The sequence below is a fragment of the Carica papaya genome, chromosome 9 (genome assembly GCF_054855325.1).
Source record: "Carica papaya isolate Zhongbai chromosome 9, ASM5485532v1, whole genome shotgun sequence".
NCBI classification, from domain to species: Eukaryota; Viridiplantae; Streptophyta; class Magnoliopsida; order Brassicales; family Caricaceae; genus Carica; species Carica papaya.
The window spans coordinates 4,264,557-4,327,630 of record NC_142317.1 but is presented as its reverse complement, the minus strand read 5'-3'; the positions used below and the strand labels follow the sequence as shown (position 1 = coordinate 4,327,630).

Here is a 63,074-nt window from a genome sequence, read left to right as displayed (position 1 = left end):
TCTGATCCCGACTCCATTCCTACACCATCTGTGAACAATAGAGGATGAGTTCATATAATTCAGTACAGTAAAAATTAAGTTACAACTATGATATGCACCAAATATGAAATCCAATATTTCTATATGTACCCATCACCCAACCTAAGGCTACCTTGTCATCACTATGGGACTACACAGGACTAAAACGTACATCGGCATCCTAAATATCATGCATACCATGTGTGACCATCCACCAACGTCATTCCAAACGTATAAATATTCACATCCGTCACCAGTATCGGCGACCACCAATAAACCGCCTATCTTTCGACCCCTAATAGGCCACACACACACACACATATACCATCATTTACCGTCACCAATATCCCTAACCAAATCCATTCCCCTCGGAGTCTCCCGACCATCACCACCATCGGCGATCAACTTACTTTTTCTAGGTAGCGACAACCAATATCGGCGTCCCCCAATGCTACCGACCCAACACAACATCATCATGTCCTTGCTCCCGTACCTTATCTTGAAGCTTTCTTATGCTTTTAACCTGTGTACCTAAACTACATCCGCCTCCCCATAAAGCACACACTAACACTTAACACACCCACACCTGTAACGTTCCCGTGCCAACTACCAAATTTACAGCAGCTATACCAACCTATATACGACCCATACCCTCACACTACACAGCTACCCCACACATCTCCTCGTCCTACACAGAGACACCCTCACACCTCCATTCCGACACTTCATTCCCACGGTCTATGACCTCTCTTTCCTCCTCCCAAACTTTCTACATCCACACGCACTACTTCTTCCCTTACACATATTTACCTCATTCACCAAATCTCTTATTCTTTCCCCTTCCACGGCCTACTCTAGATACTCCACCCTCAAATCCCAAAATCACCTCACTCTCCTCCCATGGTACCCTCCACTAACCTCCATTTGTAATCACACAACATCTCCTCCCTCTCTTGAACCTCACTCACACCCTACACATCTTTCTTTCCCTTCTCCCGCTGCCTAGCCTCCTCCAGACGTCCTCACTCACACACAACAGCTCCTCTCCCTCACAGACCGCACTCACACACACTGCACTCATTCCTTTCTCTCCTCCTATGGCCAAGCCTCCTCCATACGCCATCACTCACACACAACAGCTCCTCTCCCTCACAGACCGCACTTACACACACCGCAGTCCTTCCTTTCTCTCCTTCCGCGGCCTAACCTCCTCCATTCGCCCTCACACATACACAAAAACTCCTCTCCCTCACGGACCGCACTCACGCACACCGCACTCCTTCCTTTCTCTCATCCCGCGGCCTAACCTCCTCCATTTGTCCTCACGCACACACAACAACTCCTCTCCCTCATAGACCGCACTCACAAACACCGCACTCTTTCCTTTCTCTCCTCTCGCGGCCTAACCTCATCCATTTGTCCTCACGCACACACAACAACTCCTCTCCCTCACAGACTGCACTCACACACACCACACTCCTTCATTTCTCTCCTCCTGCGGCCTAACCTCTTCCATACGCCCTCTCTCATGCACGACCTCACCTCTTCTTCACATACCTCTCTTCTACGCCACATTTTTTCTCTCTCTCCTTCCGTGGTCTAACCTCCTCCATACACCTCCACTCACGTTCTCACAGCTCCTCCACCTATAGCAAATTTTCAAATCCACATCAACTAACAGGAAACTTAAAATTACTGTACCTCTCATTTCCATATTCCTTCCTCCTGCTGATCGCACTGTCACCGTCCTCTTTCTTCTTCTCTCTCCCTTCTCATTCCTCTCTACTCTGACTCCCCTCTCTCTCTTTCTCGAACCTTCTTTTCTCTTTCTTTCTCCTCCCCGCTCTCTCCCTTATCTGTTTTCTCTTTTCTTTTTTTTTCTTCTTTCTTTCTTTTTTTTCCCGTCTCCTATTTATGCCTCACCTGCCTCATCAAAACGATGTCGTTTCCCCCTTTCAAAATGACATCGTTTCTCCCTTTTTTTTTTTCTTTTTTTTTCTTTCTTCAATTACTACAGATTATTTTTTATATATTACTAACTAAATTTTTAATACAATATATTTTTAATTTGAATATAAAATTTTTGGAAAATTAATAGAGAATTTGAATTTTTAAATATACTTTGACTTTTTTATTAAATATTTCAGTGTTAGTAAAACTTTTCAATTAACATGTAATGATGTTTACTCTAAATAAATAAGGATTTAAAAAAAAAGATTATAATGATTAAAATTAATTAACTTTACATTATCACAACACTTTAGCACTTATGAGCAAAATTTTAGTAGTAACATAAATAAATACTAATAAAATAAAATTAATATTCAAACGGAAAATTAATTAAGACTTAAAAAGTGTTCAGATGAAGAAGCCCAATTTTTTTGGGCTGAAACGACGTCGTCCTAATGGTCATTTATTTCTGGAGGCCTAAACTTGTATCATAGCCCATTGCTAAAAACCCAAGAATAAAGTTTTAAATTATGTTGTTCAAGAAAATTAGTTGAAAATATTACTTTAAAATTAAATTAATGAATAATTTGGCAGGTTTTTCCATTATTTCGAATTAATAAATAAAATATTAAACATATTTAAAATGCTAAGCTATTGTTTAAGTATAAAATTTCTTAGTTATATAAATTTACGATAAATTATTAAATTAATTTTCAATCTTTCACATTCAGTATAATTTAGTTCTTAATATTTTTTTATTATAATTTATTTTTTATTTTTGTTTTGTTTTAAATACATAATTTTATTTCATTTTTTAACGGAAAAATATGAGATGGTTGGACCATGTTTTGAATGATTTAAAAATTGATTTTAACTAATTAATTAAATTAATAATAATATTAGAAATATTTTATTATTTAATTTATTTTAAAAAGTATTTAACTATAACTTAATCATTTTAATTTTTTTTTTTTATAAAGTTAAAAAAAATTGGGTTTAAAATAAATTTTTTAAATTGACTAAATCGTAACCAATAATAATTTGATGATTAAACATATATTATTTAAATTGTAAATCCAAATTTCATGTAATGTCAGTTTTCATTTATATTATTTTTAACAAAATTTACAACAAACCACGAGCAAGACTTGTCCAAATTAAAAACGACGAAAATACATTATTCACTTAATATCTACACGCCTGTGTATGTATACACACACACACACACACACACACTACATATATACGTCTGTTCAATTTCTATGGCTGATTCATTCTAATTTCTATATATATTTTGTCACCATTCCTACCTGCCACACAAGTGTATATTTTTCATGGATAAAATAATATATGATCTCTCATATATATATATATATAAGGAGATATAAGACTGGTGATTATATGACTTCTAAAAGATGAGGTTTAAATATCTATTTTTAGCCTTAAGTCAAATATATTATAATCTTTAATTTAATAAATAGAAATTGGAATTGATGTTTACCATATGACGAGCCACATACAGTTAATATTTCAATTAATTATTACTAATCATGTCTTCATTATACGTACCAATTCCACAAGATAATATAAATTTATTCACTAGTAAGGTATGAAAAATTATTTATCCATAACAAGGTACTTAAAATATCATAGGGGATAAATTAAAAATTAAAATTAATTTTAATTTGTATTACATATATAACCATAGGGCTTTTTAATTTGCGAACCTATATTCTATGAGATATGTACGTATATATATATTCATCATTTCGATGACGTTGACTTTAATTCACATATGTACATGTAGAATAATAAAAAATAAAAATTAGAAACTTACATTTTACCTTTTAAATATCTGAATTTAAGATTTTAAGTTGGAAGAAAAACGAAGAAGAAAGAGAAACAAAGAGGAGTACGAATGGTTGTCGCCGTGAATCACGCGTAAGCATATTATCCTACGCATCCACAAAATGTTAAAAACATGATTAATAATTGACTAATCAAATTTAGTCATTAATTAAAACGACAATCAATAAATCACAAAAGTCTGCGCTCCTAATTACTGTCAACTTACTCAGCATGCATTCCGCAATGTAATTTTTCGTAATTTAAAAGATAATAAATTATAAATTAAATATAAAAATAAAATAATAGAGATAGAGTTTATATTTTTTACACAATAATTTAAAATATTCAATAGAAATATAGAAATGACAATTCTTAAAAAATAAGTAAAAAATTACAAAATAAACAATTAGGTATCTTATGACGATCTTCACTAATTTTTTATACTGTTTATTATATTTGATCTCGATCGTCCGATCGTATTTAAATAAAAAATAAATATGAATTATTCATTGCGATTTGATTTGAACTGTACGATTGCGTTTAAAGAATAAATGAATGAATTTGGATCATTTATCGCGTTTAATCGCGATTGTTCGATCGCACATGAGGAGGGAATGGATTCGGATCATCCGCGCGTGCGGGAACAATTTTTCACTCTCTTTTTTTAAAATTATTTTCAATTTTGTTATCCGCTTATTTTTTTTTTAATTTTATATTAAATAAAAATTTATAAATTTAAAATTTATATTTTTATATATTAATTTTAATTTTTAAATTAATTTAAGATTAAATTTTGAAATCAGATATTAGAATTCTCTCCCTTTTAAAAGAATACATGTCAACACTTTGCACTTGCTCTAACATGCATTTAGCAATGATATAAACAATCGATTGCTTGCGATAATGTGCGTGTATATATATTATATATACAATTAATTCGACATGATTTATTTAACAGAATGTTAAGCGGGTTGAACTTATTTTAACGTATAAGAGTCGTTAATGATCCAAACTTGTGTAATTTCGGGGTTTAAATAAATTAAATCCATTTAACAAAATTAAGTACGTTTATTTCAATATGATTTACTACTTAAGCTACAGAGGGGGATTGGAATCTGTATTCTTGGATAGTCAAAGATATCTGCATTTTGCCAATTGACTTTTCTAAATTACTTTCTTAATTACATTTTTTTTTTTTTTGGTCCCCTAAGAAGATTAATTGATGGGTTATACGGAGAAACAGGAACCACACAGCAGACGACAAAGCACACATCACTTGGTGACGTAATTAATAATTTAATTAATATGCCGCCTCGTAAGAAAATAATTAATAAACGGCCACGTTTTTGTAAAATAATTAATTAAATTTTTTTGGTCAGTCAAACACGTCTCGTGGTGCAGCATATTATGCAGTATCTGGAAAGAATAAAACGTGGAAAATTGCTTCCGTGATTTTACCTCCTACGAATAATATCAAAGAATTCTTAAATGGTAATTAATTAATAAAAAATATGGAATTTCGTTTTTCTATTTGTTATATGCAACAAATTTTAGGTTTATTAATAGCGTAAGAATCTTTTATTTTTTTGTTATGCTTCTAATTGAATGTAAATATTAATTAAACCGACAAATGAATGTATTTTAATTTTTTTTATATATTAGTTTAATCAAATTATTCTAATTTAAAGTTATTATATGGTTAATTAATTTAATTAAAATTATGAAAAAGTAATTTAAAACTATATACGAATAGAAATAAAAAGATGGTCCCTGATATGAATATTATTCTTCTAAAAGCACAAATTGTAAACTGTTGAACTTTGAACCATCTTTTTTTTTTTTCTTCTAAGAAAATAAGATAATGTTCTGTTTCAAATTACTTAATTTTGGAATAGTATTAAAACTTTATAATAAGAACATAAGGAAAATTCTAATGTTGATATTCCTAGAGTCACTTTATTTTTTTATTTCTTATTAAGAATGTATTATAATCAATTTTTATATTAGATAACAAAAAATTATATTTCAAACAAAAGCTTAACATTTTAAATATATACCATCTAGAAGTTCAACTAGTATTTAATTTATATTAATAAGATCCAAACATAAATAAAATAGTTTATATATTGGATATTATATCTTATAGCATATAAAAGTGGATTTCATATATATATATATATATATATATATATTTGTATATAAATTTCTGAATTCAGCTCAGAAAAAGCTATATATAAATTAGTGTAAAAAAAAAAACCCTCTTAATCATCATTATAATTTGGAAAAACTTAATTACCATAAATTAATGACTTAATTAATCCCTTTTTTTTTTTTTTTTTTTTTTTTTCCTTGGGTGATGGCAGAGAATAAGTAATAATCCATTTAGGTCTTTTCCTTGACTAACAAGTCCATCTATACAGAGGCATCTTCCCTCTTTAAGGGTCCCAATCTACTACTCTTCCTCACCTAGTTATATCATTATTTATACAGACGGAAAAAGAAAATTAATAACTTATATTATATATATACATATATATATATATAGACACCCAGGAAATTTCAATGGAAACTCCCCCAGAATTTGTTTACTCTCCTCGAGACTTCTTTTCTTTTGGAATCTTAAGTACTTGTGATTAGCTTAAGCAACTCTGTTTCCATGTGTATGTGTGCGTGTGTGTATATATATTAAGTTTGAGTATACTTATTAGCCAAGCATGTCTTCTATTAGTAAAAGTGTAAGCGGTAGTTCCAGTGAAGACGACGTCGTAGCAGAGCTTCGGAGAGGGCCATGGACTCTTGAAGAAGATACCCTTCTCGTTCATTATATCTCCTGCCACGGTGAAGGTCGATGGAACTTACTAGCAAAACGCGCAGGTAAAAAATATACACATATATGCATATATTTATATGTAAATATAAATATTGTTAATTCTATATTAATCTTAATTCTTTTTTCTGGGTGTTGTTGGGAATATTTAAAGGGTTGAGGAGGACAGGCAAGAGTTGCAGACTGAGATGGCTGAATTATCTTAAACCAGACGTGAAACGTGGAAATCTTTCTCCTCGAGAACAGCTCTTGATTCTTGAACTCCATTCTAAGTGGGGCAACAGGTAAAACTCATACGTACTCTATTATATGTTATATATTATATATGGAGAGAGAGAGAGAGAGAGTAATTAGTGCAAGAAAATGACAATATATATATATATTATATTTATATAAAGATATTGCTTATCGTAGGAGTAATTAAAGTTGGAGGGAATTTTGGATGTGGGTATGATTAAATTTTTTCTTTTTGTTTTTTGAATTTTAGGTGGTCGAAGATTGCTCAACATTTACCAGGGAGGACAGATAATGAAATAAAGAATTACTGGAGGACTCGGGTGCAAAAACAAGCTCGTAATCTGAACATGGAGGCAAACAGCCAGGCATTTCAAGATATGATCAGGTGTTTCTGGATGCCAAGGTTGCTTCAAAAAATTGAAGGCTCTGCAAATTCTTACCCGACCCAGTTCCAAAACCCGGAAAGCAACCCGCTACCGGCTCGAATTGTAAACCCGGATCCAGTTAATTACCAATTGGGTCAGAATCACCACGAACAGAGCTCGGATTCAGAGCACGGGACAAGCTCCTGCATTTCTTCCTCGGAGTCGATTAACATCTCTCATTTCTCGGAGTACCCGACGAGCCCGTTTCAGGCGAGCGATAGTCATGGATGGAATAATTGTTATCATGACGTGATGGAATCAATGAACATGGCGTATGCAAATCCAGTGATTGGAGATTTGGGGAACTATTACGATTACCCTGGCGCTGCTAGTGGTTGTCAAATGGATCATGGCAACTGGGTTGATGATGGGTTGGTGGTAGATCAGAGCTTGTGGAACAGTGATGATCAGTTGTGGAGGAATTTGCAAGAAAGGAGATGAAGAAGACGCTCTCGTTTCACTAGCTCAGATGAACCAGAATCATTTTTAAGTTCATTTTGAATTTTTGTTTTATAATTTTTTTTTTTTGACAAAGATTCAAAAGGAATTAGAAATTTTAAGTTATTATTTTTGATGTAATCCACAGAGTGATCGGAAATTATAATGGTGGGAATCTTGGATTAAATCCTAAATTTACGCACACTTAATTAAGGGTTTAAGAAATAGTTAAGGAAAAAGCAAAAGTAGAATTAGAAAAGAGTAAGTATTTAGTAAAGTGCTTTGAAATAGTAAAAACCCACTTGGGCATGATTCATGGCAGTAGCAATCCAATCTCTTTGTCTCATATGTTGTTCTCTTGGGATTAGTAGTGGGATGAGGAAGAAGTTTTGAGAAGTAAAATGATTAGTGGATTGAACATATTTTTCATTCAAAGAATTAAAGAAATTAAACAGCAATTTCTTTTCATCTGGTCCAGATAACTGTTTCTTTCCCTTTTGATTTTGATGTTCCCAATCAAATCAAACACGTTCATCAGGTTTCTACCGTCTAAAATCAGCCAATCCCCCCCTTTTTTTTTTTTGGCAGTAGTATATACATACATATATATATATATGGACAGGTTAAGATGTTCTCATATTCATGCAAGCCTAAATAAGATATCCTGCGTCTTGTTTATTTCTACGTATAATATAAGATATTTATATTTAATATGCAAATATCACGTAATTATTAAAATATGATATTTTTTAAAGTTTTGTATTACTTAATATTTTTTAAAAATTGCATCATGTTTATTTAGAGAAAAATAAAGTTGAAAACCTTTAATAAATTCAAAAAAAAAAAAAACAAATATTGAATGATCAAGTTTATGATACCTTAAATATTTATTTATTGATCTTAATAACTATTAGATTTTGTTTTTATTTAATTATATATCATTATTATTTTGATATATATATATATATATATGTACAGGGTTTCATTTCGTATTACCCATCAATCAAAACATTGAAAACTTACGTTAATCGAAGCAGAAAGAAACAGCAGTAAGCAGACCAAACTTTCTTCTGTTCATGTCAATGTTTAGGTAAACAGACGGTTTAGAGTATGTGATAATTTCATTTCTTTATTATTTTATGTATTTAAATAATTTAAATGAATGGCCAAAAAATAAAAGTACATTTGCTTTTTAAATATATATTTTTTATTTATAATTATTTTTCTCTTGTAGTCGGTTAACTAATATTGACTGAGGTTTTTTGGGTGATGATGACACGTGTCATGAAATGACATTTTATTAATCCTATAAATGAATTTATGCAAAAATCCAGAAAGAAAAAAATTAATAAAATAATAATAATTAACTGTTGCAGAAAATGGGGAATGACCGATGTGACAGTTGGCTAACAGGAAGGAACTGACTAATTTAATTATCTAGTTGACTGGTCAAAGGCCACCCTTCACCACAAAAACTACATAACAACTCGAAGCCATCTTTATTATTATTATTATTATTATTATTATTATTTGACAAAGAATTTGACAATATTAATAAATAATATAGAATTTTATTTCTAAATTTTATATTTATTTAATTTTATTAGATAATTTTGATATGAATTGTTAGAATTACTTCAAACATATATAAATATAATATAGTTTGACATGTTTATCAGCAAATAGACATTTTTAATCTAACTTAATTTATCTTATGCTAAGAGATTCACCTAGCATAAGTTAAACTCTTTACTTTATAATGTAATTTTATATAACTAATTGATACTCAAATAAACTTTCTTCTAGATAATATTTGAGAAGCTTACATATATATATATATATATATATAAGAAACTTAGAAGAAAATTCTTGTATCATATATATATATGTGTGTTGTAAAAAAAATTTGTAGATTATAAAAATTGAGACTAATAATATTCTCACGGCTTCTTCTGTAACACCCCGAGCCCATAATTTAGGATCAGAATAACAAAACTTATTTTAATAATAGTTTTAAAAATTATTAATTTTAAATATTTAATTTTTTAAAAAAGAAATATACATTTTTTAAATATATTTAAAAATAATTTTAAAAAGAAGGAACCCAACTAAAAATAAAAAAGAACCCATTTAAAATAAAAAATTAAAAAATTGAGGCCAAAGAACAAAAATAGAAAAAGCAACTATGTAGGACAGCCACGTCAGCAACACGACAAGTCATCATGTATCGAGTTTGGCCGAATTCGGCCGAAAACAGTCGGAAACGGCCAACTCGAAGTGGATCACCGCCGTAGGCGGTGGCGCCGTCGCCGGAGCACGGCGGAGCTGCTGTGCCAGAATTCTGATATTGGCCAAAAGGGCCCTGGGTCAAATTTGGGATTTTTTGGGGGATACGTGCAAGTACCGAAAGTGTGTTTTCGTTTCTAGAGAAAAATTCAGGGAATTTAGGGACAGCCCGTAGGCGCAGTGAGAACCCGATTTCAGACCTCGAAACAAGTAGAGATTTCTCATCCTATTTTCTATCACGGTATTAAAGCTCAATAAATGATAAAACAGTGTTTTATAAATTAATAGATGTGTATAATTGCTTAAGGTTATTAATGGAGCCCGAATCTGGTGTTTTTATCTGTTAGTTGTTATTTGATCTATTTTACAGTTTTAAATGCAATATGGTACTTGATGTGTTTATTTTATGGTTTCATATGCATGAATCCCAGTTTTATTTGTTATGGTTTGAATTATGGTGAACCCGATGTTGTGTTGTTTTGTTTGGTGTTCATTACTGCTTTACGTGTTTATGTTTGATTGGATAATTGAGACCAAGAAAAATGAAAAAAAGTTATGTGAATTGATAAATGGATAATATCAACAGGCTAACTATATATCCTGGGAGATGGTGGGCGGACCGGATCCGTAGGGAACCCTATCGGGAACGTGGTCCCTCATATCAGACGGAGTATGGTGACCTTATGTGTTTTAGCGCCCATACCAGACGTGGTATGGGGACGACCCGTTTCACCCTCATACTGGACAGGGTATTGAGGTTTATGGTTTTGGCGCTCATACCGGACGGGGTATGGGGACGGCCCTGGAATTAAGTTATTAATGTGAATGGTTTACGTGTAGTGGGGACCCCCTATGGATCCCCATAGATACTAGTAGGCTGATAAAAGATGAAAATTATTGTCTGATGATTGAAAAACGAGAGTTTGATATGTGTTATGTTAGAAAGTGTGCATGATTTTATGATATTTATGATGTTATTATGTTCATAAATTGTTTTCATGAATCTCACCGAAATAAGTGGACAGTAAAAGTTTTTATTATTGTTAAATGAGTTTGTTATAAATTATGCTCCATTAGTCGTTTTTGTTTTCTACCAACCTTTACTCCTGTGGCAGTGAGATAGTGTGATGTCTTTACTGGACTAATGTAGCTCATTCCTTACTTAACTATTTTAGATCAATAGGGCTTGGTTTCCGAGTCCGCCCCGCAGGAAGACGGCGAATAGATGATTAAGGATTTCATAGATTTATTTATAACATTCATTACTAATGTTTACTTAAGTTAGTTTATTCTTTTATACGTTTAATACGTTTTGGTCATTGTGTAAGAGATATTAATTAGAATTTTTACTTCGCTTCCGCACTTAGAAATTTTAATATATATATTTCCTTTTAACTTTCCGGGGCCGTTACACTTATTCTTTTAATCTAATAATTTCTTCGTAAAATCAGTTAATGGCTTGTGGAATGTTGTGTGGAACACACGACCCACTCCCTTGATTCGCCTGGTGGGATTTGGAATGGTTGCTGTTTAGAGTTTATGTATGCCTTGCGCCAATCGATTGAACTAAGTAGAAACTCAATGATTTAACTGTTGATTAAAAAATCGAGGATTTTAATTTGAACAATACTATCTCCTGGAGAGCTCTCTCCATTACAATATTATCGGTTTGAATTGATCCATATCTATTTTTTTAAATATCATATCGGATAACACTTGACTAATTAGCAAATGACATGTGTTATAAAATTTGATATATGACATTTAACTTATAAATAATATGTAAAATACTATATTTTTTTTTTGTCAAGCTTGTATTAAATATTAATAACAAATTATTAATTCTATTGTTTGAATTAGAAATAATATATGCACCAAGATGGCAATTTGGTTTTACATACACAAAAATTAATTGTTAGTCAAATAATTAGACTATATAATAAGTACGAATTACTAAAAGCATTTAAATGTTAGCTTGTGTGAGATTGAATAAATTACGAAAGAAAAATACAGCCGACATGGAACAATTAATGCGTGGTCTATTATGACCAATTACTCTTAGGTATATTGTTTATTTCTAATTGCATTTTATTTTAGATTATTGTATTAGATTATTTAATTTGATATGTATAATTGTATTCTTTTAAAAATTTATACTAATAAGAAATAATCTAACAAATTATATATATTTTAACACTCATATTCGTACTAAACTCATTAGATTAAAAGTGGGAATGAATGACCAACCAAATTTTATAAACGTTCTTTAAATATAGATGGAGAAGCGAAGATTGGGAACATCAGATTTTTAATTTTGAGACCACATTAAACAATTAATTGAATTAATTTTTCCATAAACTTTGGGGGGGAGGGGGTGATATGTATAAATTTAACCAATTATTTACATTTTAACAATAATATATATATCATTTTTGTTTGAATTATTCATATGTAAGTGACTAACTACAGTACATATCTTGCTAGTCTTGAATGTTTATAATGAAATATATTGATTTATTAAAGAAGAAGCATAAGACAAAATGGACGAAGAAAATGATAGAGAACACGAGCACAGGTCAATGCATGCAATACATAAATACTTAGAAAATCTGAATAAGACAATTATTGAATTAAATGTTTTGAAGAATTGTCGGTTGTTTGTATTTTAATTCACTCATTCAAACAAATGCAGGTTTATATAGTTTGATATAATCGTGGAATTCAACGGAAAGTAAATCGATAATATTTAATTATTTGGAAAATTACGCATTAATGTTTTTTAAAAGGTTAAATTAATTATCGTTTTTTAATAATTTAAAATGTGTTCTTTTTTACATGTTTAATTAACTAAATATTTGTAGGCATATTTCGTAACCCAAGTAACACAAGTTCTTTATTTTTACAGTAAATATTTATTAAATAAAAAATTTATTATATCTTTTCTAACCCATCTCGAATTTATTATAAATTAGATAAAAGCAAAAATATAATAAATAATTTATTTTAATTAAAGTATTTTTATAATACACCAATGTTAGATGAGTGTAAATTTATCTTTATAAAATTAAAAATATAAGTAGATTTAGTTTAATTATATATTGAATATAAATTATGATTATTTTTTACATTCCGTATAAAAATTGTACGAGGATAGAAGAGGTTGTTTCTCATAGTATTTTATTAAATTATTTATCAAATTATTCTTATTTTTAATAAATTTTATTTCCAATTAATATTTTTTTATGAGGCACTACTTATTTCACCTTTCCCGAATTGGACCCTTCGACGAGCCCAAATTCTAAAAATCCGAGCCCACAAAAATGGAGAACTGAATGACGTCGATGAGCCCAGGCTAAAATAAACTGGACAGACCCAACAGCTTTAGACGGCTCAGATTGGATTTAGAGAACGCTATCAAGATTCAATGCCAACCATACACGTGGATATGACTACCATCCTAGCCATCCATTTTCCCTTTTTATAAGTCTCCTTGGCTGCCGAAACCCTAGCTAGTGTTTCTCTGATCTGCAGCGGCCCTGGAGTTCTCTTCCATCTAGTTAGTCTTCGTTTCTCTTCCAGGTACGCTTGCGATCTTCATTTGTTATTACTGTTAATCCGGAACGAAAAATATTTCAAAGGTCATGATTTCCAGTCTCAGTGCGAAGGATAGTGTCAGTTGTTTGTATATTGTTTTTCGCTATCACTTTAAATCAGACTTTTTGAAGGTGAAAAGGTCTTGTTTGGTGGCCGAGAAAAGTTGCGAAATGAGAAAGTAATATACACTGGTGAATTGTTGCAGAGGCGATATAAATGAGGGAGATACATATGTTACCGTCTATAAGTTATAGGTTTTTAGATGAGATGTATTTACTGTGTTCTTTGTTTGGTAATGTGGTGTATTCGGGCATTGATGCGTCATTGATTAGTGATTTAGCATCCATGATGGTCGTGGAGGAACAGCAATCTCTTGTCTGGTTGTGTTTCCTACTAGTTTGCATTCACGTTTCTCAACCTTCTGTTGAGTAAATTTATCAAAGAATAGAGTTTCATTGTTAGCAATTTTTCCTTCCCACTATTTCTTTGACAAAAGAATCAGCTTCGGAACTTTTAAGTGTTTGGATTTAGCACAGGTTGTGAGTTTGAGAAATGATACACAAAGTTATATCATGTAAGGATTATGAATGTAGAACCTCGATTCGGTTTACTTTTTGACATAATTGAATATCATTAAAACTAGGTAGAAAACAACAAACGCCGTGTGGTTGGGTGGGGGGGGGGTCTTCATTAGTCAGTCGAATTCGGTGATTATCATTCATCTACAGCTTTCTAAGATCGTGTTCCAAGCAAAATATACTTTTGTCACGTTTTATATGTGTTAATATTGCTTTGCTATTTGTTTTCCAATCTAGTGAACCAAATCTGTGAAGATGTTTACATCCAGGAAGAAGATCCATAAGGATAAGGATGCTGAGCCCTCTGAATTTGAGGAATCAGTTGCTCAGGTTTCAAACCTTCTTTTTGAATAAAGTTGCTAATTTGGGCACAATTCTGATTTGCGGATTAAACATCAGTTTTTGTTATTAACAGGCACTGTTTGATTTGGAAAACACCAACCAGGAGTTGAAAAGTGATTTGAAGGATTTATACATCAATTCTGCAATGTAAGAATAACTAATTAATGGATGGAGGATTAATCATGAGGTATTCTTCCATCATATAATTGATGTTTTTTCCTCTCTCACATGCAGTCAAATTGATGTTTCTGGGAGTCGAAAAGCTGTTGTCATTCATGTCCCATACAGATTGAGGAAAGCTTTTCGCAAGATTCATGTGAGGCTTGTGAGGGAGCTTGAGAAGAAGTTCAGTGGAAAGGTGAATAACAAAACAAATAAGTTGTATGAATCTTAATTTTTCTCACTTTGTGTGATTGCACGACCAGGCTCTTGTGATGGTCTTCGATATTACATAAAATGCTCGGGTTGTGGGGGAAGGAATTGTTTCATTCTGTTAGATTCATTATTAACAAGATGCTGTATTGCGAGCAAAAACTAAGAAATGTTATATTCAACATTTGAATTATTAAGAAATTTTTTAGCTAACCTGTTGCCGCCTAATATATGCTATGTTGTAATCCTGGGTGACTGCAGAAAGGTGTTAGCAAGCCTGTTCTTGCTATGCTACACTTTGTGTTAGATGCATACTTATTAGGAAATAGTTCTTCCCTAAATTCTCTACTACATTATATGACTATTAGCAGAAAGATAGCAAATCACTGTCTGGCAGAGTAGATGTTGGAGTAAATAAGCTTCTTTATGTTATTGGGTTATCCTTCATTAAAAGAAATTGTTGCTTTCTTTGAAAATGTTATTCGGTATTTGGGTTACCTTCTTTACCGAATGGTTGTAATTTTAACCAAAACTTTTGTTCTTCCATTAAGTTAATTAACTATTATGGTCATGTTTCCCTTCTGTTGGAAGGATTTTGGTCCTTTGGAAAAAGAGTAGAACAACTTAATGGGGGTGTTTGGGTGCAGGCAGGGACACTTCTAATTGCTGTTGTCTATCAGACTTGTATTCTCTTTCTACTTTTTGCTTTTTGAATTCTACTATGTGTCTGGGTTTTTATGTTCCAGTCTTTACTCCAACCAGTTTTATGAGGAGCAGAGGTACTAGGCTTTGTCGATGTCAGTTTTGGTTTCTGCTCATGTCAATTGGCTTTTCTATTCTGGTTTTATGCTTGTCGTGTGTATTGATCTACTGGTACTGTTAATATTTTTCGTGATTGTAAGTTGCGATATATAACTATCTTGTAGGATGTTGTCCTGATTGCGACCCGGAGGATGCTGAGGCCCCCAAAGAAGGGTTCTGCTGTTCAACGACCACGCAGCCGCACACTGACGGCTGTGCATGAGTCAATGCTCGATGATATTGTTTTGCCTGCTGAAATTGTTGGGAAGCGCATTAGATACCGAGTTGATGGATCTAAGGTCATGAAGGTAAATCAATTGGGCAATATTATAGGTTTTCACGCATTTATTCATTGTTATAAAATCTGCCCTTGTAATCCAATTTTTCTTCCAATTTGGTCAGGTTTTCTTGGATCCAAAGGAAAGAAACAACACCGAATACAAAATGGAGACCTTCTCTGCGGTATACAGGAAGCTTTCAGGCAAAGATGTCGTGTTTGAGTTCCCAGTTGCGGAGGCATAATGGGATCATAATGATGCCATTTGGAGTTTAATTGTTCTTCTATCCCCCGAATTTGCTCTAGTAGGCAAACTATTTAAAATTTTGACAAGGATTTAGTTGATTAGTGAGATGGAAATTGTTGTTTCGGATCCAGTTAATTAAATTTGTTGTGTTGTTCTGATTGACCTAGGGTTTTCAAGATTTACGGTAAATAATATCACACGTCTACTTAGGTGAGGTTGTGGGTAACTTTCTCCATTACCCCATGAAAGGAAAACATGGTACATATATATTGCCAGCGTTTGTGGTTATGTATGGGCAAGTTTTAAAAGGAGGTAATATAAGCTTCCAGATGTTCAGACAATTAGAAAGCAAAATTAAAAGTACAGTGGTAAGTAATTTCCTCTTTGCATGAATTGTCGGAAGGATGATGTTTTTGTGACAGCTTATTCACTTGTTACCCAGGTGATATTGTTCAATTATGATATGTTTTTAAAACCCTTTTTAACTGAAAAAATAGAAATTGAGAAAACATTAGTTTTATCAAAAATTGTCTTATATTACATCCCTGTGTGTGTATAAATAAATATATGAAAAATATTTTATATTTTAGATGTAAAAGAACATGATCAATTGTTAGTCAATAGAAGGATGTGCACCAGATTATATTCTCAGCATGGATGGAGCGAACTCTGTGCGATATCAGATCATCATATATATCTGCATTATATATAGATATTAAAGCCATCCATAATTCTGTGAGCAGATAGCTTCAAAATTTTAAAATAAAGGATTCATTCTTCCTCCTGAATTTTACCAAAGATTCGAGAACAAGCACCTGCAAATCGAATAAGTAAACAAGATGTTTACCTTCGGTCTTCGTTTAAGACAATAAGAAATGAGGGAGAGAGATGTCAGAAAGAATTATGGTTTGATGTGAAGATCTGTATTTATCGATAAAGAATATAATATACCGAAGAATACAAACCCTAGTCATTGCAGAATCTGACTATTCCCAAGAAAACAAAGAAGCCTGATAAAAGAAAAATATCAGGAGCATGTTTTCTTATTAGCTTGAAAAACATAATTAAGCACCTATCTTTAATAGGATATTTGGAGCATACCAATACGAAGTCCACAGAGTGTCCACTGTATGAACAGCAGCAAGAAATAATTAGGCTGCTAAACTTGTATAAAGATATATATATATATATATATATATATGTAGATAATATTTCCCCATATATAAATTGACTGAAACTAGTAAAATTAATTCATTTTATGAACCAGAAGTTTGCAATAAGGTCCTCAACTCATGCATTTCAAATGGATCTCAAGTATTCCTATAAACATCTTACGATACTGATAAGGAGGTAAAAATCTATACATACATGTACCATAAACACACACAGAAGCCTGCACTATATACTGCTGTCTGCATGGAAAACCTAAAATAAGCATAATAACCGATGTATTAAATCAGAAGATATGTCTGCATTTTGCCATCTTTCACATTAACAGAAAACGCCTAAAAACCAATTTGCAATCTTACTCGATACCTACCATCTCGATGAGTCCTAAAAGCGAACACATTTAGGAAATAGGAAAAGCCCTTTTACTTCAAGATATAAATACACTTCATATCTTGAAAAGGGAAGAGATCATATTCATACCCAGATCAAAGCAATGCTCAAACTTCCTTTCTATTACAAAATTTGAGATAAATGAATGAGAATGCAGTCATTCCTTCTCACCCAAAGCATTAGTCTATAACAATGCAGCATAGATTACAAATCAAGGAGAGAGAGAGAGAGAGAGAGAGAGAGAGAGAGAGAGAGAGAGAGAGAGAGAGAGAGAGAGAGAGAGAGAGAGAGAGAGAGGGAGAGAAACAAACTGCAAGTATAACCACAGTGCAGATGGTGAGAGTAAGAAGGAAGATGACTTGGTCGTGATTGCAGCAATTGTTCAGTTCCCAGTTAGGCCTCAAACTTCAAATTTCAAACAACCAAACTCTTTCAATCTTTTTGATGTTTACCGGATGCTCACAGCCTTTGAGCAATACATAAGTTAAGTTGGTGCATACTTGACAAAGTAAAAATGGCGTATATATGCATATATACATGTCTACTGTAGAGACAGAGACGGTTTCATTATCTCTCAAATCAATATACCGGTCTGAGTTTGATGACCAGTTTTGACTTCTATTTTTTTCTTGTGTTTTGTAGAAATAATCAAACTGGACTTGTGTCCGTTTACTAGTCTGACTGATGATTTACAAGGGGATTGAGAATTTCTTTTCACGTAAAGAATCATATTGTTAATATTTTAAATCTAAAGTTATATGTTAATAAAAGATAACCTAATGAACATCTTTATTATTAGATACATTAAAAAATTAAAAATGATAATAGCATTCCAAGTTCTCATCCCAATGAACAAATTGAGAAAATATCAATCCATATAAAGTCTTAAGTAGAAGTGTTCCTCGTAATCACAATCCAACTGCAGTGCAAAAGTTTCTCCAACAAAATGATTTATCTACCCTCATCATAAGACGAAACAGAGAGGGAACATATGCTTTCATCATCCTCCATAGAAACTGAAATAGGTTTAGGCAGAATTGACAACTCACTTGAAAGCATGAGATTAACAGACTTCATATCGGGCCTATCTTTATGGCTTATTTCACAACATAACAACCCTATCTGAATGCACTTGGCTGCCTCGTTGTGATTGTACTGGGAAAGACTTGAATCGACTAATTCCAAGCTATTCTCTTCTTTATAAAGCCTCCATGAATGTGGTACAAGATATTATGAACATCGCTAATTAGTTTTAGTGTAAAACACACTAAGCCTCCGTAAGTAAAAAATTGATCACTCTCCAGATTTCAATTAATCAGCCAGTAAGATATGAAGGTAGTTCTTTGAAAAAGATGTAGTGTTAAAAGAAAATTGAGTCAGGTACATCAGAGAATTCACGTACATGATCCAACAGGCTTTCCTTTGCTTCAATCAACCCCGTCCTTCTTCCACTATCTCTAAAATCAAAATTCCAAAACTGAAAACATCAGCCTTCACGAACAAATATCCATTCATTCTATATTCACGGGCTATGTATCCACTGCAATCAGCAACAATTTACTTGCGAATTTTACCATTTACTCGAGGAAATTTACATAAGCGTTGCTCTGACCAAGTTTTTTTTTTTGAGGTGGCAGGCCTATGTAAGGAACAGTATCACCATCACCAGATGTTATGGGGAGAATGATGTATGGAGAAATTAGCATAAAGAACAGAAGAAACAACTCACAGATCACCAGAGATCATCGAGTCATTGACATGGGTGTTTTTCTCTGGAAACAACTTTGCAATGCCAAAATCTGATATTTTGGATTAAATTTCTCATCATGCCAAATATTACGAGCACAGATATTGCCATGAATGATTGTTCCACTTCCAGGTGCTTCTTCATGGAGATAAAAAAGGCCTCTCGCCACACCTTTTACTATCCGAAATCGGGTTGTCCAATCCAAGCACGAAGATCTGTCTTCATCAGAAAATTTAGGCATTTTATCTGCTAGTCAGAATTTACCAACATTTAACTGATTGTTGATTGAGAAGATTCAATTATGGCAGATAATGAAAGCATATTTCACCAAAGAGAAAGTTGTCAAGGCTTTCGTTTGGTAGATACTCATAAACAATCATCTTCTTCACAATACCCCAGCAAGCTAACCAAGTTCTTGTGGTGGGTCGTGATTAGTAGCTGCACCTCATTTCGGAAGTCTATTGGCACATATGATGGTGAAAGCTTCTTAACAGCGACTTCTTGACCATTCGGCATCAATCCCTACTAAAATCATGCATAAGCGAAAGCTTTATAAAATTTTTTTTACAGATTTTCGTTTATGATTATTATGTTTAAACAAAATAAAAATTTCTGGCTTCTTCATATTTGTTCTTGCTTATATAATTACATTAGAAACATTAATTTCCATAATTGCAATAAATAGCAGGACAAATTTTGCAAATCAGTTTTCTGCTACCATTTCCATCCCTATCATCTAACAACATTTGGACGATGTAAACCAAGAAGTTTGATTAATTAGTCATTTCTTCTTGTAACTAGAAAATTGACACTATATCTTTTAATTGAAAATTATTTAACACAAAATTACGGAATAATTTTTCTCAAATCCTAAAAATCTCTCTATTCTTCACATGATATCCTTCTCGTGCTTCCTACTGTTTGTTTTTTCATCTTCTTCTTTTCTAATCAATGGAGGTTAGATTAGGAATTAGATTCCTAACCGACACGAACCACAAAAATACGAGCATCTCCAAATGTTGATGCTTAAAACTAGTAGCCACTTGATTTTTCTAACTTCACGTATAGTAATTCTACACAACTACCTTACAGAAGCGGCCGTAGCCACATTTGCCAAGCAAGTTGTTCTTGGAGAAGAAGTTGGTGGAAACCTGTAGAGTGCAAAGGTCGAAGGAGATATTCCATTGTTCCTCTTCTTCAGGCTCCTTACTGAAGCAGGTGAAAAGGCTGGACAAGAAAACCCATCAAGACACCACCATGTACCGGCACAAATCCTGCTGATCGTACGGCATATAAAAATATTGGTCCGTTAAACGGAGACGGCGTTGACTTGGTGGCGTCAAACCCGTGTTTTGATTGACTAAATGTTAAGGCATCAAACCCGTTAAACGGACAGGAACTCGTGTTTAGAAACCGTTTTTGTTTTCTTTTTTTTTTTTTTTTTTGGAAAAATATAACGATATGATTTTTTTTTTTTTTTTTTTTTTTATAGTAAGAGATTGTGTTAGGATAAATATGTATTTTCTAATTAATTAATAAAATATTTATATTTTTAATTAAAAAATAAAAATTACTCAGCTGTTGAAATTAGATGTCATTTTTAAAATTGGAATAATGGTTTACAAAGTAGAAAAGGAACAAATTATTCACGAGAGGAAACAGAGATGAGCTTTAAAGATCCCTAAGTATCTTCCTCGCAAGAATTAAAATTTGGAAATTCAAATCTTGGCTTACTAGGTTTTTGTAAAATAGGCAAGACACCTGATAATATGAGATTAATAGATTTCATATCTGGCCTAGCATCAACACCTCCTTGACAACACAATAATCCTAGCTCAATGCACAATTCTGCCTCGTTGCGATTGTACGATGCAAGACTTGAATCAACTAATTCCAAGGCCTTATCTTCTTCATAAAGCCTCCATGTCTGCAAAACAGATTTTAAACACCACCCATTAATTTCAATGTGAAGCCATATGCTGATGAATTAGATAAATTGGTTTTCATCAAATCTGAAAGGGTTAAAAGAACAGTAAGCCAGCAACTTCAATTACTCTTAGATAAAATGGTTTTCATCAAATCTGAAAGGATTAAAAGAACAGTAAGGCAGCAACTTCAATTACTCTTAATTAAGGCCAATAAGACATTATTAGATTCTGATAGAAAACGATATAGTTATAGCTAAAGTGAGTCAAGAGACGCATAAACTAAAATTCACTTACATAACTCAACAAATCACTCATATCTCCACTCTGGCGCAGATTACGGTTGCTTATTCCACTTACAATCTCTAAAACCAAGACTCCAAAACTGAAAACATCAGCCTTTGCAGACAATTTTCCATACAGTTCATATTCAGGGGCCATGTAACCACTGCAAGTAATCAGCAAAAGGATGATTCTACTTATTTTACCATGTCCTAAAGAAAAATCAAGTGTTGAGATGACCCAGTATATATAAACAGGAGTGTGATTATAATCAAACTACATGTACAGGAGAATGAAATGAGAAAACATGGAAGAGAGCAAAGAAAGTACTACTAACATAATTCCAGATTCACTGCAGCCAATATGGGTGACGTCCCAAGGAAGGAGCTTTGCCTGGCCAAGTGCTGAAATCTTTGGATTAAACTGCTCATCTAGCAAAACATTACAAGCTCCAATATTCCCATGAACAGTCTTCAGAAAAGCTTCTTCGTGGAGGTAGAGAAGACCATTTGCCACACCTTTTATGATCTGAAATCGCCTTTGCCAGTCCAGCCACCAAGACTTGTCTTTATCTGAAAATTTTTGTGAAGGTTTCATGACCCAATATGATTGTTGCTTGATAAGATTTCAACTGTAGTAAAAAGTATGTTCATATATATTTTACCAAAGAGAAAGAATTCAAGGCTATTGTTGGGCAGATACTCATAAACAAGCATCATCTCAGGACCTTCTTCACAATACCCTAGGAAGGTAACAAAGTTTTTGTGCTGGATTTCCACTAGTATTTTCATATCATTTCTAAATTCTCTTAAGCCCTCCCTTAACCCCTTTGGAAGCTTCTTGACGGCTACTTCTTGACCATTCGGCATCAATCCCTGTGAAGGTATTCCAACAAATCAAAACTTTTTTGTGGAATATATTCACAAAATATGCTTACAGCAGCAGCAGCAGGTGTTTTAAGCTACCCTATAAATTCTTTATTTCCATCAATCCAACCAGAGAGACCAAAGACGAAATATCTTAAACGGTTAATGACTAAAAATCAGTAGACAAACAAATTTTGAAAGTTGGGGATGATTGAGGAGAATTACCCTGTAAATGGGGCCAAAGTCGCCTTTGCCGAGCAGGTTGAGGTCGGAGAAGAAGTTGGTGCCGATCTGCAGAGTGCGTAGATCGAACGAGAGTTTCCACTCGTCTCCTCCATGAGGATTCGGCTGCTTACAGAAGCAGGTCAAGAGGCTGGAGAGGAATTCCATCAAGGCATCGATTTGAGCTTACGGCCAAACTAATCAGCTCGGTTCTTTCAGCGACTTCAGCTGCTTGGGGGGAGCAGGCTATGACTTGGTGCAATTAAACCCGGGCCGGGTTTGGATCAGGAGGAGGATTTATTCACCACATTTTTTTAAATTTTCTTTTTTTTTTTTTTTTGAAAAAAAAACTTAGAGAAACCATAGAAATACAAGAAGCAAAAGTAAAACGAAAAGAAAGAGACAGCTGATATTTTCTACGCATCTTCATTACTCTCTTTAAATAACAGTGTTAGAAAAGTCAATATACAGAGTCTGAATTTTATTTTTTTCTTTAAATAACTAAAACAGTAATAATCTCAAACAACCCAAATATTGAACCCAATTTTCACCAAAAGAAAAAGAGTCGGGCTTGGGAGAAACTGTAATGCCCTAAATTAACTTATTAAAAAAATATTTAAAATTAGTGTGTAAATATAATTTTTAAATTTTTATAAAATTTAAAATACTAATTTTTTAAATTATTAATTAATATAAAAATAAAAAAATTAAACAAATAATGAAATTAAAAATAATTTTAGAAAAAATGAGTAAAAATTTGAGTTTTGTAAATATTTTTTGAAAAAATTCAGAAATTAAAAGTCAAAACATAATTTAAGAAAATTATACCAGATAAATCGCTCAGTCAGCAGACTCGACGAACCAGAGCGCGTCATGTGGCAAGGGACGCTGACGCGGTGCCACGCGGGAGATCCGCGTACCCACGATCGGATGGTCCATATTCGTTCTTGCGCACACGGATGGTTTGAATCTGTTCCCTCTCCAGACGTGATCGGACAGTCAGATTTAAACGCGATGAACGGTCCAGATCCACTTTTTATTTAACGCGATTGGACGGTTCAGATTAAACCGCAATGAACGATCCAGATTTACTCCATATTTAATCGCGATTGGACGATTAAGATCAAACGTGATGGACGGTCTATATTAAAAGGAGATAGATATAAATAACTCTCTTCACACCAGACCCTAACCCTAGCTGCCAGACTCCTCGCCAGAGAAAAAAACCCAGCCGCCGGAAAAAAATTGATTGCCGCCGCCGTCGCGCCGGAACCACTTCCGACTGCCAAGAGAGGTAAAAAAAAATTTCTTTTATCAAAATTTGATTTTAAATAACTTAATGGCCAAATCAGAGTAAAAAGACTGGCGGATTGGCTGGAAACCGCGGGCAGAGCCCGGAAAACCTCGTCGCCGGTGAGTTTCAACTTTTTAATTTTTTTCGGCCAACCGATGCCTCTTAATATATTTTCTCGCATGGATTGATGCAAAATCGACCGAATTTAGCAAAAAACGACCGGAAATAGCCGATCCGAGGTAAACAGTTACCGTGGGCGCCGATATCGTCACCGGAGCACGGTGGAGCTGCCGTGCCGAAATTTCAGAATTGGCCAAAAAGGGATCCTAACACTGATTTTGAGATATTTCTAAGTACTTGAAACGCGTTTTAATTATCGAAGAAAAATTTAGGGAATCCGGAGACCGCCAGCAGACGCAGTCAATAAGTTTAACATTTCGAGTATCAATTTGAGTAAAAATCTCTAACTTTATTCTCTGTTATGAAATTGAAGTCTAACTAATAATAATAATAATACGGTGTTTTGAACAGTTTAAAAAATATTTATAATTAATTATATGTCACTAATGGAGTCAGAACCGGAAATTATTCACTGTTGATTCTGTTGATTTATTTTACAGTTTGAATGCATAATAATAACTGATTGATTGATTTTATAGTTTTACTGCATGTATTATTTGCTTCATGTGATTATGATTGAATTGAGAAGCTGAAAATTAAAGAAAGTCGGGAAACTGTTTGATTAAGTGAATGAATGAAACAACAGTCTTACGTGATATCCTGAGATATGGTGAACGGACCGGGTACATAGGGAATTCTACTGCGAATGTTGTCTCATATCGGACGAGATATCGAAATTTGGTAATTTGGCGCTCATACTGGACGGAATATAGTGATAGTCTGTTTCACCTTCATACCAGACGGAGTATCGATATTTAATAATTTAACGCTCATATCAGACGAGGTATGAAAACGGTCCGTTAATTAAAAATGTTAAAAAAAATGGTTCACGTGTTATGAGGATATCCCAATAAGTTCTCATGAATACCAGTAGACTGATAAAAAATGAAAAGTTATTTTTTTGATTAATTGAATATAAAATTATAATATGTGTTATGTTATTGAATTTATAGGTTATTTTTGTAAATCTCATTACGGTAAATAGACGCTAAATGATTTTATTTATGATAAACGATTTTGCTTAATTAAGAATTCCATTAGTTGTTTTTGTGATTTATACCAATATTCATTTCTGTATCAGTGAGTAGCGTGATATTCTTACTGAGTTAGTATAGCTCATTCTTTCATTAACCATGTCAGATCAACAGAACCAAGATACAGAGCTCAATACACAAGAGAATTGCGAGTAAGACGTTCATTTGTTTACTTTTAATTTATTTCTTTAGTTATTAATTATTCTTTTAGAATGGTTATTTCCGTAAGACCCATTTGGTACTTTCAGTTATTAAGTAGTAAATATAAATCCTAATTATTTATTTCGTTTCTGCATTAAATTTATAATTTATTTTTTAAAAAATTTTTAGAATCGTTATATAAACACCTGTCCATATAATACAAGTTTTAAGTAGAAGAAATTCCTAGTAATCACAACCGAACTGCAGTGTAGAAGTTTATCAAACAAAATGACTTACATACAGACTAGCAGAACAAATGCTTCACCTACCCTCATCATAAGACGAAACAGAGAGGCAACATATGCTTTCATCATCCTCCATAGAAATTGAAATAGGTGTAGGCAGAGTTGATGACTCACTTGAAAGCATGAGATTAACAGACTTCATATCAGGCCTATATTTATGGCTTTCTTCACAACATAACAATCCTATCTGAATGCACTTGGCTGCCTCTTCGCAATTGTACTGGGAAAGATTTGAATCGACTAATTCCAAGCTCTTCCCTTCTTTATAAAGCTTCCATGACTGTGGTACAAGAGATTATAAGCATCGCCGGTTAATTTTGATGTAAATACATTAAGCTTCTCTAAGTGAAAAATTGATCACCCTCCAGGTTCTAATTAATCAGCCAGCAATTACAGGATTTTAAGTCCTTTGCCCAAATCCTAAAAAGATGATGATCTAAACTAATGTTTATTAACTTCTATATTTAAATCATCAACACTCAGGTCCTGAACATTAAGATATTAAGGTATTTCTTTGCAAAAGATGTAGTGTTAGAGAAAATTGAGTCAAGTACATCAGAGAATTCACGTACATTTTCCAACAGGCTTTCATTTGCTTCAGCTAACCACGCCTTTATTCCGCTTACTATCTCTAAAACCAAAATTCCAAAACTGAAAACATCTGCCTTCGCCGACAAATATCCGTGCATTAATTCAGGGGCCATGTACCCACTGCAATCACCAATAATTTTGCTTAAAGATTTTTTACCATTTGCTCAAGGAAATTTACATAAGCTTTGCTGTGACCAAGTTTTTTTTTTTTTTTTTTTTTTGAGGTGTCAAGCCTATGTAAGGAACAGTATCACCATCACCAGATGTTATGGGGAGAATGATGTATGATGTATGAAGAAATTAGAATAAAGAACAGAAGAAACAACTCACAGAACACCAGAGATCATCGAGACATTGACATAGGTGCTTTTCTCTGGAAACAGCTTTGCAATGCCAAAATCTGATATTTTTGGATTAAATTTCTCATCAAGCAAAATCTTACGAGCACAAATACTGCTGTGAATGATTGTTCCACTTCCAGGTACTTCTTCATGGAGATAAAGAAGACCTCTTGCCACACCTTTTACTATCCGAAATCGGGTTGTCCAGTCCAAGCATGAAAATTTGTCTTTGTCTGAAAAATTAAGTATTTTATCTGACAATCAGAATTTACCAACATTTAACTGATTTTTGATTGACAAGATTCAACGATGGCAGATAATGAAAGCATATTTCACCAAAGAGGAAGTTATCAAGGCTTCCGTTCGGCAGATACTCATAAACAAGCATCCTCCCAGAGCCTTCTTCACAATACCCCAGCAAGGTAACCAAGTTCTCATGGTAGATTTCTATTAGTAGCTTCATCTCATTTCGGAAGTTCAGCGGCACACACCATTCCGAAAACTTCCTAACAGCCACTTCTTGACCATTTGGCATCAATCCCTACCAAAATCATGCATAAGCGAAATCTTAACAATGATTTTACAAATTTTCATTTGTGATAATTATATTTAAACGAAATAAAAATTTCAAGCTTCGTCATATTTGTTCTTTCTTGTACAATTCCATTAGAAACATTCATTCCCATAATTGCAATGAACAGCAGTTTGCAATTCACTTTTCTGCTACCATGTCCATCCCTATAACCTAACTAACATTATTTGGACGGTGTAACCAAAGAAATTTGATTAATTAGAAATTTGATATTATATCTTTTAATTGGAAGTCATTTGGAATCTTTACAGAAGGAATAATTTTCTCCAAATCCTAAAAATATCTCTATTCTTTGCACGATATCCTCTTCGTCCTCTATACTGTTTATTATCTTCATCATCTTCTTCTCCAAAAGTTGATGTTTAAAACTAGTAGCTGATTAATTTTGCACAAGTACCTTATAAAGACGACCGTAGCCACCATCGCCGAGAAAGTTACTCTCGGAGAAGAAGTTGGTGGAAACCTGCAGAGTGCGAAGGTCAAAGGAGATGTTCCATTCCTCCTCGTCTTCGGGCTCCTCACTGAAGCAGGTAAAAAGGCTGGACAAGAACCCCATGAAGATACCACCACGTACCGGCGCAAATCCTTGTGAACCTTCCGGTTCGATCGTAAGGCATATAAAAATATTGATTCGTTAAAAGGAGACGGCGTTGACTTGGTGCCGTCAAAGCCGAGTTTTGATTGAATCAAGGTTCAACAATCATTTTTTTATTTTAGTTTTTACTAATGATTTTTCTTTTAGAGAAAAATATAAAAAATGATAAAAAAAAAATAAGGTTAAAGTTGAAAATTTAAATCAAATTGTAGATCCTCATGTATTTTATATAAAAAAATATATATATTATAATAAATGTGTATTAATAAAATGTATATATTTTTATTAAAAAATAAAAAATTACTCAGCTATTAAAATTAGTTTTATTTATTGAGATTAGAATAGTAATTTACAAAGTAATAAAAAAAACAAATACTTATAAGTTACTGGTAATTATTCATAACAAAAACAGATATGGAATTTAAATACCAGCTCAACAATTTCATGGCAACAAAATAATCCCAGCTCAATGCACAATTCTGCCTCGTTGAAGCAAGACTTGAATCGATTAATGCCAGGGCCTCATCTTCTTTGTAAAGCCTCCATGACTGCAAAACAGATTTGAAACACCATCCACTAATTCCAGTTTGAAACCCAACATTCATGAATTAGATAAAAAAGTTTTTCATCAAAATCCTGAAAGGACTACAGAAACAGTAAGCCAGCAAGTTCAATTAGTCTTACTTAAGGCCAAGAAGACATTATTATAGCTGAAGTGAGTCGATAGATGGATTAACGAAAATTCACTTGCGTAACTCAAGTAGTCACCATATCTCCTCTCTGGCGCAGATTACAATCTCTAAAACCAAGATTCGAAAACTGAAAACGTTAGCATTCTCACTCAATTTTCCATGCAGTTCATATTCAGGGAACCGTTGCAAGTAATCAGCAAAGGATAATTCTACTTGAAATTTATTTTACCATGTCCCAAGGAAAAATCACGTGTTGAGATGATCCAGAATATAATTATAATCAAACTACATGTGGAGGAGAATGAATGAGAAGAAAACATGAAAGAGAGGAAAGAAACTACTGCTCACATAGTCCCAGATACCCTGCAGTTAATATGGATGATGTTCCAAGGAAAGAGCTTTGCCTGGCCAAGTGCTGAAATCTTTGGATTAAACTGCTTATCTAGCAACACATTACAAGCTCCAATATTCCTACCAACAATCCTTATAAAAGCTTCTTCATGGAGGTAGAGAAGACCATTTGCCACACCTTTTATGATCTGAATCGCCTTTTCTAGTCCAGCCACCAAGATCTGTCTTTATCTGAAAATTTTTGTGAATTTCATGACCCAAATTATTGTTGCTTTTTAAGATTCCAACAGTGGCAAAAAAAGGATGTTTGTATATAGTTTACCAAAGAGAAAGAATTCAAGGTTATTGTTGGGCAGATACTCATAAACAAGCATCGTCTCAGGACCACCTTCACAATGCCCCAGGAGGGTAACCAAAGTGTTTGGGCTCGACTTCCACTAGTGTGTTCATCTCATTGCTGAATTCTCTTGACCATTTGCATCAATCCCTGTGAAGGTATTCTGACAAATCTATATATATATATATATATTTTATGTAGAACTTATTTACAAAATATGCTTACAGTAGTAGTAGCAGGTGTTTAAGCTACCTTATAAATTCATTACTTAATTAACCATTTCCATTAATCCAACAAGAGAGACAAAAAGCGAAATATTTTAATCTATCTGAATAATAAAAAGTAAAAATCTTATATTAATAGATAACTCTCAGCAATCACCTAACTCCCGAATTGCATAAAATAAGATTTTCTCGACTAAAAAAAAGAAAAACAAAACTTATATCTTAAACGAGAAAAAAATGTTTAGAAAGTCTAGAAAGTTAAATCTATCATTAACTGTCTAGCATTCTCTCTCTGTTAGATCTCTCTCTCTCTCTCTCTCTCTCTCCCCCTCGGTTCTTTTCCCCTTCTTTATGCACATCGCATACTTAAGACTTAAATAAATGAAATTAATTATCTTATAAACACATGAATAAATCTTTACATAGAACATTACCAATAACAATCTCTCTCAAAAAATTACAAAAGGCAGTCATCTACCTTCATCAAAAGAAGAAACCGTAATGGAATTCCTAGAATAATCCTCTGCATAACTACTGCCTCCTGATGCGTTGGTAATACCAGTGTTGGTACTGGTAGCATTAGTGTTAGTGAAAGCAGAAGCAGAAGTAGTCGTCCATCGACCTAAACGGCCTTGAATTCCAGGCTTTCCGGGTTTTGGCAGTGTAAATGTGTCTCTTGAAAGCATGAGACAAACAGAGTTCATGTCAGGCCTATCTGTTATACTTTGCTGACAACATAACAACCCTAGCTGAATACACATGGCTGCCTCATCCCGGTTGTACTTGGCAAGACTTGAATCCATTAACTCCAGCATCTTCCCGTCTTTATAAAGTGTCCAAGCCTGTAAAAACCAAATAAAAAAGTGACATCTTTAGCTAATATGGTTTAAACTTCAACTTCTTATAGAATAAAAATGGAAGTATAATGCACATGAGAAATTTTGAATGATAATAGTGTTCTAATTCCAAATAAATTATATGTTCAATTCATGTTAAGTGTTTTATAAATTCATCATTATAAATTTAAAGAGATAAGTGAAGTTGGTTTTGATTATATATGTATTGGAAAATAACTAAAATCAATTAATAGAATAAGAATTTACTTAAACCAACTGCAATGTTTCAAGTATGTTGACTGTTCGGAATTCAATTATTTGGGAATTACTAAAATGATTTTAACATATCTTATAAGATCACAAAAGGCTCATTTCCAGTAATTGATCAATCATTTTATAAGGAAAATGAATGCCCAGGACCCTATGTTTATACTCTTCTGATTATCAAATTCATCACAATCCTCAGGTTCAGAAAATGTGCAGTACAGATGCTGAACATTATAAGATAAGGAGTTTAGGCAACAATTACAGTACTAACTTGCTGCATCATATAAATGAATACTTACATAGTTCATGAGGTCTGGCATTTCCTTGCCAAGTCGGCCGTCATGGTTCCTTCTCCCACTTACAATTTCTAACAACAAGACACCATAACTGAAAACATCGGTCTTTACAGATAAATATCCATGAAGTGCATATTCGGGTGCCATATAATCACTGCAAACGAGCAATAATTTCACTTGAATTAATTTTTATCATCTCTCCAACTTTATGTAATTTTATTATAGACTTTAAGCAACATAGGAATCTTATCAGTAAACTCGCTTGGGGAGATCACATGAAAAAGAAGAAAAAACGCCGAGTAAAGAAGCCACTCACTGAGTACCAAAAATCCTAAATGTATTCACATGGGTGTCTTCCCCAGGAAAGAGTCTTGCCCAGCCAAAACCTGAAATTTTAGGATTCAACTGCTCATCAAGCAATATGTTACTAGCTTTGATGTCCCTGTGAATGATCCTTTCAGGCACTTCTTCGTGCAGGTAGAGTATACCTCGTGCCACTTCTGTGACTATCTGAAATCTGGTTGTCCAATCCAAGCACAAAGATTTGTCTTTATCTGAAAATTTAAGCATTTTATCTGTTAGTCAGAATTTGCCAACATTTAACTGATTGTTGATTGAGAAGATCCAATTGTGGCAGATGATGAAAGCATATTTCACCAAAGAGAAAGTTATCAAGGTTTCCATTTGGGAGATACTCATAAACAAGCATCCTCTCAGGGCCTTCTTCACAATATCCCAGCAAGGTAACCAAGTTCTCATGGTGGATTTCGGTTAGTAGCTTCACCTCATTTCGGAACTTCATTGGCACATGTGATGCTGAAAGCTTCTTAACAGCCACTTATTGACCATTCGACATCAGTCCCTACTAAAATCATGCATAAGCCAAAACTTAACTATGATTTTACAAATTTTCCTTTTAATGATAACTACAATTAAACAAAATAAAAAATTTATAGCTTCTTCATATTTGTTCTTGTTTATATAATTCCATTAGAAACATTCATTCCCATAATTGCAACAAATAATGCAGAACACTTTTCTGCTACCATTTCCATCCCTATAATCCAACCAACTATATTTGGACCGCGTAACTTAAGGAATTCGATTAATTAGTAATTTGTTCTTGTAACTGGAAATTTGGCATTATATCTTCTAATTGAAAGTCATTTTAAATCGTTGACTATAAAATTACGGAACAATTTTTCCCAAGTCCAAAAACTCTCTCTATTCTTCCCACGATATGCTCTTCGTTCGCTTTACTGTTTAGACTTTTCATCATCTTGTCTGATCAGTGAAGGTTAGTTTAGGAACTAGATTCCTAACAGACAGGAACTACAAAAATACGAGCTTCTCCAAATGTTGATGCTTAAAACTAGTATCTCATTAATTTTGCCGAAGTACCTTATAGAGGGGACCATAGCCATCATCGCCGAGAAGGTTACTCTTAGAGAAGAAGTTGGTGGAAACCTGAAGAGTGCGAAGCTCGAAGGAGATATTTCATTCTTCCTCGTCTTCAGGCTCGTGACTGAAGCAGGTGAAAAGGCTGGACAAGAACCCCATGAAGACACCACCACCTCCCGGCACAAATCCAGGTGAAACTTTCGGTTCGATCGTACGGCATATAAAAAAATTGATCCGTTAAACGGAGACGCCGTTGACTGGGTACCGTCAAAGCCGTGTTTTGGTTGACTCAAGACTCAATTATTAAAGTAGTCCATTATTTTTTGAGTTTTTAGGGACGATTTTTTTGGGAGAAGAATATAAAAATATAATAAATATAGGGTCAAAATTCTTATATTATAAGTTATTATAATATTTCCAAATTTTCTTAAATTATAAAAATATATTAATAGAATAAATATTATTAAGCTCCACTAATAATAAGTGTCATTGTTACTTGATTAATAAAAAATATATATTCTAATAATAAAATAAACATTATTCGGTATTAAAATTAAGGGTTACTGTTGAAATTGAATAATGATTTATAAGATACTAATGGAACAAATTATTCACAAATAAGTGGTCGTCATCATCTAGCTTGATCACAACAAGAAACAGAGATGAGATTTAACCGACTCTTCCGTCTAAGAATTAAAGTTTCGAAATTCAAATCTTGGCTTAATAGGTTTTCGCAAAATAGGCAAATCAGCTGACAATATGAGATTAATAGATTTCATATCTGGCCTAGCATCAACACTTTCTTGACAACATAATAATCCTAACTTAATGCACAATTCTGCCTGGTTGCGGTTGTACGAAGCAAGACTTGAATCGACTAATTCCAAGGCCTCATCTTCTTCGTAAAGCCTCCATGTCTGCAAAACAGATTTTAAACACCACCCATTAATTCCAATGTGAAACCACGCGTTCTTGAATTAGATAAAATGGTTTTCATCAAATCTAAGAGGGTTACGAGAACCGTAAGCCAGCAAGTTCAATTAGTCTTGATTAAGGCCAAGCAGACATTATTAGATTCTGATAAAAAAAATTACATAGTTATAGCTAAAGAAAGTCAGGAGATGCATAAACCAGAATTCACTTACATAACTCAGCAAATCACTCATATCTCCACTCTGGCGCAGGTTACGGCTGCTTATTCCACTTACTATCTCTAGAACCAAGATTCCAAAACTGAAAACATCAGCCTTCTCAGTCAATTTTTCATGCAGTTCATATTCAGGGGCCATATAACCACTGCAAGTAATCAGCAAAGAATAACTCTCCTTGAAATTTATTTCACCATGTTCGAAAAATCAAGTTTTGAGATGACCCAGAATGTATAAACAGGAATATAATTATAATTAAACTAGATGTAGAGGAGAATGAAATGAGAAGAAAATATGGAAGGGGGGAAAGAAACTACTACTCACATAATCCCAGATACCCTGCAGATAATATGGATGACGTTCCCCGGGAAGAGCTTTGCTTGGCCAAGTGCTGAAATCTTTGGATTAAACTGCTCATCTAGCAAAACATTACAAGCTCCAATATTCCTATGAACAATCCTTATAAAAGCTTCTTCATGGAGGTAGAGAAGACCATCTGCCACACCTTTTATGATCTGAAATCGCCTTTTCCAGTCCAGCCACCAAGACCTGTCTTTATCTGAAAATGTTTGTGAATTTATGAACCAAATGATTGTTGCTTTATAAGATTCCAACAGTGGCAAAAAAGGATGTTTATATATGGTTTACCAAAGAGAAAGAATTCAAGGCTATTGTTGGGCAGATACTCATAAACAAGCATCATCTCAGGACCTTCTTCACAATACCCTAGGAAGGTAACCAAGTTTTTGTGCTGGATTTCCACTAGTATGTCTATCTCCATTCTGAATTCTCTTGAGCTCTCCCTTGACGCCTTTGGAAGCTTCTTGACGGCTACTTCTTGACCATTTGGCATCAATCCCTGCGAAGGTATTCTAACAAATCTTTATTTTTTATTTTTAGAATTTATTTTCAAAATATGCTTACAGCAGCAGCAGGTGTTTTAAGCTACCTTATAAATTCCAACTAGAGAGACAAAAAAACGAAAAATCTTAAACGACTGTTTATTTGAAAGTTCGGATGATTGAGGAGAATTACCCTGTAAACAGGGCAAAAGCCGTGTTTGCCAACCAGGTTGAGGTCAGAGAAGAAGTTGGTGGCGATCTGCAGAGTGCGAGGATCGAAGGAGAGTTTCCACTCGTCGTCTGCATGGGAATTCAGCTGCTTACAAAAGCAGGTCAAGAGGCTGGAGAGGAACTCCATCAAGGCGACGATTTGAGCTTACAGCCAAACTAGGCAGCCTGGTTCTTTCAGCAACTTCAGGTGTTGGTGGTAGCAGGTTTTGACTTGGTGCAGTTATTAAACCCCGGCCGGCTTTGGATCAGGAGGGGGATTTATTAAAGTCAGTTAGAAAAGTCATGATCTCAAATTTACAAAGTCTAACTCCATATTTCTTTGGGAGTCACCAAAGAACATTTAGCACTTTTTTTTAAAGACTCCATTTACCAACCAATTATTTTTTATTAACTACTAATCTCAACAAAATAGAGTAAAACTATCTGAATAATAAGAAGTAAAAATCTTATATTAATAGATAAGTCTCAATAATCGCCTAACTTCCGAACTGCCTAAAATAAGACTTTCTCGTTTCAAACAAAAAGGGCAAAACTTATATCTTAAAAGAGAAAAAAAGTGTTTAAGAGGTTTAGAAAGTTAAATCTATCATTAACTGTCAGCATTCTCTTTCTATTAGATCTCTCTGTCTCCCCCTTGGTTCTTTTCTCCTTTACACACATCGCATACTTAAGACTTAAACAAATGAAATTCATTATCTTATAAACACATGAATAAATCTTTACATAAACATTAACAAGCACAATCTCTTTCAAAAAATTACAGAAGGCAGTCATCTACCTTCATCAAAAGAAGAAATCGAAATGGAATTCCTAGAATAATCCTCTGCATAACTACTGCCTCCTGATGCTTTGGTAACACCAGTATTGGTACTGGTAGCATTAGTGTTAGTGAAGGCAGAAGTAGAAGTGGTCGTCCATCGACCTAAACGGCCTTGAATTGCAGGTTTTCCGGGTTTTGGCAGCGTAAATGAGTCACTTGAAAGCATGAGATAAACAGAGTTCATGTCAGGCCTATCTGTTACACTTTGCTGACAACATAACAACCCTAGCTGAATGCACATGGCTGCCTCATCCCGGTTGTACTTGGCAAGACTTGAATCCATTAACTCCAGCATCTTCCCGTCTTTATAAAGTGTCCAAGCCTGTAAAAACCAAATAAAAAAGTGACATCTTTAGCTAATATGGTTTAAACTTCAACTTCTTATAGAATAAAAATTGAAGTTTAATGCACATGAGAAATTTTGAATGATAATAGTATTCTAATTCCAAATAAATTATATGTTCAATTAAGTTAAGTGTTTTATAAATTCATCATTATAAATTTAAAGATACGAGTGAAGTTGGTTTTGATTATATATGTATTGGAAAATAACTAAAATCAATTAATAGAATAAGAATTTACTTAAACCAACTGCAATGTTTCAAGTATGTTGACTGTTCAGAATTCAATTATTTGGGAATTACTAAAATGATTTTAACATATCTTATAAGATCACAAAAGGCTCATTTCCAGTAATAGATCAATCATTTTGTAGGGACAATGAATGCCCAGTACCCTATGTTGATCCTCTTCTGATTATCAAATTCATCACAATCCTCAGGTTCAGAAAATGCGCAGTTCAGATGCTGAACATTTTAAGATAAGGAGTTTAGGCAACAATTACAGTACTAACTTGCCGTATCATATAATTGAATACTTACATAGTTCACGAGGTCTGGCATTTCCTTGCCAAGTCGGCCGTCATGGTTCCTTCTCCCACTTACAATTTCTAACAACAAGACACCATAACTGAAAACATCGGTCTTTACAGATAAATATCCATGTAGTGCATATTCGGGTGCCATATAACCACTGCAAATGAGCAATAATTTCACTTGAAGTAATTTTTATAATCTCTCTTAACTTTAAGTGAATTTTATGATAAACTTTAAGCAACATAAGAATCTTATCAGTAAACTTGCTGGGGGAGATCACATGAAAAGGAAACATAAACACGGAGTAAAGAAACTACTCACCGAGTACCAGAAATCCTAAATGTATTCACATGGGTGTCTTCCCCAGGAAAGAGTCTTGCCAAGCCAAAATCTGAAATTTTAGGATTCAACTGCTCATCAAGCAATATGTTACTAGCCTTGATGTCTCTATGAATGATCCTTTCAGGCGCTTCTTCGTGCAGGTAGAGTAAACCTCGTGCAACTCCTGTGACAATCTGAAATCGCGTTGCCCAATCCAAGGATGAAGACTTGTCTCTATCTGAAATTATTGAATGCTTCAACTATTAGGACGGACTCCATATACCAACATCAACATCTAATCTTATCTGGATCGGTAACAATCCAATTGTAGCTGATTTCGAGAATGATTTTTTACCAAAGAGAAAGTAATCAAGGCTTTTATTGGGCAAGTACTCATACACAAGCATCTTCTCAGGACCTTGAACACAGCAACCCAGCAAGGTAACCAGGTTCTTATGCTGGATTTTTAATAGTAGCTTCACCTCATTAGTGAATTCTCTCAACCCCTGCCTTGATTGTAGTGAAAGCTTCTTCACAGCTATTTCTTGACCATTTGGCATCAATCCCTGTTAAGAACTAACAGGCTAAAACTTAATAATAATTTTCAGAATTTCAAAATACACATCCTTCCTCACCCCAAAGAGAAAAACACAGACAGGAAATTAACATGCAAGGTGAGTAAGCTTCTAAAAATAGAAGCCGTTTGTAAAACTAGAAGTTTTCTTCTTCATTAGTTTAATTGCAATTTTACAAAAGATCACTATAATAGAAAGAACAGAAAACAATAATTGGCTATTGATATGAAAACGTTGATTTCATAGTTTCAGGAGAAAAAAACCATCACGTGATTCCAACGAACCTCGAAGATAATATTGTAAAACAATTCAGCGGAGCATAAACTCAAACCGAAAGGTACCGCAAAATCGAATAAAAAGAGATGAAGATGATTCTTAAGCTGTCTAACTAACCTACAGGGCCAATTACATTCACAGGGATACTTAGTAGTTCCGATTATTAAGGAGAGTACCTTGTAGACAGGACCGAAGCCGCCATGTCCGAGCTGGTTCATTTCCGAGAAGAAATTGGTGGCAACCTGCAGAATCTGAAGATCGAAGAAAATCTTCCAAGCCTCGCCGCCGCTTTCGGCTTCGTCGACTGTAGAGGGACCGGTGCGTCGGTCGACCTTCGGCCCCTTCTCCAAGCAACCGCAGATGTTGGACCAGAAGCCCATCGAGGCATTTAGCGTTAACCGGCGCGTTTAATTTCGACCGTGCGACAGGACGAGGAGATTTGAGGGAGAATCGGAGCAGACACTTCCGCTTTTGATACTGATTTGCTGCTATACGTGCATAGAAGAGGAGCAGTTCGCGTTGACCCGCAACTTGACTTTTTCGCTCCTTCAGGAGCCGACCATGGTTTTCTTTTTTTTTTTAAAAAAAAAAAATTATTATGGCACTAAGAGATATAATTAAAATTAAAATGTAATACTAAATTATCAATTATGTTATAATTTATTTTTGATTTTTTATAACTAAAATATTTCCCATTTAAAATTAAAAATTAAAAATTAAAAATTTAAAGGTAGTTATTTATACCATTTTTTGTTAACATTTTTTTATTAATATTTAATCTTAAGTTATTAATATTTAATTTCTATGACTTTAAATCCAACAAAAATAAAATATAAATAAAATTAAAAATAATTTCTGTGATTTTTATTAAAATATTTACAATTTTATACAATATTATCAGCAAAAGGAATAAATTATATAATTAATGAATAAATTGTAACAGAATTTTTAAATTTGATTATTATGTTAAATGGTTTAGAAAATAAGTAATATAAAATCAAGACAGCTAGCATAATTAATTTGAATATAAAAGTCAAAAGAGTTTACGATAAAAATGAAAACAGAATCTCCTAAGTTCATTTCTTCGAAAATATAAGGTGGGCCATACCATAGTACCTAAATAAAATCAACTGCAAGTCAAAGTCAACTCCGTGTGCATTATTTATTTATCATTATATTAAAATTATGCCTGTTTGTTAACTTTATTTGTTTTTAAGTCAGGTTAATAATGTATACGAAGCTTATATCGAGAAGAGAAGGGAGAGTTCCATATTGAGTTCTTTTTTTTTTTTTTTTTTAATATAAGAATGATTAAAAATAAAAGAAAAATAAAAAACTGTCATGCACAAATTTCATATTGAATTTAATTACATATGATTAATTAAAAATTATTATAACCCACCAAATTTTTACGACCAGGAACATGAGCTAACTCATTTATATTTTATAAGTAAAGGTTTCGAGTCTTAAAGAACAAAGTTAGTCCATGTATATTTTTAGTGTCATTTAACATTAGATAAAAGCGACAATAATAAAATAATTGAAAACACAAATCATAATATTATGGATAAAGATAATTTTTTTTTCCATAACTTCCCAATAAAGTTTACGGGTTATTAATGTAATGATTTTAAACAAATTTTTTATGTGTATTAAGAGAAAGATGAAGATTCATGAGAGACATATAAAAATATAGCATATTAAAGATAATATTAAGTTTTGATCTTATAAAGACACGATAGATGATATTAAGTTTGGAATTTTCATGTTTGAACAAGCATCCTCAACAAACATACAGTTTACTAATTTGAGCTACTTTGTAACAACCAAATATTTCTTTTTAATTTTATTATTATTATTATTATTATTTTATTTTAATTTAATGTGTTCTATATAAATATAATTAAGTGTTATTAGAAATTAATTTAATTTGATAGAAATAATAATAATAATAATAATAATAAAGGGTAAAAAATTATTTAAGGATTTAATTGAAAATAATTTTGGAGAAAATTAGTGAAAATTTGGATTCTGGAGGTATTTTTGAAAGAAAAATCGAAAACCGGATGGTCAAAACGCAATTTAAAAAAGTTGTGCCACGTCAGCTGCCCGATCAGTATCCCCGACCAACCAGGACGCGTCAGGTGGCAGAGATGCTGACGCGGGAGGGAGCCACGTGGGCGATCCGCGTGCGCGCGATCGAACGACTGAGATGCGTTCCCGTGCGCATGGACGGACCAGATCAAAAACGTGCACGGACGGCCCAGATTGCATCACGCTCTGACGGTCTAGATTGAATCGCGTACGGACGACCCAAATTGAATCGCGATGAATGGTCCAAATTCATTTCTTATTTAATCGTGATCGGACAGTGCAGATTAAAAGTGATAGATAGCTCAGATCAAAAGCAGATGAGTATAAATAACCTCATCCGCACCCAAACCCTAACCCTAGCCGCCAGAACCCCTCACCGCAGAAGATAGCCCAGCCGCTGGGGAGCCGACCGCCGCCGTACCGGAGTAATTTCTGACAGCCAAATGAGGTAAAAATTCTACCCTTTGTTCGGAGTTTGATTCTAACCCACTTATGACCAAATTGGAGCGAAAACACCGGCCAATTAGCCGGAAAACGCCGCCGAAGCTCAGCAGCGCCCCTGCAGGGTGTCTCAGTTTTTGCCTCCAATGAAGCCTTTCTCGATTTCTGTTCGATGTGATTTTTTCACCATTGTGATCATCGTTTCCTCCTCTACAGGTTGACCGGAGCAAAACACCCAACCGTGATGTGAGTCGGAAGAGCCGCCGCACCGGAGAGGCCCACCACCGGTAAGTTTCGGTTTTCTGTATTTTTTCGACCCACCGAGGGCCCTAAGTGTATTTTCTCACAGGAACCGATGCAAGTTTGGCTGAATTCGGCTGAAAACGACCGAAAACAGTCAATCCGAGGTAGATCGCCGTCGCGAGTGGCGACGCCGTCACCGGAACATAGCAGATCGCCGGAGCACGGCGGTTAAAATTGGCTGAGTAGGCCCTGAGTCTGATTTTTGGGTTATTTAAGACATGTGTAGGTACCGTAAGCGCGTTTTAGTTCCCGAAAAAAAATTCAGGGAACCTAGGGACCGCTCGTAGTGAAAATCTAGTTTTCGATGTCAAATCAAGTTATAACAGTCCCGGAAATTCAAAATGGAAATTATATTATAAATATTAAATGCGGAAGCGAGATTAAAATTTCGGTTAACATCCCTTACACGAAAACCAAAAACGTACTTAAAATATAAAAGATTAAACTAACTAAGAGAGAAACTCGAAAATAAAACTATGAGTATGACTACAGAGTCTCTAGGCATCCCCTTCGTCGTCCTCCTGCGGAACGGGCTCGGGAACCATGTCTTCCTGATCTGAAATGGTTAAATAAGGAGTGAGCTATACTAGCCCAGTAAGAACATCACGATATCTCACCGTCACGGAGGTAAAGGTGGGTAGAAAAACATAAAAGACCAATGGAGCATGATTTACAACAAATCCTTTTATTTATGATAAAACCTTTACCATCCACTTACCTCGGTGGAATTCATGAAACAATATAAGAAAACAATAACAATATCACAATCATGGAATAATATAAGCTGTAAAACATAGCACTTATCACGCCTTTTGTAATTCAATCATTATACAACATATCCTTTTCTCATTTACCAGCCTACTAGTATCCATGGGGGTCCATAGGGGTCCCGCTACCCGTTAACCTTTAACATTCATAATCAGTTTCCAGGGCCGTCCCCATACCCCGTCCGGTATGGGTGCCAAAACCATAAACCTCAATACCCCGTCCGGTATGAGGGTGAAACGGGCCGTCCCCATACCCCGTCCGGTATGGGCGCCAAAACCATAAACCTCAATACCCCGTCCGGTATGAGGGTGAAACGGGCCGTCCCCATACCCCGTCCGGTATGGGCGCCAAAACCATAAGATCTCCATACCCCGTCCGGCATGTGAGACCACAATCCCGGTAGGGTTCCCTACGGACCCGGTCCGTCCACCATCTCCCAGGATATCTAGTCAGGCTAACCCCATCATACAATTATCAGTCTACACAATCTTTCATTTTCCTTTTCCTCAATAAGCATCATCAATTCACATTTAAGAAAGCAAATCGTAATTCACGCCAAACAGACAACATACAGTATCAGTTCTTCAGTCTTTCAACCCATAAATAAATAAAACAGTAATATATGCACTCGAAACTATAAAATGAACACATCAAACCTCATAATGTATTTAAAGCTGTAAAACAGGCCAAATAACAGTAAATCATAAATCACACTAGACTCGGGCTCCATTAGCAACCTTAAGCAATTTCACACATGCGTTAATTCAAGAAATACCGTTTTATCATTTTGAACTTTAATACCGTGATAGGAAATAGGGTGAGGGGTCCTTACTCGTTTTCGGGATCCGAATACGATTCACAGTGCGCCTACAGGCCATCCCTAATTTTCCCTGAATTTTTTCCGGGGAACTGAAACACACCAACGGTACCGGCGGCGGTGCTCTCGGGTGCGACGGCTCTCCGGTGAGGTTCGTGCTTTGGTGATTTGGCTCCGATCAATTGTGCAATGAAGGTTGGGTCTCGGTGATGATAAGCTGCAATGTATATGATTGCCGCTCGGAAATTAAGGACAGCAGAGAGAGAGCTTCTTCCGTGACAGAGATGGCCTGAGTTGCTTGGAGTCGCGCTGAAGAAAATACAGAGATGGGTGATATTTGTGTTTATGTCAATAAGTAGAGGCCAGTAATTGGTTCTGCGAGTAGAAGGGAAATAAAGAATGAGAAGAACAATTTGAGGGGATTTTTTTCTAAGTATTTTGAGAAGAGTCCATGGAGAAGATGAGCTCTCTCTCTCTTCTCGGCCTTCTCTCTCTCTCTACGCCCCTTTTGCCTCAAGGATTCCTCCTTTCTCTGTTTTCGAGTTTCGTTCTTTATAGTGGAGCGAAGCTATTTAGATCAGCATCCCCGCACTGAAGATTCTCCAAAAATCACGAAAACCCATCTCTTCCCGCTCGCGACGTACACATCCTTCCTTCCTTCTTCTTCTCCCGTTTTCTGCGCCACTACGCCGCTTATAGTGGAGCGAAACTGTTTAGATCAGCATCCTTGCACTGAAGATTCTCCAAAAATCACGAAAACCCATCTCTTCCCGCTCGCGACGTGCACGTCTTTGCTTCCTTCTTCTTCTTCCGTTCTCTGCGCCACCATGCTCTTTTTTTTTTGGCTGGATAAAAAAAAATTAATGAGGTAATTACAAAAATGCCCACGTTTTGGGCGTTACAACTCTCCTCCCCTTAAAGAAATTTGGTCCCCCAAATTTGCCTCTTACTCTTGATCGAACAGATGGGGATACTGGGCTTTAAATTCTGATTCCAGTTCCCAAGTAGCCTCCCTGGGCGTGTGGTTCTGTCACACGACCTTTATAAATGATATTTCTCGGTTGCAGAGTATTCTGCTCTCTCGGCCCGTGATACCGACCGGTACTTCTTCATAAGACAAGTCTTCTTGGAGTGGAAGCGGTTCATGAGTCAAGACGTGAGAAGGATCCGGGTTATACTTACGTAGCATAGATACGTGAAACACATTATGAACCCGGGAGAGCTCAGGAGGCAGTGCAAGTCTGTAGGCAGTGGTACCAATCTTGTCTAAGATTTCAAAGGGTCCAATATATCTGGGATTTAATTTTCCCCTCCTGCCGAACCTACTAATTCCCTTGAAGGGGGTGATTTTAAGAAACACCCGGTCGCCTTTCTCAAAGGCCAGGTCTCTCCTCCGGGTATCAGCATAACTCTTCTGCCTACTCTGAGCTGTCTGGATGTTTTTCTTGATCTTAACTATCTTGGACGTGGTTTCTTCTACCAAATCCGGGCCAAACAATCTTCTATCGCCCACTTCTTCCCAACAGATCGGTGACCTGCACGGACGCCCGTATAACGCCTCGTATGGGGCCATGCCGATGCTTGCTTGGTAACTATTGTTGTAAGCAAACTCTATCAGGGGTAGGTGGTCGTCCCAATGGCCCCCGGAGTCAAGGACACAAGCTCGGAGCATATCATCCAGCGTACGAATTGTCCTCTTTGATTGTCCATCGGTTTGGGGGTGGAAAGCAGTACTAAGAGACAGCTTTGTTCCCATAGCTTGCTGGAAACTATTCCAAAACCGAGAAGTGAATCTGGGATCCCTGTCGGATACCACTGTTACTGGAACTCCATGCAGTCTGACTACCTCCCGGATATACATTCTTGCCAACTTGTCCAAAGGATCAGTCATTCTGATGGCCAGGAAGTGGGAAGACTTAGTGAGTCGGTCAATAATTACCCATATAGCATCATGTCCCGATCGTGCCTTGGGTAGCCCCGATACGAAGTCCATGGTGATGTGTTCCCATTTCCACTCTGGAATCGGTAAAGGCTGAAGTAACCCGCCCGGGCGTTGATGTTCTGCTTTGACCTGCTGACATACCAAGCACTTAGATACAAAGTCGGCTATATCTCTCTTCATCCCGTTCCACCAGAACCGAAGTCGCATAGTTTGGTACATTTTCGTACTTCCTGGATGCATGGCGAACCTTGAACTATGGGACTTTGTCATGATGTCTCTTCTTAACTCACTATCGTCTGGGACACACACTCTGTCCCTGAAACGAATCAATCCGTCGGCGGAGATCTGAAATTCTGAGCTCACTCCCTGTTCTGCACTCTTCTTGCGGGTTACTAGGGCGGGGTCGACTGACTGGGCTTCCTTTATTCTTTGGATTAACTCGGGTTGGACTGCTAGGTGGCCCAAACATGTGACTCTCTTCAGGTCTCGCAGGCGAACCTGCTGTGTAGCCCTAATGGACCTACATTCTGAAACCATCAGATGGGCTAGGGCGCCTGCACTTTTCTTGCTGAGGGCATCGGCCACCACGTTGCCCTTACCTGGATGGTATAGGATGTCACAATCATAGTCCTTGAGGAGTTTCATCCACCTTCTCTGACGCATGTTGAGATCCTTCTGGGTGAAGATATGCTTCAAACTCTTATGATCGGTGTAGATCTGAAAGGTCTCTCCATACAAATAATGGCGCCAGGTTTTCAAGGCGTGTATGATGGAGGCAAGCTCCAAGTCATGGGTAGGATAGTTCTTCTCATGATTCTTTAGCTGTCTAGACCCATATGCTATAACCTTTCCATGCTGCATTAGGACACAACCCAGGCCCAGATAGGAGGCATCACTATAAACTGTGTACCCTCCTGATCCACTCGGTAGAGCCAGCACTGGTGCAGTAGTCAGTCGCTTCTTCAATTCTGAAAAACTCCTTTCGCAGTTCTCATTCCAATCAAACCTTGCATTCTTCTTTGTGAGTCGGGTTAGAGGAGCCGCTAGGCTGGAGAACCCTTCGACAAACCGGCGGTAATAACCTGTCATCCCTAGGAAACTGCGAATTTCCTTAACTGTTGTCAGCCTTTCCCAACCAAGTACCGCTTCAACCTTTTCGGGGTTCACTGACACCCCTTCCTTCGATATAACATGTCCTAGGAAGGCGGTTTGCTCGAGCCAAAATCCACACTTGCTCAACTTTGCATACAACTTATTTTCCCTGAGTACCTGTAGGACTTGGGCAAGATGACGAGCATGTTCTTCTCTACCTTTTGAGTAGACTAAGATATCATCGATGAACACGATGACAAATTGATCCAAGAACTCTCTGAAGATTCTGTTCATTAGATCCATAAAGATGGCCGGGGCGTTGGTTAGCCCAAACGGCATAACCAGGAACTCGTAGTGTCCGTACCTGGTTCGGAATGCCGTCTTGGGGATATCCTCCGCTCTTACCTTTACCTGATGGTAACCTGATCGTAGATCTATTTTAGAAAAGATCTGTGCACCCTGCAACTGATCGAAAAGGTCATCAATCCGAGGAAGAGGATATTTGTTCTTGATTGTTACCTTGTTTATCCTTCTGTAATCAATGCACAGTCTCAACGTTCCATCTCCCTTCCTTGCAAAAGTAACCCCGGCACCCCATGGGGAAACACTGTGCCTAATGAAGCCACTGTCTTGTAGCTCAGTGATCTGTTTCCTTAGTTCTTCCATCTCGATGCGACTCATTCGGTAAGGAGCTACTGAGATGGGCTGGGTACCTGGCTGTAAGTCTATGGTGAACTCGACCTCCCTGTCCCTTGGTAGACCGGGCAGTTCATCCGGAAATACGTCTGAAAAGTCCCGGACTACTGGAATCTCTTGGATACAAACTTCTTTCTTGGGTTTACCTAGTTAGAGAAAATACAAGATTAAGGCACTGGAAATCAAGAAAAACTTGCCATTCGAGAAACCAGTACTGGATAATTTTATTAACTTGTAAAAGGCTCCTCGTTGGGAGGATTAAATACAATCTTTTTATTAAAGCAGTCTATGGTGGCGTGATACGCCGCTAGCCAATCCATTCCTAGTAAGTATGGATAATTTTATATGTATTTCTTTTTGAAATTCCGAGGTCGTTACAGTGAGGCTATCATCTTACCAATTTATCAAATCACATCTCATTCATATTTGTCCTTAGTCTACGTTACCAACACAAACATAAATATATAAAACAAGTAACGTGCATCTAACAAAACAAGTATATCTTATATTCCTAAAATCAAACAGTAGTGAAGTAAGCAGTGACACATGCATTTAAAACCATAAAATAGATAAACCAGATACCATAATGCATTTAAACTGTAACATAAATCAAACAGGAATCGACAGAGAAATGTGTCTGGTTCGGGCTCCATTAACAACCGTAATTAATTATGCATATCTATTTAATTTATACAAAATATAATATTATCATTTATTCAAACTTCAATTCCATGATAGGAACTAGGGTGAGGGGTCCTTACTTAATTTGACGTCGAAAAATATATTTTCACTGCGCCTACGATCGGTCCCTGGGTTTCCTGAATTTTTTATCGGGAACTGAAACGCGTTTATGGTACCTACACATGTCCGAAATAACTCAAAAATTAGACCTAGGGCCTATTAGGCTAATTTTGGAATTCTAGCACGAAGGCGCCGCCACTCGCGGCGGCGATCCACCTCGGGTTGGCTGTTTTCGACTGTTTTCGGTCGAATTTAGCTAAACTTTCATCGGTTCCTGTTAGAAAACACACATAGGGCCCTCGATGGGCTGAAAAAATGTGAAAAACTGAAACTTACCGACGGTGGGACTCTCTGATGCGGCGGCTCCTCTGGCTCATGTCGCTGTTGGGTGTTTTGCTCTGGTCAATCTGTAGAGGAGGAAACGGTGATGATAACAGTGAAAAAATTACATCGAATGGAAATCGGAAAGGGCCTCATCGGAGGTAAAAATCGAGATATCCCGTGGCGGCGCCGCTGAACTTTGGCGGCATTTTCTGGCCAATTAGCCGGTGCTTTCAATCTGATTTGGCCATATGTGGGTTTAGAATCAAATTCTGAGTAAAGGGTAGAATTTTTACCTCGTTTGGTAGCCGGAAATTGCTCCAGTACGGCGGCGGGTGACCGCAGTCGGCTCCCTGGCGACTAGGCTATCTTCTTCGGCGAGGGGCTCTGGCGGCTAGGGTAAGGCTTTGGGTACGGATGAAGTTATTTATACCCATCCGCGTTTGGTATGAGTCCTCCATCGCTTTTAATCTGCACCTTCCGATCGCGATTAAATATAGAATAAATCTGGGCTGTTCATCGCGATTCAATCTGGGCTGTCCGTGCGCGATTCAATCTGGACCATCCGTGCACGATGCAATCTGGACCGTCAGCGCGCGCGGAAACGGATCTCAGCCATTCGATCGCGTGCATACGGATCGCCCACGTGGCTCCCTCCCGCGTCAGCATCTCTGCCACCTGGCACGTCCTGGTTGGCTGAGGCTTCTGACTGGGCAGCTGACGTTATAAAACTTTTTTAATTGTATTTTGACCCCCGATTTTCAATTTTTCTTTTAAAAATACCCCCATAACCCAAATTTTCACCCCTTTTTTTAAAAATTATTTTCAATTAAATTCTTAAATAATTTTTACCCCTTATTATTATTATTATTATTTTCATTAAAATAAATTAAAATAAATTAAATTCTATTAATACTTATTTATATTTATATAGAATAAATTAAAATAAAATAATAATAACAAAAATAAAAAAGAAATAGTTGGGTGTTACAACTCTTCCCCCCTTAAAAGAAATTTGGTCTCTCAAATTTGCCTCTTACCCTCAATCGAACAACTAGGGGAATTGGATTTTAAAGTCTGATTCTAGCTCCCATGTAGCCTCCCTTGGTGTGTGGTTCTGCCATACGACCTTTACAAAGGATATTTTTCGATTGCGTTGTAATATGCTCTTTCGATCCGTAATGCCGACTAGTACTTCATCGTAGGATAAGTCCTCCTGGAGTGGGAGAGGTTCGTGGGCCAAGACATTAGAGGGGTTCGGGTTGTACTTACGTAGCATGGATACATGAAACACATTGTGGACCTTGGAAAGCTTTAGAGACAGTGCTAGTCTGTAGGCGGAGGTACCAATCCTATTTAAGACTTCAAATGGTCCAATAAATTAGGAGTTCAGCTTTCCCTTCCTGCCGAACCTACTAATTCTCTTGAAAGGAGTGACTTTAAAGAACACCCGGTCGTCTTTCTCAATTGCTAAATCTCTCCTCTAGGTGTCCGCATAACTCTTCTGCCTGTTTTGAGCCGTCTGAATGTTCTTCCTGATCTTAACTATCTTGGATGTAGTCTCCTCTACCAGCTTCGGGTCGAATAATTTTCTATCGCACACTTCTTCCCAACAAATCGGCGATCTACATGGGCGCCCATATAACGCTTCATACGGAGCCATGCCAATGCTCGCTTGGTAGCTGTTGTTGTAGGTAAACTCTATCAAGGATAGATGGTCGTCCCAATAGCCCCCAGAGTCAAGGACACAAGCTCGAAGCATATCCTCAAGTGTACGAATTGTCCTTTCTGACTGTCCATCAGTCTGAGGGTAGAAGGCAGTACTGAGGGACAACTTCGTTCCCATGGCTTGCTGAAAGCTACTCCAAAACTGAGAAGTGAACTTAGGATCCCTGTCGGACACTACTGTCATTGGGACTCCATGCAATTTGACTATTTTTCAGATATACATTCTTGCCAACTTGTCCAAGGGATCGGTCATCCTGATGGCTAAGAAGTGGAAAGACTTGGTAAGCCGGTCAACAACTACCCAGATGGCATCATGTCCTGAGTATGCCTTAGGTAACCCTGTCACAAAGTCCATGGTGATATGTTTTCACTTCCATTCTGGGGTCGTTAAAGGCTAAAATAACCCGTCAGGGCGCTGATGCTCTGCCTTGACCTGCTGACACACCAAGCATTTAGACACAAAGTCAGCTATGTCTCTTTTCATCATTCCAACAAAACCGGGATCGCATATTTTGGTACATTTTAGTGCTTTCAGAATGCATGATAAACTTTGAGCTATGGGCCTCTGTCATGATGTCTCTCTTTAACTCACTGTCACTTAAAACACACACCCTGTCCTGGAACTAGAGTAACCCATCACAAGAGACTTGGAATTCTGAGCTAACTCCTTATTCTGCATCATTCTTGAGGGCTATTAGGGTGGGATCAACTGATTGAGCTTCCCTTATTCTCTGTATTAACTCGGGCTGGACGGTCAGATGACCCAAATATGTGACTCTCATCAAGTCCTGAAGTCGAACCTATTGCGTGGCCCCAATTTGTCTGCATTCTGAAACCATCAAATTGGCTAAGATACCTGTATTTTTTCTACTGAGTGCATCGGCTATCACGTTGTCCTTACCCGGATGGTACAAGATGTCACAATTATAGTCTTTAAGAAGTTCTATCCACCTTCTCTAACGTATGTTGAGATCCTTCTAAGTGAATATGTGTTTTAAACTCTTGTGATCGGTATAGATCTGAAAGGTCTCTCTATATAAATAATGGCGCTAAGTCTTCAAGGCGTGTATGATTGTGGCAAGCTCTAAGTCATGAGTGAGATAATTTTTCTCATGACTCTTTAATTGTCTGGACCCATAGACTATGACTTTTCCATGCTGCATTAGAACACAACCTAGGCCTAGATAGGAGGCATCACTGTGAACTGTATATCCCCCCGATCCACTCGGTTATAAGGTCAGCACAAGTGCAGTAGTTAGCTACTTCTTTAGTTCTGAAAAATTTCTTTCACAGTTCTCATTCCACTTAAACTTGGCATTCTTCTTTGTAAGTCGGGTTAGGGGAGCCGCTAGACTATAAAATCCTTCAACAAACCTGCGATAATAGCCCACCATTTCCAGAAAGCTATGGATTTCTTTAACTGATGTCAACTTCTCCCAGCCGAGTATTGCTCAACCTTTTCAGGATTCACTGATACTCCATCCTTTGATATGATGTATTCTATGAAGGAGGTCTGTTCAAGCCAGAATCCATACTTACTCAACTTTGCATACAACTTCTTTCTTCTGAGAACCTGCAAAACCTGAGCTAGATGGTGAGCATGTTCCTCTCTGTTTTTTGAGTAGACCAGGATGTCATTGATGAACACGATAAAAAAATTGATCCAAGAATTGTCTAAAAACCCTGTTCATTAGATCCATGAAGATGGCTGGGGCATTGGTTAGCCCAAATGGTATGACCAGGAACTCATAGTATCCGTACCTGGTTCGAAAAACCGTATTGAGATTGTATTCTGTCCTTATTTTCACCTGATGGTAACCTGATCGCAGGTCTATATTGGAGAAGACCTGCGCACCCTACAACTGATCGAAGAGGTCATCAATAATGGGAAGGAGATACTTGTTCTTGATTGTGATCTTGTTCAATCATCTGTAATCAATACATAGTCTCAGTGTTCCATCTCTCTTTCTGGCAAAAGTGACTCTAGCACCCCAAGGAGACACACTATGTCTGATAAAACTACTATATTGCAATTCAATAATTTGTTTCCTTAGCTCCTTCATCTTAAAGCAGCTCATGCAGTAAGGAACAACCGAAATAGGTTGGGTGTCTAGCTGTAGACCTATGGTGAACTCGACTTCCCTGTCCACTGGCAGTCTGGAAAATTCATCTGAAAACACATCTGGGAGGTCTTGGGCTACTAGGGTCTCTTGGATATAAATTTCTCTATTATGTTTTCCTAGTTAGAGGAAACAATCGAGAAAAAGGATTATGTAGTAAGGAAATACAATGAGGGGATAATATTCAAAACTTTTATTGGCTTGTAAATGACTCTTCGTTAAGAGGCTTAAATATAATTTTTCTTGTGGGAATAATCCCAGTGGCATGATATGTCGTTAACCAGTTTATCCTTGAAAATACAACTGGGTCCCCAATTCCAACCTCTATCAAGCCTATCATGGTTGAAACTAAGTCTCGGGGAAGAGGGGCTAGATTGTGCTAGGGGTAGACCGGATGGCCCTGTGGTGGTAATGGATGACACGGAAGAGGTACCGGATTATACTGTGGTGGTGCTGGGTGATGCAGTTGGGGCACTGGACCATATTGTGAGATGTCGGATGATATGCCAGAGACGTAGGGTTGCATCGAGCTAGTATTAGATCCTCTCGAAACGACCTGTCTCGGGCTGCCCTATCCCATAAGAGGCTTCATCACCTCGTGTCTCCGTACATTATGTTTCACAAAGAATAGTTGAGTGATAATTTATTATTTTCGGTGTTTCCTAGGGGTTTTGTGTGAGGGACGGCTCAGATTGAATTTTACTCTTTGCTCAGAATTTGATTCTAAACCAACATATGGCCAAATCGGAGTGAAAACATAAGCCAATTGGCCGAAAAACGCTGCCGAAGCTCAGCGGCACCGCCGTGGGGTGTCTCAATTTTTACCTCCGATGAGACCCTTTTCGATTCCCGTTCGATGTGATTTTTTCACCGTTGTAATAACTGTTTCCTCCTCCAAAGGTTGACCGGAGCAAAACACCCAACCGCGATATGAGCCGGAGGAGCTGCCACATTGGAGAGCCCCACCATCGGTAAGTTTTGGTTTTCTGTGTTTTTTCGGCCCACCGAGGACCCTAAGTGTGTTTTCTTACAGGAACCGATGCAAGTTTGGCTGAATTCGGCCAAAACGACTGAAAACAGCCAATCTGAGGCAGATCACCGCCGCGAGCGGCGGCAGCGTCGCTGGAGCACGGCGTAGCCGCCATGCCGGAATTCTGAAATTGGCCGAGCAGGCCCTGGGTCTGATTTTTGGGTTATTTGGGACATGTGTAGGTACCATAAGTGCGTTTCAGTTCCTGAAAAAAAATTCAGGGAACCTAGGGACCGCTCGTATACTCAGTGAAAATCTAGTTTTCGACATCAAATCAAGTAAGAACCTCTCACGCTAGTTCCTATCATGGAATTGAAGTTTGAATAAATGATAATATTATATTTTGTACAAATTAAATAGATATGCATAATTAATTATGGTTGCTAATGGAGCCCGAATCGGACACTTCTCTGTCGATTTCTGTTTGATTTATTTTGCAGTTTAAATACATGATGGTATCTGGTTTATCTATTATATGGTTTTAAATGCATGTATCAATGCTTACTTCACTACTGTTTGATTTTGGAAATCTAAGATATGCTTGCTTTGTTGGATGCATGTTACTTGTTTATGTATTTATGTTTGAGTTGGTAACGGAGACTAAGAACAAATAGGAATGGATGTGATTTGATAAATGGATAAGATAACAATCTTACTAGATATCCTGAGAGATGGTGGACGGACCGGATTCATAGGAACCCTACGTGAACGTCGTCTTATACCGGACGGAGTATGGAGATTTGTTCATTTGGCACTCATACCGGACGAGGTATGGGGATGACTCGCTTCACCCTCATATCGGACGGAGTATTGAGGTTTATTATTTTGGTGCTCATACCGGACGGGGTATGGAGACGATCCTGTAATTAAGATTATTAAGGAAAATGGTTCACGTGTAGCGGAGACCCCTATGGATCCCCACGGATACTAGTATGCTGGTAAAAACGAGAAACTGTGATAATCAATTATTGTTAATGAATATGGGCTTATGATGTGTTTTATATTACTGATTATGCATGAAATTATGATCTGTATGATGTTATTGTCTTTATAGGTTCTTTTTACAGGTTCTCCAAGGGTAAGAAAAATGGTAAGTGGTTTTAATTTAAATAATTGTATTGGTTTAAAATTTGTACTCCATTAGTTGTTTTCGGTTTTCTACCAACTTTTGCTTCTGTGACGGTGATATAGTGTGATGTCCTTATTGGGCTAGTATACCTCATTCCTTATTTAATTATTTCAAATTAGGAGGACCTGGTTCCCGAACCCGATCCACAAGAAAATAGCGAGTAGATGCTAGATACTTTATAGTTTCTTTTATTTTTTCTATTTTTCGTATTTTCTTTAGAGAACTTATTCCATGATATTGTTTAGTACTTTTAAGTTATTATGTAATGGATATTAACTTTAATATTTTATTTCGCTTCCGCACTCAGATTATTATATATATTTTCTTTTAAAATTCCGGGGCCGTTAATATACTTTTTCTCTACATGACAATACATTCATGCATACATTTGTAGCGTCTTGAAATTAACAAACACAAAATTATATATATATATATATAATGTATTATATGTTATAGACAATAAATTACAGTAGCAAAAAATATTGATTATTTTCATACTTGATATAGATACATGTACAACATGCATGTCAATCTAATTTAGTTATTTTTTTTATTTAATATGACTCAATAATTATAGATGTATTTAATATGTTATATGTAATATCTTTAACTAAAAATATTTAATTATAATAACAAAATTTTTGTAATTAATAATATTAGATTTTGATCAGAATATTCTATGCCCATACTAATTTTATAAAAATTTTATAATTATGTAAAAATATTATAAATATTATTTTACATAAACACAAGTTTTATAAAACTAAAATAATTTGTAATAGATATAAAGATATAAATTTTTGTGGTGAAAAATTTACATGATGAATAAATAATTTTCATAAATTTATATAGTACATAATTTCAGAGTATGTAATTAACTAAAAATTCAAATGTGTAACTATTATATATATATATATATATTTATGTTAAACTAAAAATTAAATTCTATTTTTATATTTCAAAAGTTATTAAATAAATATTATTTTTTATTTTAGTTTATTATATATTATTACTTTAACTGAAAATTTCTAAATACTTATTATATATTAATTATATACTGATCGTATTAAATTTATTCAGTATTTAAAATAAAAAAATATTTTAAAAGTTTATATATTAGCAACAATAACTTGTTAAGACTATTTAATTAAAATGATAAAAAAAAATTCAATTAAATTAGGATCAAATTATATAAATAGTTAAATTTTATTTGTAGCCAATTAAAAATGAAATTTATATTAAAGTATATTTATTAGCATATTAATTTATTATCATATTTTACAATCATTTAAGATATTAAAATATTATAAAAAATTAAAAAATCATGCAACAAATCTTGATTTCCCTTATGTACATATGTATAAGATTTTAATTATATGAGATAGTATATGCTTAAATTTTATAGTAATTAATATATATTATATATTTAATTATAATATACTTAATAATAATTAAAATAAATTTTTAATGTTGATAATATATTAATTACATAAAATATCGTATATTCAAAATTATTTTCATCCAAAATAATCCAAAGTCAACCTGCAGCCAAACGCTCCGACTTCTTACCGTATTTCCATGTTTACCCTCATGAGAAAGACAAATGACCTCGGTTCGATCCCGTCCCTCAACTCCCCGTCTCTCTGCTATTGATCCCAAGACGCCATTGACGATGGATTCCGGAGGTCAGCTCTCCGTCAAGACTGTTCTCTGAGAATCCTCAGAACCAGCGATTCGCGGGAACATGCTTTCTTTCTAATCAGGAAAGAGAAGAAAAAGAAATTGCTCTCATAGAAATGAGGTCGTCTTCGGATAGAATTAACGTAGCTGCGAGTGCTCAAAGAATCGATGTAGATAATCGAATTTCTCTTCGTTTCTATTACAGGATCGCCAATAATATTCTTAAGCAGGTTTGATTTACTTATTTTGCATCTAAAATTTCATAGCATGGTTTTTAGGTTGTAGGTTTTCTGGTCTTTGTACTTGTTCAAAGTTTAAACCTACTGAATTGAACTGTCTACGACTATGTCACCTTTCTTGCAATTGTGATGTTTTTGGCCTTCGTACCTGAATGTAGTATAGTTCTGTCTTCTGTGAAGCTAAACACGGTTGCTTCTATTCTGGGGGAAGTACTGGAGAAAGATAATACCATTTATCTTGATGTTGCTATTTGATACTAACCAATAAAAATTGCCCGCGGTCTTGTTCCCTTAGCTAATACTGATTTATGAACTGGACCTGTCGAACTTTGGTTGGTTACAGCATCAAATTGGGTGTGCCATGTTGTTCAAAATCCTTCTACAGAGGATTAATCCTGAGGTTTTATTTTTCAATTGATGGTTTAAACATTAAACTATCGATCAGTTTGTTTCTGGTTGGAGCATTTGAAAGAATCATGGAAGTTTCTGTTTCCAAGTGTACGCCGAAAATATTTGCTAGCACTTGGGACCATTTCCATAGGTTTGTCAAGTGAGAGATATTGATCTTTTTAAGTTGTATATTGATACTCTAAGCACAAACCTTAGCTTAACTAAGGGAGTTATTTGTGGCAAGATGTGACTGTTCTTGTCGGAGCTGCTTTGATGCCAGTTTTAGTGGTGTTTGAGAATGTCTTGATCAACTATAATTCCTGGGTTTGAGTTTAAAAGCTTCATAAGAATCATTTTGTAGAGTAATTAGTTTGAATAGTATAATTACTTGAAAATGCACTTCATCAAAAATATGTGTTCTCTGTATCCCTCCTTATGCTAAAGTCTTGTATTTCGCCTCTAGTCTTTGGCTTAAGCATATTGTCTAATGCAAAAGTCATATCGATGGACCATACTCCATGCAAGACCTGATATCATCATATATTTGAAAAATCATCTCTGTATTTTCTACATATTATTAATCTTTTAGTCATTTATGATCTTCCAACTAATCTTTTGCAGAAAAATTACCACTTATTATTGCTTCTTTTGCATCTTAAATTGTGCAGAACTACTTTATTTTTCATCACATGTGCTACAATACTTGTGTTTTGACAGTGTTGTGTGGATGTATTATTTTTATTTTATCTTTGGCTTTGTATGATATCCTTAGTAGTGTGGATATACTCCAAAGTAATTATACTCTTTCTTTTTTTATTTCTTATTCTACATTCCATCCTCAATCCTAACATACTGAATGTATGTAGGCTGACATATTTCGGGAAGAGAAAAATGTACCAGATCTATATATCATGCTCTTAAGGTTTTCAAGGTAACAAGAATTCATAATTCAATTCAACGTATAACTTAACAGATCTTATTTCAATTATCTTCTTATTTTGTTTACCTAGTATAGGATCTGAAACTACCTGGTTTTTTTTTGTGTCTTTTCTTGTTTGCTTCAGTTTGGTTGTTGAGACGATACCATGCCATCGAGATTATAGAACTTCATTACAAAGCAACAGAGATTCTTTGAGAAAGGTTATAACAGTTTCTTTTTTTTTTTTTGGGGGGGGGGGGGGGGGGGATGAGGGAGGAAAGGAAGGGTAAATCCATTTCATGGCTCAAAGTGTTGGTTCAATTTAATATAATTTTTCTTTTTATTCTTCCAAAAATTAAATTCTTTCTGAAAAAAAGATTAACATCAAATTCTTGTAGAAATTACCGGATGTCCTAAATGAGCTGGAGAAGTTGCAGCCAGTGGTTAAACAAAGGATCAATGAACTTAACACAAAACACACTTATCAAGCAAATGTACAGGTCAATCTTCACAAAAACAGTTCCTTGGAGTGGCCTCCTGTCCAAAGGCCAATCTCGAGTAACTACAGTGTGACAAAGGTATAGATGCTTCATTGCACCAGTTCTCTTATCTACTTACACAGGCTACAGACATGTGCGCTATATCATCTTTACCAATACTTTTTCCCTAGTCAGTTATTGTTCAATATCATTGATCGATGACTGTGGAAACCTATTTCTAATAGATTGTGTCATGTAAACCTGTTCATGGTAGATTGATCTCATCATACTATGACAACCTATTTATTTAAAAAAAATTACGGAAACCTATTCCTAGCAGATTGATCCCAGATTGCTTACACAAAATAGATTGATACACAAATTATAAGGAGTGCATGGAAGAAAAAATTCTACTTGGTGCTGTTGATATCTCTGTAAGATTTTGTTAAGTATTCCTTAGATTTTGTGCCTAGATTCGCTACTTTTTTGGTCCAGGCAGTGACACCAGTGGCAAATGGCTATCAAGTTTTAGCAAGTCAGAAATTCACCCATGCCAAGCCCATTGAAGGGCAATTTCGCAGAATGTAAGGTTTTTTATCTCCTTGATTATTCTGCATTGAGTACTGCTCTTAGTTCAAAAGGTGAAGTGGCACTATTTTGTGCATATTGCATTTTCCTTTCACCTAGATTTTGGAGTTGTTTGCTGCAGGCATTTCTCATTGTGTTTAAGCAATTACCTACTGCGCCTATGTTTGAAATTTAATCATACTCGAAAGTTCTAATTGGTGTTGAAAAATCAATTATTTTTAATTTAAGTGCCCTCTTATCTAAAAGAAAATAATTTAAATGCCCAGTTATAATATGAGCGTTGATGATAAACTAACAGATCTCTTAATGCATTGGTTACATATCCAAATCTCTGGAAACAATTAACAGGTATCTGATATTTGTTTACACACAGGAAATGGTTACAATTATAAATGGTGGTAATGTTGATGATGATTTGTTAATATTACTTTTGTAGTAAATGGGCTTTTACTAAATAATTTCGTGGTAAGCTGGTGTTACCTATCTAACAGGAATAAACAATTATTAAATTATCTGGCTTTCCATTCAGCCAAATGATTGAGAATCTTTTGTTTCCTGAAAACTTAGATCAGTAAAAGCTACATGGAAACTTGATTTTCCAATTGTCCTCCAAATCCATGTAAGAATCCTTTGAGCAAAAGCTATGTGGAAATATTATGCTGCATAATTTGTGCTTTTCTTTGCATATTGGGGTTTAAACATGAAATATTTTCATTTTTATCTTTTTCCTTAAGTTTTTTCAGTTATACCAGCCAAAATTCACTTAATCTCTTTTTTTTTTTCCATTTATTGGAGAGGTTGTAATTTGTTGGAAATATCTTTTTCTTGTTCTATCTGAGGTTTCTTTATGTTTCTCTCTTTCGGATTAAGAATTAATTTCTTTGAGCATGTAAAAATGTTGGCTTGTTTTTATGAATTTATTGGTTCCGGCTTGTTTTTATGAATTTATTGGTTCCGGCTTGTTTTTATGAATTTATTGGTTCCATTAGTACCTTTACCCTTTTATCTTTTGTCTTTCTGCTTCTCTAGACAAATAAACTTGCCGCGTCCGAATCAGGAAACTCTCCACAGACATTCTATTTTAGGTCCGAATGGACTTGGTGGGCAGTGGCAACTGCCTAAGATTGATAAAAGGGTACGATTGCGTCTATCTCTTCATCAGGCTGTTTACACAGAAAGCAAGCTGACATTTATTATCTCAATGCAGGTTGAATATCCAAGTAATATCGATCTGTCTCCAGTAGAAATCCCAAGGTTAGACTACTAACTGGTTTTAGAAGTACTTCTTCCCAGTGCATTTTGAGTTAAATTCAGTCTAGGTACTGGCTGATGTATCATGAAAAACTTTTGAGGGGAATCCTTTTGCCAGGATGCTGTTATGTTTGCTTTTATATTTATGAAGTTGAAAAGCTTACTGCTCATTCATTTTGTCTGGTGATTTGTGTGGGAAAGCAGTCTTTTTCCGTCCATAGAAAATGGACATATGAAGAAAGATCACAACAATGCAGAACTGGAAATATCAACAGTTGAGTCTAGTCTTAGCATCAACAGTAACGGGCCAAAGTGTCATGCTGAGGAACCTTGCTCTATGATTTCCTTTGAAGAATCAGACACCCTTGTTCATACTGATATCATCAGACAACCTTCGCCTCCACCTGTTCTTGCAGAAGTACAAGATTTGATTCCTGACATGTCTCCCCAAGCTACTGACACTGAATGTAGACTGGAGAATTCATTTCCAGATAATATTCTTCGTTCTGAAGCTCCCCTACAACTCCACATTGTAAGTTTCTCTACATGTTGGGGTACTTATTTGTTTTGCAATGGTATTATCTATAAGTTAGTCGCAGTGCTCGATATTGCCGTGGGTTTTTTTCCTTTGATATTTTATTTCATTTGCAGTCAACTACAATGATGCAGAACTTCATGAAGCTTGCCAAGTCAAATACTGACAAAAATCTGGAAACTTGTGGTGTGCTTGCTGGTTCACTTGTAAGTGCTAATAGAAATACAGAAATTAGTTAATACATTGGAAATATTTGTTTTCAACATTATGAATCACTACAGATTCACATACTTCTTTTTTGCAGAAAAATAGAAAGTTTTATGTTACAGCTCTCATTATCCCGAAGCAGGAATCAACATCTGACTCGGTATTTTGGTTTCATTATAATTGGCACCATCTAGTTCATATTCACTGCTTGGTATTTTCAACTCTTTTAAATTAAAAACTCTACTTCATACTTTATTTTCAGTGTCAGACGACAAACGAAGAGGAGATATTTGAAGTGCAGGATAAGCAATCTCTTTTCCCCCTTGGGTGGATTCATGTGAGTATTTGGTATGGGCACTGAATGTTAATTATTTTAACTTTTTGCTGAAGTGGATCAGTATAGAGTTCTCCTATTGCCCTGTTTCTATTTTTTAATTACTAGGAAAACAATATTTGCATGCATGTCTAATGATTTGAATTCAAACTTGACTGCCAAATGTTTTGATCTGCTTAGATCAGTTATGCTTGCACTTCTTCTGGTTAGACTCATTGCATTGCTTGTGTTCTTGTTATCTTCGTCTCAAGCATGCAATTCTTTCTGGCTATTTAGTTCAATTTCCACAGCTTCCTACTGCTCTAGTTAGAGTCCAGTTAATTGCATATTTTTTATGTTCATCAAGTGCAGAGAATGAGTATATTATTATATCTTGATTGATTGCTTAGATCAGTTACTTCTGCTTTTCTTATGGTTAGGTATATTGCAGCACTTTTGTTCTTGTTACATTCATCTCAAGCTAACCATTCTCTTTAACTATTAGCACAATCTCCATAACTTACTGTCGTTCTAGTTACAGTCCTGCTTGGTGCATATTTTTCTAATGTTCAAAAGTGCAGAAGATATGAATAGTATTTTATTTAATTAATTGCTCACCATTGTGTACTTTTTCAGACGCATCCTACACAGTCTTGCTTCATGTCGTCTATTGATCTTCATACCCACTATTCATATCAGGTGTGTAAGCCTTTATTCATTATTGGAAATCCTATGTTTGTTTCAGATGATCTTTTGTAAGTGAACCCTTAAAATTCTTGGTTGCCATTTCATTCTTGATTTATTCTGCTTGATGACTGCTGATCTGTTGATTGAACTGGAATTTTTGGTTACTGTAACAGTTAATATCAATTAGTAAATGTTGTTTGTACACTGTTGTAAGGAAGCCTATGAAAGTTTATTATAGGAAGAAGGGTAAAAGTGTAAATAGGTGCAAGTAAAGTGAGCAATTCTCTATTTTAGTTTTAGCATAGTTTTTGGCCTAATTCTGTTGTAACATAAGGGCGCATCTAACTGAATGGCCGCCTCCTAGACCTATATAAATGGCTCAAGGTGGGAAGGAAGACAGATTCAATTTTGAATTCAAATTCCAAATTTAAATTCTATCTGGATTCCCTCTTTCCCTCTCTACCTTTCTCTCTCTCCCTCTCCTTCTCCCTTATCCCCTATTCTGCTTTAGTCATGAACCCATGAGCAAAGTTCCTGACTACTGTATGTTACTACGGATTTCTGTATAGACCCTTTTCATCCAAGAAATTGGAAAAAAAAAACAGACTATTCGAATTACAATTAACATTCAATGTCAAATTTCAACTTTCTTTGCCATATCGATCCATGCTGGATGTCACCATAAGTTTCTTCTATAACAAATTTGAATGACACTCTAATGTAAGTGTGGAAATAATTTATCCCCATTTTGCCAAGTAGACTATATAATTTGTATGAAAACGTCTTCTCTAGTAGGAAAACTCTCAGGCTATATTTGGTTCAATTTAGTGTTTATTCTTTTAGTATAACATACAATATCTTTGATATGTAAAATTGAATTATAAATTTTTCATGTTTGATTTGCAGTATTCAATTTCAGTCCTGCATTCATCCCTCAGAGAGAGATTTTTTATTCCTACTGGATTAGATAGCAAGTAGATCTACTTAACCTGAATTAGGAATGGAAATAAAATATTATTGTATTCCAGTCTTAATCCATTTTTACTGTATTCTTATTACAATTCTGCAAAATTAGTATTTTCTAACCAATTAGCCTTTTACGTGTTTTGTTTCTTTTCCTCTCTCTCTAATATCTCATAAAGTTTTAGTATAATCCCCTCAGATAATTGTATTTTTTTAGTGGAACCTAATTGTCCTTTGTTAGAAGAGGACCATAGGCATATATATACACATATATGTATATATTCTTTTGGTATTCTCTTTGTGGGTCACGTAAATGAGGGGTCATTTTCAGATTATGTTACCGGAAGCTGTGGCAATTGTCATGGCCCCAAGAGATACTTCGAGGTAAGAAACTTTCTTGTAAGATTATATGTATACTTCCAACTCAGTGCATATCTAATTCTTTGTTTTCTGCATGCAAACAGATCCCATGGCATTTTCCGGTTGACCACTCCGGGTGGCATGTCGGTCATAAGACATTGCCAGCAGCGTGGCTTTCACCCACATAATCAACCTCCAGATGGTGGCCCTATTTACAAGGCATGTACAGACGTATATATGAATCCCAATCTAAAATTTGATGTAATTGATCTTCGATAATTGTAGTTCCTATTGGGAAGGGTAAGGATTTTCTTCATTGCAATTATTCATTTACCATGCGTGTACGATTATTGTCTTGTCCCCATTGTATTGTTGGCCCCCTTAAAATCTAAAACATTGAAAGGAAAAAAAAAAGGAGGGGATACATGTGTTTTGTATATCTTCACTAGAATCATCGTGAGGATTAGGCTGAATAGCTTACCTCCATATATTGATACAGTTTGGAACCTGTTTGTTCTTTTGTCTCCGAGATTATCACATGTATAGGTTTTCTTAGTAATAACATAGAAGTTTTCGGTACCTTCAAAGTACCGTATTTCTCCATCTTAGCGGTTAGAGAGAATCAGATCCAATGAGTTCCGAGTGCTACTGACAGCTAGTTGAAGCAAAATTGTAGAGTATTTGGGTGTAACTCTTTTCCTAAATATTATGATATTTGAGTTCCAATAAAAGATTTATTTGAATCTTATTTTAAGTTTGATTTCAACCCGTTTAAAAGTTTGAGCGCAGTTTTTTTCAAAAAAAGCCAGATTTGACAAATTTAAATTTTAGTTTGAATAACTATGAATTGTGAATTTGAGAATAATTTTGGCTGAAATCTAATCCGACTTTAAGTTGAAGTAATTAAATAATATATTTGACATGTACCCTTATGATAAGTCCAACTTTCTTTAAAAAGAAGAAAAAAAAAAAAAAAAGGAAGGAAAAAACCTTGAAGTGAAACCTAAGGATTTCATTTCTATGCTTGAGGATGCAAATTGTGTGTTCTTCTTTTTAGTTGGGATGATATACACACAACTTTGTTGGTGGATGCTTTTGAATTGGTCTTTTCTTTTTTGGGTCTTTTCCCCATTTCACAGAACATTCTTTGAGATCATCAGCATTACAATCCTTGAAAGCTATCCCGGTCCCTTTCTCCCTTTTAAAACCAAAACTTGGAAAACACTTCTTCATCCATAAACCCTCTTTTGTTGATGAATGCTACTTCCACGTTCACTGAGACAAAAAGCATCCTCTGGTGTGCACCACGCCTCATACCATACACCATCATACATCCTTCATTGCATATCAAGATGATGATTATTAGAGAATGTTAATCTTATGTTTAAATGCTTTGAAGTATTATAGTTCTATCTTGTCGTAGTTTTTAGATTACCAACTAATAGGACTTGGAGCTACAGAAAAAAAAGAAAATATAACAACCCAAATCAAATCAAATTGATTGATTGATTGTTGATCACAAGTAACACAATTTGTGGGTGGAAGAGAATGTAGCCCGTGGGGTCTTGGTTTGATCCAGCATTATGGGCAAGAATTTTTCAAAGCTTAAATTGAATAAGATATTAATTAGAGAGACATTGGAATTTGAATTGGTGTCCCAAACATGAGGGGTCTTCCCTCCATCAATTTCTTGTCATGTTTCTCTCAACATTGAGATATCATTCTGTTCTATATAATATAGTATAGAACTCCATTTGACTCAATAAATTAGGATTTCTTTAAGCTCTCTCTCGAAGGTTTAAATAAAATTGTGTTCGAAAAATATGAAATTAAC

General features: G+C 35.3%; 8 protein-coding genes and 1 pseudogene across 13 annotated transcripts; 3 read left to right on the top strand and 6 right to left on the bottom strand.

The window, feature by feature from the left end:
• The first annotated feature begins 6,368 nt into the window (after positions 1 to 6,368).
• LOC110823542 (transcription factor MYB108-like) lies at positions 6,369 to 7,937 on the top strand. The gene is made up of 3 exons (XM_022053939.2): positions 6,369 to 6,690; positions 6,798 to 6,927; positions 7,131 to 7,937. Exons 1-3 carry the CDS (start codon positions 6,531 to 6,533, stop codon positions 7,744 to 7,746), a joined length of 906 nt encoding a protein of 301 aa, XP_021909631.1. The 5' UTR covers positions 6,369 to 6,530; the 3' UTR covers positions 7,747 to 7,937.
• Positions 7,938 to 13,457: 5,520 nt separating this feature from the next.
• LOC110823522 (small ribosomal subunit protein eS7) lies at positions 13,458 to 16,402 on the top strand. The gene is made up of 6 exons (XM_022053917.2): positions 13,458 to 13,608; positions 14,439 to 14,531; positions 14,617 to 14,690; positions 14,778 to 14,901; positions 15,842 to 16,024; positions 16,119 to 16,402. The coding sequence occupies exons 2-6, from the start codon at positions 14,457 to 14,459 to the stop codon at positions 16,236 to 16,238; spliced, it is 576 nt and encodes a 191-aa protein (XP_021909609.1). The 5' UTR covers positions 13,458 to 13,608; positions 14,439 to 14,456; the 3' UTR covers positions 16,239 to 16,402.
• Positions 16,403 to 18,572: 2,170 nt separating this feature from the next.
• LOC110823409 (cysteine-rich receptor-like protein kinase 43) lies at positions 18,573 to 20,791 on the bottom strand (annotated as a pseudogene). Its single transcript, XR_015816397.1, has 4 exons — positions 20,633 to 20,791; positions 19,876 to 20,069; positions 19,530 to 19,766; positions 18,573 to 19,340 (listed from the first exon to the last, which is right to left on the bottom strand). The product of XR_015816397.1 is annotated as a cysteine-rich receptor-like protein kinase 43 (transcript).
• A 335-nt stretch (positions 20,792 to 21,126) lies between these two features.
• LOC110823387 (cysteine-rich receptor-like protein kinase 43) lies at positions 21,127 to 23,175 on the bottom strand. Its single transcript, XM_022053760.2, has 5 exons — positions 22,846 to 23,175; positions 22,419 to 22,629; positions 22,092 to 22,326; positions 21,770 to 21,920; positions 21,127 to 21,474 (listed from the first exon to the last, which is right to left on the bottom strand). The coding sequence occupies exons 1-5, from the start codon at positions 23,008 to 23,010 to the stop codon at positions 21,229 to 21,231; spliced, it is 1,008 nt and encodes a 335-aa protein (XP_021909452.2). The 5' UTR covers positions 23,011 to 23,175; the 3' UTR covers positions 21,127 to 21,228.
• Positions 23,176 to 25,706: 2,531 nt separating this feature from the next.
• Positions 25,707 to 27,991, bottom strand: LOC110823117 (cysteine-rich receptor-like protein kinase 40). Its single transcript, XM_022053424.2, has 5 exons — positions 27,718 to 27,991; positions 27,065 to 27,269; positions 26,718 to 26,961; positions 26,369 to 26,507; positions 25,707 to 26,076 (listed from the first exon to the last, which is right to left on the bottom strand). Exons 1-5 carry the CDS (start codon positions 27,874 to 27,876, stop codon positions 25,813 to 25,815), a joined length of 1,011 nt encoding a protein of 336 aa, XP_021909116.1. The 5' UTR covers positions 27,877 to 27,991; the 3' UTR covers positions 25,707 to 25,812.
• A 1,906-nt stretch (positions 27,992 to 29,897) lies between these two features.
• LOC110823119 (cysteine-rich receptor-like protein kinase 10) lies at positions 29,898 to 32,643 on the bottom strand. Of its 2 annotated transcripts, none has more exons than XM_022053427.2 (5): positions 32,320 to 32,643; positions 31,576 to 31,783; positions 31,235 to 31,472; positions 30,922 to 31,072; positions 29,898 to 30,361 (listed from the first exon to the last, which is right to left on the bottom strand). In XM_022053427.2, the coding sequence occupies exons 2-5, from the start codon at positions 31,718 to 31,720 to the stop codon at positions 29,990 to 29,992; spliced, it is 906 nt and encodes a 301-aa protein (XP_021909119.1). In that variant the 5' UTR covers positions 31,721 to 31,783; positions 32,320 to 32,643; the 3' UTR covers positions 29,898 to 29,989. The 2 variants fall into 2 exon arrangements, with proteins under 2 accessions (XP_021909119.1, XP_021909120.1); XM_022053428.2 differs by having other exon boundaries at positions 31,576 to 31,780.
• A 221-nt stretch (positions 32,644 to 32,864) lies between these two features.
• On the bottom strand, positions 32,865 to 34,667 carry LOC110823118 (cysteine-rich receptor-like protein kinase 29). The gene is made up of 5 exons (XM_088210892.1): positions 34,503 to 34,667; positions 34,116 to 34,326; positions 33,792 to 34,026; positions 33,465 to 33,615; positions 32,865 to 33,236 (listed from the first exon to the last, which is right to left on the bottom strand). Exons 1-5 carry the CDS (start codon positions 34,665 to 34,667, stop codon positions 33,006 to 33,008), a joined length of 993 nt encoding a protein of 330 aa, XP_088067018.1. The 3' UTR covers positions 32,865 to 33,005.
• On the bottom strand, positions 33,019 to 37,966 carry LOC110823116 (cysteine-rich receptor-like protein kinase 44). 2 transcript variants are annotated; one of them, XR_015816129.1, is made up of 10 exons: positions 37,584 to 37,966; positions 36,912 to 37,122; positions 36,557 to 36,794; positions 36,242 to 36,392; positions 35,319 to 35,682; positions 34,503 to 34,778; positions 34,116 to 34,326; positions 33,792 to 34,026; positions 33,465 to 33,615; positions 33,019 to 33,236 (listed from the first exon to the last, which is right to left on the bottom strand). XR_015816129.1 is itself a non-coding variant. In XM_022053423.2 (5 exons), exons 1-5 carry the CDS (start codon positions 37,785 to 37,787, stop codon positions 35,311 to 35,313), a joined length of 1,176 nt encoding a protein of 391 aa, XP_021909115.1. In that variant the 5' UTR covers positions 37,788 to 37,965; the 3' UTR covers positions 35,215 to 35,310. The 2 variants fall into 2 exon arrangements, 1 of the variants encoding a protein (XP_021909115.1); XM_022053423.2 differs by lacking the exons at positions 33,019 to 33,236; positions 33,465 to 33,615; positions 33,792 to 34,026; positions 34,116 to 34,326; positions 34,503 to 34,778 and having other exon boundaries at positions 35,215 to 35,682; positions 37,584 to 37,965.
• A 16,307-nt stretch (positions 37,967 to 54,273) lies between these two features.
• On the top strand, positions 54,274 to 61,748 carry AMSH1 (associated molecule with the SH3 domain of STAM 1). 3 transcript variants are annotated; one of them, XM_088211318.1, is made up of 14 exons: positions 54,274 to 54,539; positions 55,805 to 55,869; positions 56,003 to 56,078; positions 56,256 to 56,435; positions 56,832 to 56,920; positions 57,954 to 58,059; positions 58,132 to 58,178; positions 58,380 to 58,707; positions 58,845 to 58,916; positions 59,015 to 59,077; positions 59,180 to 59,254; positions 59,867 to 59,929; positions 61,212 to 61,264; positions 61,345 to 61,748. In XM_088211318.1, exons 1-14 carry the CDS (start codon positions 54,426 to 54,428, stop codon positions 61,517 to 61,519), a joined length of 1,506 nt encoding a protein of 501 aa, XP_088067444.1. In that variant the 5' UTR covers positions 54,274 to 54,425; the 3' UTR covers positions 61,520 to 61,748. The 3 variants fall into 3 exon arrangements, 2 of the variants coding, with proteins under 2 accessions (XP_088067444.1, XP_088067443.1); XM_088211317.1 differs by having other exon boundaries at positions 58,827 to 58,916; XR_015816296.1 differs by lacking the exon at positions 61,345 to 61,748 and having other exon boundaries at positions 58,827 to 58,916; positions 59,180 to 59,265; positions 61,212 to 61,249.
• Positions 61,749 to 63,074: the final 1,326 nt, after the last annotated feature.

Bases quoted from the DNA above. Each gene is read 5' to 3' on its own strand.
- LOC110823542 (XM_022053939.2), top strand. From the start codon at position 6,531: ATGTCTTCTATTAGTAAAAGTGTAAGCGGTAGTTCCAGTGAAGACGAC. The intron at 6,691-6,797 runs GTAAAAAATATA...GAATATTTAAAG, and splicing joins CTTACTAGCAAAACGCGCAG to GGTTGAGGAGGACAGGCAAG. The intron at 6,928-7,130 runs GTAAAACTCATA...TTTGAATTTTAG, and splicing joins CATTCTAAGTGGGGCAACAG to GTGGTCGAAGATTGCTCAAC.
- LOC110823522 (XM_022053917.2), top strand. From the start codon at position 14,457: ATGTTTACATCCAGGAAGAAGATCCATAAGGATAAGGATGCTGAGCCC. The intron at 14,902-15,841 runs GTGAATAACAAA...ACTATCTTGTAG, and splicing joins AGAAGAAGTTCAGTGGAAAG to GATGTTGTCCTGATTGCGAC. The intron at 16,025-16,118 runs GTAAATCAATTG...CAATTTGGTCAG, and splicing joins ATGGATCTAAGGTCATGAAG to GTTTTCTTGGATCCAAAGGA.
- LOC110823387 (XM_022053760.2), bottom strand. From the start codon at position 23,010: ATGGAATTCCTCTCCAGCCTCTTGACCTGCTTCTGTAAGCAGCCGAAT. The intron at 22,630-22,845 runs GTAATTCTCCTC...ATACCTTCACAG, and splicing joins ACTTTGGCCCCATTTACAGG to GGATTGATGCCGAATGGTCA. The intron at 22,327-22,418 runs GTAAAATATATA...AAAAATTTTCAG, and splicing joins CCTTGAATTCTTTCTCTTTG to ATAAAGACAAGTCTTGGTGG.
- LOC110823117 (XM_022053424.2), bottom strand. From the start codon at position 27,876: ATGGGGTTCTTGTCCAGCCTTTTTACCTGCTTCAGTGAGGAGCCCGAA. The intron at 26,508-26,717 runs GTGAGTTGTTTC...TGGTGATTGCAG, and splicing joins TCGATGATCTCTGGTGTTCT to TGGGTACATGGCCCCTGAAT. The intron at 26,077-26,368 runs GTACGTGAATTC...CTTGTACCACAG, and splicing joins ATGAAAGCCTGTTGGAAAAT to TCATGGAAGCTTTATAAAGA.
- LOC110823119 (XM_022053427.2), bottom strand. From the start codon at position 31,720: ATGAAGTTCCGAAATGAGGTGAAGCTACTAACCGAAATCCACCATGAG. The intron at 31,473-31,575 runs GTGAAATATGCT...TTAAATTTTCAG, and splicing joins CCTTGATAACTTTCTCTTTG to ATAAAGACAAATCTTTGTGC. The intron at 30,362-30,921 runs GTAAGTATTCAT...TGGTTTTTACAG, and splicing joins TGCCAGACCTCATGAACTAT to GCTTGGACACTTTATAAAGA.
- LOC110823118 (XM_088210892.1), bottom strand. From the start codon at position 34,667: ATGGAGTTCCTCTCCAGCCTCTTGACCTGCTTTTGTAAGCAGCTGAAT. The intron at 34,027-34,115 runs GTAAACCATATA...AAACATTTTCAG, and splicing joins CCTTGAATTCTTTCTCTTTG to ATAAAGACAGGTCTTGGTGG. The intron at 33,616-33,791 runs GTGAGTAGTAGT...GATTACTTGCAG, and splicing joins TGCAGGGTATCTGGGATTAT to TGGTTATATGGCCCCTGAAT.
- LOC110823116 (XM_022053423.2), bottom strand. From the start codon at position 37,787: ATGGGCTTCTGGTCCAACATCTGCGGTTGCTTGGAGAAGGGGCCGAAG. The intron at 37,123-37,583 runs GTACTCTCCTTA...AGTTCTTAACAG, and splicing joins GCTTCGGTCCTGTCTACAAG to GGATTGATGCCAAATGGTCA. The intron at 36,393-36,556 runs GTGAGTAGTTTC...GCTCATTTGCAG, and splicing joins TTTAGGATTTCTGGTACTCG to TGGTTATATGGCACCCGAAT.
- AMSH1 (XM_088211317.1), top strand. From the start codon at position 54,426: ATGAGGTCGTCTTCGGATAGAATTAACGTAGCTGCGAGTGCTCAAAGA. The intron at 55,870-56,002 runs GTAACAAGAATT...TGTTTGCTTCAG, and splicing joins ATGCTCTTAAGGTTTTCAAG to TTTGGTTGTTGAGACGATAC. The intron at 59,930-61,211 runs GTGTGTAAGCCT...GGTCATTTTCAG, and splicing joins ATACCCACTATTCATATCAG to ATTATGTTACCGGAAGCTGT.